At 38.6% G+C, this 72,089-nt stretch overlaps 1 protein-coding gene and 1 pseudogene across 1 annotated transcript; one reads left to right on the forward strand and one right to left on the reverse strand.

The window, feature by feature from the left end:
• Positions 1-41,532: 41,532 nt before the first annotated feature.
• Positions 41,533-42,472, reverse strand: LOC140526296 (acid-sensing ion channel 1 pseudogene; annotated as a pseudogene).
• Positions 42,473-49,739: 7,267 nt separating this feature from the next.
• LOC140526305 (secretoglobin family 3A member 2-like) lies at positions 49,740-54,516 on the forward strand. The gene is made up of 3 exons (XM_072642434.1): positions 49,740-49,892; positions 51,786-51,982; positions 54,368-54,516. The coding sequence occupies exons 1-3, from the start codon at positions 49,838-49,840 to the stop codon at positions 54,389-54,391; spliced, it is 276 nt and encodes a 91-aa protein (XP_072498535.1). The 5' UTR covers positions 49,740-49,837; the 3' UTR covers positions 54,392-54,516.
• The last annotated feature ends 17,573 nt before the right edge of the window (positions 54,517-72,089 follow it).

The following is a 72,089-nucleotide window of genomic DNA, read 5'->3' on the forward strand; positions in this document are numbered from 1 at the left end:
GAGAAGTTTGCTGATGGTTAGGGAGTGGGTCCAGACAGAATATCAATGGGTGGAAAGAGCTACTTATGGCAGCAGCCTATTTCATTGTTAGATCATTAAATTTTAAAGAATGTCTCCCAATATCAAGCATTTCCCTCTTTGTAACTCCTACCCATTGCTTTAATTCTACCCTCTTGGATCAAGTAAGAGAAGGCTAATCCTTATACCTGATAATAACCTTTCAAGTACTTGAAGACAGCTATCATGTCCTTCCTAAATCTTGTCTTCTCCTGGCTAAGCATGCCCAGTTCAATTCAAGAATCCTCATATGTCATAATGTGAAGGCCTTTCACTATCTTAGTCTATCTTCTTTGTACTTTCCCCAACTTATCAATGTTCCTCCTTAAATGGTATCTGGCCCTGCAGACCTGCAGATCATGGTGGCAGATAGGGGCAAAATTGAAATAGTCTAAACTTCGTGTGACAGATGGATTTGTAGCAGCTCAGTTTCCAAGTAAAGTTATAACAATGTTTCATTGCCATGGGTCACTTGAGAAACAGAAGAGAGTGTGCTGTGGAGACCAACCCAACAGATTACATGATGGGCACAAGAGTCATGAGTGAAAGGTGGGTTAAGCAGGGCATGGACAAAACATTCATTACATCTTTACTCTCTTTCATATTCTCTACATTTTTTGTGGGCTGCTGAAAATCCTGAATGCAACACTGTCTATGTTGTCTGGACAGGGCAGTTTATAATGGAATTATAACTTCCCTGGATTGAACACCTTCTTGTGTGAATGAAGCCTAAGGAGGCATTAACTGGTTTTGGACTACTATACAAGACAATTAATCCATATTGCTAAGACGCTTACCACCTTTAAAGGTGATGTACAGGATGGTAGCCACACTCTCGTCTTGCAATTTTGAGGTTCGCTTTTTGGACCCAAGTGTAAACTTTTACTTACATGCTTCTTAGCATTTTATCTAATTAGATTTGACCTAATATTCTAGCCTGGCAAGTGCTTGCTTTCCCTCCTGAATTTGTTGTCATCTGAAAATTTGACAAACATGCCATTTTTGCCCCTATCAAAATCATTGATGAATTTTCAGCCAGTGAAGATAAAGCTCAGTTTCCTAGAGCCCCCCACTAAGGATCTCTTTCCAAATGAGTTGCTATTCAAGCATCAGTGACTGGTGTGATCTGATGCAATGGGAAGTATGATGGATTTGGATTCAACCGTCTTGAAATTGTGGCTCTGCCATTTTCCATGGGTAACAGGTCATTTAGACTCTCTATCCATGTGCCCTTCCCTTTCCTCATTTGTAAAATGAAGGCTTTGGATCCAAGATCTCCAAGGTCTCTTCCAACTCTATATCTATGATCCTGTGATTTTTCTTTGGCTCTTTTAAAACAGCTCTGAAACCACTTCCTCCTACTCTTTTGTGGCTTGTGACTCCCTGTCTTGTCTACAAGAATAGTGTGACATTCTTTGTCAAACTTTTTCCTAGAATCTAAGGCAGTCTATTTGCAGTAGTTTAGTGACTTCACCAGGTTAATTACACTGTTCAAAATGGAATGCATGTTAGGCTATATCCTGTTCATGATGAAGCTCTGCTAATTCTTTGTGATCACATGCTGCCATGTAAATAAGGAATTAGATTTATTGGTTTGGTCCCAGAGAGAAGAATGGCATAGGGTGAGAGGTACAGAGTAACTGTTTGGGCTGAATGTAAGAGCTAACAAGGAAATCTTTCCCAAAAATGGAATGGACAGCATTGGGAAGCTTCTTGTCATTGGCGTTTTTCAAGCAGAGGTTGGGTAATTCTTTCCTGAGATATCTACAGAAGGGTCTCTTGGCCCAGGAGGCTTGTAGCCTCAGGAGTTATCTCAATGCAGCAAAAATTCCCATAAGGGGCAGCTAGAGTTGAATTGGCCTAAGACTCAACGGCCTATAAATTTGTTGTATGGGATGGGCTTTAGATTTGTGCTTTCACCTGTAGAGGGAGCTATCACTAAGTATACTTCCTCAACCCATACAGGACTTTGTCTGCTCTGAAACTTAACAGGGCTAGAGAGTGTCCCTACATTCTGAGTCAAGAAGGTCTGGATTTAAATTCCATCTCAGACATTTAGTACCTGGGCAAACTGCATAACCTCCTTGTGACTCATTTTTCTCATCTATATGACTTATTTTCTCATCTGTAAGAATGAGAAAGGTAGATCTGATGATTTCTAAGATCCCCTTATGATCCTGTGGTTCTGTAACATTCTGTGGTTGTTAGAGTTTTGTTAGAATCCCTGTTAGAAGCTAACATTGAGATGGCACTTTAATATGTATAAAATCCATTTCCATACAATAACTGCAAAAGTTCCTAAGTTACAGATTAGGAAACTGAGGCTCAGACAGATGAATAATGTTTTCCATTGTATCATAGCCAATAATCAGAGCCAAGCTTCTAATTCAGGCACTCAGACCTTAAGTTGAGAGCTCTTTTCACTAAACTTCAGCTCATTCTTGAATTTGTCCTAAACAAAACAAGTAATAGACTGTGGATGCAAGGATATTGGTTTGGGGATCAGAAGATCTGGGTCCTCATCCTGACCCAGTCACCAGCTCTATGACTCTGAGCAGTTCACTTAGCTCTACTTTCTGCTATGTAAAATAAATGCAACAATTTTAAAACACTTATGGGGTTTTGGGGATCAAGTGAAATCATGAAAACAATAATAGTACCACATAATAGCTAGCATTTTTGTCATACTTTGAGGTTTTCAAAGCTCTGTATTTGTTTATCTCATTATATTTTCATGACATCTTTGTGAGTTAGGTATTATTATTTCCATTTTAGTGTCTGAGGCAGAATTTGAACTCAAGTCTTCCTGAATCCAAGAACGGCACTTAGCATTTGTTGTTGTTTTGTGTGTGTCTGTATGTGTGTGTGTGTGTGTGAGCCTTCCTGTCTCTGCCTTTGCCTCTGTCTTTTTGTCTCCCTTTTTTTTTTCATAAAAGTAAGTCAAAATTCTCACCCAACCTCTTGTGTAGTACAGGAATCCTGCCCATACTATCACTATCAATGTCTTTTCTCTATACCCCTGGCCCATGTCCTCATAGGTGCCGTCTATATTCTGCATGCTATAACCTTGAGAAATCTAGGTGGGATCTCCCAGCTACTAGCCACATACTAGTTGTGTTTCCAGTTCACCTATTTGATTTCTGTTTTTTCCTTTGTAAAACAGGGCTAGTAAATGTCCTGTTCCCTCCCACTCAGCATGGTTGTGGAGAAAGCTTCTTGCCTAAGGAGTTCTCTCGATGCAGCAAAAAATCCCATAAGGGACAGCTAGTTAAATTGGGCTCTGGATGAAGGACTGTCTGAGGGCCCCAATGAGAGGATGCTGTGTTCAGTGAGGAACTTACCCAAAAAGCAGCACAGAATCAGGGAGAGCAGCAGGACTATGCCAAGAGGCCTCATGATCACACTTCTTTACCTCTAGCTGAGGCTGAAGCTGAAAGATTTCAAAGGAGGGTAGGTGTCCTGACTTCATAGGAGCCAGGGAGGTTGCCTTGTGTAGGGGCCAGGGGTTCCACCTGCTGAATTACATCATGCTATCAGGTGACCTACTGCCACCTGCAAACCCTAACTAGACCTCTACCCTCTTTCTTAAATTGCCTAGAGATGGAGGCTGTCCTCAGTCAGACAATTCAATCTGCCCTCCTCCCACCCAAATCCCAACTTCTCTTCTGTCTGTGTGTCCCTAGGGCTGTGAGTCACTTAAGTCTTCCTCTCTCACTCCCCCTGCCTAGTGAATTAATATGTTTATGTTCTTATCCTCAGCACTCAACTTTTCCTTCCTTCAGCCTTGTGTATCCCCTTCTCCCAATCTCTCTCTTGTGTTTGTGATCCTGGTCTCACCCCATGATATCTGTACCTCTATTCAGTTTTCCTCCTATATATGTGTGTATATGTGTGTGTTTGTGCGTGTGTGTGTTTAGAATCTCACCTGGGTTGTTTGTGTTCCATAGTCTCCCTCATTTTTGCTCCCTTCCACTAGTCTTCCATTCTATGTGTGTGTGTGTCAATGTGTGTATATGTGTACATATGTGCATTTGTGTCTGTGGATGTTTGACATCTCATTGGTGAAGTAGGTCAAAAACTGGTCCTGGAGTCCAGAACTGAATTCAAATCTAGACCCCTACATTACTAGCTATGTGACCTTGGGAAATCACTGAGCCTCTGTCTGCCTCAGTTTTCTCAATTGTAAAATAAGAATAATTGTATAACCTACCTCCCAAGTTTGTTATGAGCATCACATGAAGTAGTATTGGTCAAGTTTCTAGCATAGGGCCTGGAAAATGGTAGAAATTTAATAAATACATGTTTCCTTCCTTCCCCTGGCTTTTCTAAGGTGAAAAGGAGTGGTAGCCACTCTACCACAGACTGAGTTGAACTAGATAGTCTACAAATCCTTCCTAGGTCTGACTTTTTAAAAATTAATTAATTAATTTTAAGTTTTCAACATTCACTTCCATATGATTTTGAGTTCCAAAATTTCTCCCCATCTATCCCCTCCACCCATCTGAAGATGGCATGCATCCTGATTACCCCTTCCTCCAATCTGCCTTCATTTCTATCACACATACCTGTTGGGATTGGAAGCTCAATTCCGTGTGGACAGTCTCGGGCGGGTAAAGGTGGGAGCTTCTAAATCTTAGAGCTCTCACGAGACCCTCTCAGGAAACGGCTGGGAATCAAGGAGAACCGAGCTATCTCGAGTAATTCTGCCTCTTCCCATGAGAAACGTGATGGGAGAGAGATCTCCCCGCCCTCGAGATGGTCCCGGATCTGGGCACACTATTGTTATCTAACAGCACGGTATTGAGATGCAAACTGTGTGGCTGAAGGTTAAGTAGGATTGAGGAAGCCTGAAAGCTCTCTTAGCACGTAAGGAGCCAAGAGGACAGTAGGCTCCGTTTTCTTCTTTCCTCTCTCCCCTCCCCCTCTCTCCCCGCTTGTACTTCTACTTCCAATCCCTTAAGATCTTAGCCTCCTTAGGAAATCTCCCCCTCTTCCTCCTAAGGAAGACTCCCCTGCACTTGTAACTAGACCCTGAAATAAAGCTCAACCCTTGTTCGACTCTGGAACATCCTTTCTCTCATATGTGCATTCGGTGTGGCCAGCCGAAGACCTCGGAGGTGAGGTAAGAAAGACTCGGGTAGCCCACACAGGCCTCTAGGCCTGGCACATACCCCCTTCTCTTATCTCCTTTCCCTCTATTTTCTTGTAGAACAAGATAGATTTCTATACCCCACTGCCTGTTTATCTTATTTTGTAGTTGCATGTAAAAGCAATTTTTAACATTCTCTTTTAAAGCGTTAAGTTCCATATTTTCTCCCTTCCTCCAACACCACCCACCCACATCGAGAAGGCAAACAATTTGATATAGGTTATTCATGTGTAGTTATACAAAACACTTCCATCCTATCCCTCCACCCCATTTATTCTATTCTCTCCTTTGACTCTGTCCCTCCTCAAAAGGTTTTCTTCTGATTCTGCCTCCTCCCATTTTCCCTTCCCTCTGTCATCCCCCCTCCTATCCCCTTTCCCCCTACTTTCCTGTAGGGTTAGATAAATTTTCCACCCAATTGAGTTTATATGTTATTCCCTCCTTAAGATAAATCTGATCAGAGGAAGGTTCACTCATTCTCTCAGATCCCCCCTCTTCCCCTCCATTGTAAAAGGTTTTTCTTGACTCTTTTATGTGAGATAATTTACCCTATTCTACCGTTCCTTTTCTCCTTCTCCCAATACAAACCAGACTCAACCTTGAGAACATCTAGTCTAAACAGCTATTACTCAAGAGGAAGTTGTAGCTCTGAAAAGTCATGGGAAGAAGGACAAAGTGGTAAAAGATGTGTTTGTGAGTTGGGAGGCCTAGATAGCTGTCCTGGTTAGTAAGAGCTAGTGAGGCAACTAACTCTTAGCAAATCACTTCTTTCTGGGACTTAGTTTTTCCATCTATAAAATGGAGATTTTGAGCAACATTCACATTGAATCTGACTATAGAAACTCCCACAAAAATAGACATTGTCTCAGGAACTGGGATTAAATGCCTCTTGGAGATTATGTCCTTTTGGCTGCCATTTCCAGGCTATGTTAAGAGCTGCTCACCCAAATTTCCTTTGTCTCTATTCATCTCTAAACAAGGCCTTAGAGCAGGACTTCAGGACTAATGGAGGAAGATGTGGGTCTGCTCATTCTTACTGAAATAACCCTGAGTATCTATGACATCAGTCTAACTTTTTCCTAACTGTGTCAGCAGCCTGTTTGCTTTCTCCATGAGGACCCTGGAACTCACCATGACTTTACAGTTAGCATGAGGGTGAGACTTTTTCTCAAAATCAGCAAAACCTTGAGAGATCTTGATATATCAATGATCACTGGCATTCTAAAGTAGCTGCTGAAAGAACACAAAGTGTGGATCCAATAATCACCATGATGCAGTGGTACAGGTGGTTTAAGCAATTTGGATACACTCACACTCACACCTACACCCACACCCACACCCACACTTAGTTAATACTATCTAAACCAAAAACAACCAAATCAACTTTTAAAAGATTTGTGGCATGGTGACATGTTATACACTGTATAACTCTCTGAAGTTGTGCTTGCTTTCTTGGTTCTTACTTTCCCAGGATTTAACTTCACTTCTCCCAATTCTCTCCTCCTTTGCTTTGTGCATGGGGGAAGTGCTTGGAGGGATGTTTATCACTTAAGGTAACACTCTGTAATTGTGATTAAGGCATCCATTTGATTTCCTTCTCTTTGGCTTTCAGGAGTTTATTTTAGATGAAAAGTTCTTAGTTTATTCATAAGCTTTCTAAGCCTCTGTTGGAAAAAAAAATTCTAATACTTGGTCATAGGTTGAATTCTCATCCAAACATATTTATTAGTAGTCATAATTTGAATTGGAAAATCTTTCCTATTCATTGATAGGCCCATTAAATCACCTGGAACCCTCAGTCATGTGTGATGGGAGGAGCTCGCTGAAAAGGTGGAATAGGAAGGGTGGAGCAGAACTGAGAGGAAGTGAGTGAGCACTGTAGGGACAGAGGGGAAAAAACGCAGGCGGGCAAGTGTGCAACAATGCTCAGGCTTGTGAGTGTTTGCTTGTGAGAAGGCCCTGGCTGAGGAAGGGAAATGTGGAATTTTTGCTCCCTGCAGTGACCATGTTTATTAACTTCTTGGTCCCCATGACAGATTTTGCTTTCTGATTCTAGGATTTGTCTTTCTGCTCTCTAAATAAATGTTTTTCTTCTGCCTTCTATATGAATACTCTTACATTTTGTAATTGAGGACTGTGCTGGCATATTCATAGTCACCACCAGTGCTGTGAAAATTGCATTGGTGATACATTATGTCTTATAGTTAAACTTTTGGGCAACTAGGTGGTAAAGTGGGTAGGGCACCAGGCCTGCAGTCAGGAAGACCTGAGTTCAAATCCAGCCTCAGATACTATCTGTGTGTACCTGGGCACATCATTTAATCTTATTTGTCTCAGTTTTCTCATCTGTAAAATGATCTGGAGAAGGAAATGGCAAAACACTTCAATATCTTTGACAAGAAAACATACCCTCGATCATAAAGAGTCAGATATGACTGAAGAATGATAAACAACAGGTTAACCCCTGGCTCTTTCTGGTTGAAGCAAAATTCAATGTACTGGAAACATTTAGGCAATAAATATGGGATCCTGTTAGAGTGCTTGTGGATGGAGAAGAATTGGGAGGAGTTGACTTTGTCTCAACCTGAGATCTTTCTCTTTATGATGACCATAGTGTCAGGGTTCTTTCTTGGACCTTCTTTCTCTGCCACTGCTCAGTCTTGCCATTGTTCCATGCTTATTCTTAAATTCAGCCCCTCAGAATCTCTTCTTACCCATTCTTTTTTTTATTTTTATTTTTTGCTTTAAATAGTATTTTATTCCCCCCCCCAATTATATGTCAAGACAATTTTTAGCTTTCATTTTTAAAAGATTTTGAGTTCCAAAACTTTCTCCCTCCTTCCTTCCTTTCCCTTCTTCCCCTGGTAGACAGTTTGATATAGTTCTTATATATGCTCTCATGTAAAGCATATTACCTTATTCATCATTCTCGTGGAAAAAGAAACAGATCAAAAGTAAAACAAAAACATTAGAAAGAATAAAGTGAAAAAAATATTCTTTGATCTGCATTCAGAGTCCATCAGTTCTTTATTTGAATATGGATAACGTTTTCCTTCCTGATTCTTTGGTACTTGTCTTGGATCACCATGTTGCTGTGAAAAGCTGATACATTACAGTTAATCATCACATGATTTTGCTGATACTGTATGTTGTGTTTTCCTGATTCTGCTCATTTCAATTTGCTTCAATTTGTGGAAGTCTTTCCAGATTGTCTTTTACTTTTTGTGTGTCTCTGCTTCAAATGTGTTTCTTGTAAGCAACATATTGTAGGACACTGGTTGTTGATCCACTCTGCTGTCTGCTTTCACTTTATGGGGGAATTCATCACATTCACATTCACCATTGGGACTACCATCTGTATATTTCCCTCCATCCTATTCTTCTTCTTTTTTGTTCTCTCTTTTCTTTCAGTCTTTCTCACATCACTGATGTTTAGCTCCTGTCTACAACCTACCCTGATCCGTCATCCCTTCTGTCAGTTTCCTCCCCCCTTATTTAATATCCTTCATTCCAACTTCCCTGTCAGGTAAGATACATTTCTATATTCATCCCATTGTGTATATTATTCCCTCTTTGAGTCAATACCAATGAGAGTAAGGTTCAAGCAATGCCCATCACCTTCCCTATCTTCCCCTCCACTGTAATAGGTCTTTCTCATCTCTTTATGTGCAATAATTTACCTCCTTCTACCTCTCGCTTCTTCATCCATTTAAGTACTCTTTATCATTCCTTATTTTTTTATGTCATTCCCTCAAATACACCTTATACTCACTTCCTCTATGATTATTCTTTCTATCTGTGCTGTTATTGATACAATATTTAAGAGTTATAGGTATCATCTTCCCATAGAGGGATATAAACTATTTAGCTCTGTGGAATCCCTTCTGTTTTCTTTTCCCTTTTCACTGTTTATGGTTCTCCTGATCTTGAGATTGGATATCAAATTTTTACTTTTGTTCTGGTCTTCTCCTTAAGAAGGCTTGAAATCCTTCTCTTTCATTGAATGACTATTTTTTCCCTTGATGTAGTATGCTTAATTTTGCTGGGTAAGTAATTTTTGGTTGTAGTCCTAGCTCTTTTTTCCTCCAGAATCAGGTTTAATAATCTCCAATCCTTTAATGTTGCAACTGCTATGTCCTGTGTGATACTGATTGTGACTTACTGATATTTGATTTGTATCTTTCTGGCCACTTCCCAGGTCATTTTCCTTGACCTGATAGGTCTGAAATTTAGCTATCATATCCCTTGAGTTTTTATTTGGGATTTCTTTCCAGAAGTGGTGAGTACATTTTTTCAATGCCTATTCTGCCCTCTGGTTCTAGGACATCAGGGTAGTTTTCTTTGATAAATTCTTGAAAGATGCTGTCCAAGTTTTCCTTTTGAATATGGCTTCCAGGTAACATAATGATTCTGATATTGCTTCTCCTGGATCTATTTTCCAGGTCAGTTGTTTTTCTCATGACATATTTCACATCTTCTTCCATTTTTTCATTCTTTTAAATTTGTTTGATTGATTCAAGATGTCTAATAGCATCATTAGTTCCCATATGCCCACTTCTAACTTTTAAGTTTTGTTTTCCTCAGTTAACTTTTACACTTCTTTTTGTGTCTGGCCAGTTGAGTTCTTCTTTTTGTATCTCCTTTTCTATGTGGTCAATTCTACTTTCTAAGTAGTTTTCCAAGATGTTGAGTCTTCATAATTCTCTTGCATCACTCTCATTTCTTTTCCCCATTTTTTGTATCTCTCTTATATGATTTCTAAGTTCCATTTTGAACACTTCCATGAGATCTTTCTGGGCTTGAGATGACTTCCTGTTTTTCTCTAGGGCTTATCCCCCTTTTGGCTTCTTAACTTTCTTTTAAATTTGAACTATGCTCCTAAGATGGAAAGGGGTCCATCTTGGGCTTCTTGTGCCAGTGGCTGCAGGCACTGGCTGTTTACCTGGTGCTGCACTGATATTGCCCTGAGGCCCATGGGGCACTCTCCATGTCTGTTACTGGTCTGAGAGCTTGCTGGGGTATATGGTTAGGGTAACTGGAAGCTATAAGGGTCTGGCAGCTTTACTGATGCTGATCTTGGGTCCTAGTGGTGGGGTCTAGCATATGCTAAGGGGTCTGGTAGGATATTTCTATGTATCTTTGAGCTATACTGAAGCTCCTGCCAGTCCAGCTTCTGGAAGCTGCTTATTTGCTTTGGGCTATAGTGAAGCTTGGTAGTCTTGTGCTTGTTGGTGGCTACCTGTTTACTTAGGCACCCATAGAGTTGGCATCTAGCAGTTTGCCTGGGGCTCTATTGAAGCATGTGGAAGTCTGGCCACGCCTGCCTGCCTGGGCCCACACTAAAGCATATGACAGATCTTGGAGCTGGGGTCTTCCAGTTCATGGCATTTTCTTTTCTTTGTTTTCTTAGGACTACATTGGAGGATGCTTGTTTGCCCTAGGTTGCACTGATGCACAGGAAGTTTGTGCCACTGGAGGACATCTGCCTGCCCAGAGCCATGTTGAAGCATGTGATGATTCTCAGAACTCGATTGAGCTGGTTTCCCTGCCTGTACTAAGGCATGCATAGATCCAGATGTTGATGTTTGCCTCCTCCACAGCACTGGGGCTCAGGCTGTCCCACTGATTGAAGTGAGGCTTGCTGCTCGCTTGCTGGGGTGCGTCCTCTTTTGGAAAGAACTCTCCTTTTGCCAGAGTGAGATGGACCTTTATTACTGATCCTCCAAGTCTTCCAGGCTAAAAGTTCTCTCCCCCCATCTTTCTGTTGGCTCTACAACTCCAGAATTTGTTCTGGGTTGTTATTTTATGGTTTATTGATCATTTGGAGGTGAATATGGGGGAACTACAGCGATTTACTATTTACTCTGACATCTTGTGTCCTGGAAGTCTCACTCCCTTCTTCGCTATTCTGAGAAAGTTTCTCCATTTGATATAAAAAGAACAACCCAGTCTCTCATTCTATGACCTTGATGAACTGGGTAGGTATAGAGGCCCTGATCACTCTTAGTTCTGATTGTTTGATTCAATGTAAAGCAGACTTGCTTGCCCCTGGTGGAGGCACTAGTGCCAAAGGGGTGGATTAACCCCATCTTTACAAAAGGAGCACAGATCTAGAGCTAGAGACACTCTCAGAGGATAGTTAATCTTTTTTTCTACTATGAAATGTTTATTCTCAAAATACTTTGAAAGTATAAACCACATAATCATTGCAGATTTATGCCAAATAAGTTTGCCAAAATGTGGGATGTGATAAGTTGTGAAGCTTTTAAAATTGTGCTGGTATTATTTATAAATCATTTATTACTAAATTGCTTTTTGTTCAAGATTTGGATGCATGGACTACTCATGAATATACGTTAAAACTGAATACTGACTATGCACAAGCACTGAGAATTTTAGGTTCTTGGCTCACAATGTGTGAGACATAAATATTCATATGCCACTGTGAATACGTTGTTGCTGTTTATTTTTTAACCGGCATGACAAACAGAATTGTACCATGCACTTACACAATGACAGGTTACACCATGATTTGAACTGAAAAAAAAAAAGTATGGTGATTATGTGGTGGTGATCAGTATGTGGTGAAATACTCTATTTTAATTGAAGTTGTTGAGGACATACCTCTATTTTCCATACTGTACTGAAATTATCCTATATTAGGATACCACAGAAAAGTCAAGCAATGGATAATACACAGGAATTACATTCTTCAAATTGTTGTAAGGGAAATAATAGAAAGTAAAACACATTCTCCAACTCATCATTAAAGTATAATAAGGCCCACAGTTAAAATAAATGTTTGGTTAAGATTGGGGAAATAACCTTGTATACAAAATATACTATTTTGCTGGAATGTCCAGTCTCCAAATGGATTGATTCATTCAATAACTGGACAATCTCATTGCACATTGTGTAAGAGGCCATAGCATGACTATTGTTGTCCATGGGTTCCTGACATATGAAGTCACAGCTATCAAAAGCTAGAGGCCATTTACTCTCAATCTCCTTTATCAGGTGTAAAGGGTAACAGTGTTGTGCCTACCTCTGTTCAGGTCCCATGCTCATCTCTGCTTCTGGGGCTGGTCACAGATGGGTGCCCTTTTCCTGTTCTTTCTTGTGTCCTAATCATATTCTTTTCCTCTGCATCCCTAAGCCTCCTGTCTCTAGAGTGGTTGAGACTAGCTGGTCTAAAACATTGCCCAGGGGCTCAACCAGGATGAATTTAGTAGAGCTCATCCTGACCATTGTTAACTTCAAGTGACACAGTCAATAGCTTCTCTTTCTTTTTTTTTTTTAAATTTATTTATTTGACATTCATTTTAACAAAATTTTGGGTTCCAAATTTTCTCCCCTTTTGTCCCCTCCCCCCCCAAACACCGAGCATTCTAATTGCCCCTATCACCAATCCGCTCTCTCTTCTATCATCCCTCTTGCCCTTGTCTCCATCTTCTCTTTTGTCCTGTAGGGCCAGATAACTTTCTATACACCTTTACCTGTATTTCTTATTTCCTAGTGGCAAGAACAGTACTTGACAGTTATTCCTAACACTTTGAGTTCCAACTTCTTTACCTTCCTCCCTCCCCACCCCTTTCCTTTGGAAGGCAAGCAATTCAATATAGGCCAGATCTGTGTAGTTTTGCAAATGACTTTCATAATAGTTGTGTTGTATAAGACTGACTATATTTCCCTCCATCCTATCCTGTCCCCCATTACTTCTATTCTCTTTTGATCCTGTCCCTCCCCATAAGTGTTGACCTCATATTGCTCGCTCCTCCCCATGTCCTCCCTTCCATCATCCCCCCCACCCTGCTTATCCCCTTATCCCCCACTTTCCTGTATTGTAAGATAGGTTTTCATACCAAAATGAGCGTGCATTTTATTCCTTCCTTTAGTGGGATGTGATGAGAGTAGACCTCATGTTTTTCTCTTGCCTCCCCTCTTTATCCCTCCACTAATAAGTCTTTTGCTTGCCTCTTTTATGAGAGATAATTTGCCCCATTCCATTTCTCCCTTTCTCCTCCCAATATATTTCTCTCTCACTGCTTGATTTCATTTTTTTAAGATATGATCCCATCCTCTTCAATTCACTCTGTGCACTCTGTCTCTGTGTGTGTGTGTGTGTGTGTGTGTGTGCATGTGTGCATGTGTAATTCCACCCAGTACCCAGATACTGAAAAGTTTCAAGAGTTACAAATATTGTCTTCCCATGTAGGAATGTAAACAGTTCAACTTTAGTAAGTCCTTTATGACTTCTCTTTGCTGTTCACCTTTTCATGGTTCTCTTCATTCTTGTGTTTGAAAGTCAAATTTTCTTTTCAGCTCTGGTCTTTTCATCAAGAATGCTTGAAAGCCCTCAATTTCATTGAAAGACCATTTTTTCTCCCGAAGTACTATACTCAGTTTTGCTGGGTAGGTGATTCTTGGTTTTAGTCCTAGTTCCTTTGACTTCTGGAATATCCTATTCCATGCCCTTCGATCCCTTAATGTAGAAGCTGCTACATCTTGTGTTATCCTGATTGTATTTCCATAATACTTGATTTGTTTCTTTCTAGCTGCTTGCAATATTTTCTCCTTGACCTGGGAACTCTGAGATTTGGCCACAATGTTCCTAGGAGTTTCTCTTTTTGGATCTCTTTCAGGCGGTGTTCTGTGGATTCCTTGGATATTTATTTTGCCTTCTGGTTCTAGAATCTCAGGGCAGTTTTCCTTGCTAATTTCATGAAAGATGATGTCTAGGCTCTTTTTTTGATCATGGCTTTCAGGTAGTCCCATAATTTTTAAATTGTCTCTCCTGGATCTCTTTTCCAGGTCAGTTGTTTTTCCAATGAGATATTTCACATTATCTTCCATTTTTTTCATTCTTTTGGTTTTGTTTTGTGATTTCTTGGTTTCTCATAAAGTTATTAGCCTCCATCTGTTCCATTCTAATTTTGAAAGAACTATTTTCTTCAGTGAGCTTTTGAATCTCCTTTTCCATTTGGCTAATTCTGCTTTTGAAAGCATTTTTCTCCTCTTTGGCTTTTTGAACCTCTTTTGCCAATTGAGTTAGCCTGTTTTTGAAGGTGTTATTTTCTTCAGCATTTTTTTGGGTTTTCTTTAGCAGGGTGCTGACCTGCTGTTCATGCTTTGACTGCATATCTCTCATTTCTCTTCCCAGCTTTTCCTCCACCTCTCTAAGTTGATTTTCAAAATCCTTTTTGAGCTCTTCCATGGCCTGAGCCCACAGAATATTTAGTCTGGATGTTTGGGATACAGAGGCCTTGACTTCTATGTCTTTGCCTGATGGTAAGCATTGTTCTTCCTCATCAGAAGGGAAGGGAGGAGATGCCTGTTCACCAAGAAAGTAACCTTCTATAGTCTTATTTCTTTTCCCTTTTCTGGGCATTTTCCCAGCCAGTGACTTGACCTCTGAATATTCTTCTCACACCCACCTCGCCTCCTGATCCTCCCAGCCAGAGCTTGGGGTCTGAGATTTAAATGCTGCTTCCCAGCCTCATGGCTTCCGCAGGGGCGGGGCTGCTATTCAGTATGAGATTAAGTTCAGGTACTCAGGTCAGGGCAGGGCCGCCTCATGGGCTCAGTTCCCTCAGGGGGTTTATGCAGAGACCTTCAACAATGGATCCAGGCTCCTGCCTGCTTGGGGAGCCCTGGTCTGCCACTGCATCAGCTACTGCCTCCCAAGGGGGCCTGAGTTATGGGGGCACCCCACTCCTCTCTCGACCTGCCAAGAAGACCCTGTCACTGACCTCCGTCACCTGTGGGTGGAGGGACCCGTGCGGCCGCTGGAGATCACATCCCTGAAGCCCGCTCAGATCTGTTCCTTTCCGTGCCGCGGCAGGGCTGGGCTAGGCTCCGCGTCCACAGCGTGATGGACCTTTTGCGAGAGGTTTGCAGGTCCCTCTGGAACAGAAATCTCCTTTGCTCCACTGTGCTGTGGCCTCTACTACTCCAGAATTCGCCGTGAGTTCCTTTTTACCGATGTTCTATGGGTTGTGGGTTCGGCGCTATGTGTATATGCGTCTTTCTACTCTGCCATCTTGGCTCCACCCCAATAGCTTCTCTTTCTTAAATGCCATAATGATTGCCAAATGTTCCAGTTAGATTCTAGATTTATGTATAGGGAGATTGATCAAGAAACTTTCATTGATTAGCCTCTAGTTAAGAGGAACTTTTAGAAATGACTTTGCTCCTCTGTGTGAAGGATATGGACATGCACATGTGTCCACTCATTGTGGGTGAATTGGTTAGATTGGGATGGGTTGTTGTCCGAATGCCTCTTTTATTCTGAGTGTATTTAAGAAAATTAGGACCAGTCGTAGAGTTACCCTCTTTAGGAATAGATTCTGGGAGTGCTGAGCATTGACCAGAGGGAACTGGGCAAATGGATTCAACTTCCCCCTTCTTCTTTCCTTTTTCCACCTCTCCCTCTTCTCCCTGCCCCATGCCTTTCCACCACTATTGCAATTGACCTACACAGTCCAAGAGGAGAATTCAAGGTTTCAGACATGGAGCAAAATGAGCAGAACCAGGGGAACAATTTATACAGTGAAATGGCTTTGAAAGAATTAAGAACTCTGACCAGAACAATGACCAATCATCATGATTTCAGGCGATTGATGATAAACGATACTACCTACCTCCTAATGGGAAGAACTTGATGCAAAATGAAGCATGAATTTTTGAACATAGTGTAGGAATTTGTCTTGCTTAACTGTGCATATTTGCTACAGATATTTTCTAACCAATTTTATTTCTCTTTTTTAATGGGGCAATGGAGGTGGGAGAGAGAGAGAAAATAAACACTTATGAATTAAGAAAAAATAAAACAGGCAGTAGTTCATCTCATCAAGAGAGAAGACAGGAGCTGCTCACTAGTCTACTATTAGCATTCTTGGAATCTCTTGGGAAAGGGGTGATTGTAAGATCAACTCTTTTTTTTAACAGGTCCACCATAAACTTTGAAGCAAAATAGGCAAGCAAGGAGTTCATCCTCAGTCATCTCCATTGAGATGTCAAATAGGCATGCCTGCACCTTACCTCAGGGTGATAAGATTAGAATTCCAAATAATGACTCTCTTCTAAGAAATTTCAACAAGCTGATCAGGTCACTTCATTGTTCAATCAACTTCATAAGAAAGAAAGATTCAGCTCAGTCTCATGTACTCTGCAGGCCAAGGGACCTTGGCGAGGAATTCTGGGATCATATGAATCTGTTTTTGATAGGTGGGGTGAGGTCACTCCAGTAGATTTAGGTCTTTCTCTCTCAGGCTCTGCTATCATCTTAGAGTAAAATCTCAGTGAAATCTCTAAAACAAGGTTTCCATATGACCTATGTGTCAGGCCTCTTCAAAATGAAGATAAAAAAATCCTTTTAGAGAAGTTACTCAGTGTAGAATATCTATATCAGGTATAGAATAATGATGTATTTCCTCTATCATAGAAACTACAAAAAGCACAAAGAACTCAAAGGCATGTGTGCAAAAAAAAAAATTAATACTTAGCTTGTCCTTTCAACTCCTGAAGAGAAAAACAATTTTTGAGACTGCTGAACGGATATTTTGTGTTAACCTTAAATCTGAAATGTTTGAACATCTCATGAGGTCCTGATCTCATGGCTAGCCTGGGCATAATTTCTTTAGTCCTTCAGCTACTGTTTGGTCCTGCAAATGATCATCTCCTCAGAAAAGTGTGTTGTTAGGAAAATTCACCTCTCTCCGATTAGTTGACACTCAAATCCTGCACCCAGGAACTCTTGACTCATAGAATAACCACTGATACTCGAAATGACAATTTCTCAGATTACTGGCTACTGATTTGTGCTCAGGAAAGGAAAGGTAGAAGAAGGTAGCCAGGGAATCAAGGTACAGTCTCAGGTCTGACAGATAAGCCCATTTCTCCATAGCAATGTACTTTTGTTGTAAGCCACCATAGCCTCTTGGAGGGGAAAGGAGAAGATGACAACCCCAAAGTATAGAAAAGTTTTCTCCAGAATGAGTTTATCCTCTTGATTCTTAGTCAACCATCATCACTGAGGCAGCCGTAGTCACTAGAGACCAACTGGAAATTCCCTGCGCATTTTAGAATGGTGCACACCCCTCAGCAAGGAGTCAGTGTTGTGTCCAGCTTACTTGAAAGTGTCTCAATCCCACATATCAAATTCTGAAAATAAATGACCAAAGATTCAAAAGGTTATGTATCAACTGTCAACTCTGAAAATTAAAATAGTAAACCAAATAACCAAGAAGATTATTAGAACAACTGTGAACTCTGACCAAAGAGTCACAGAGGTTATTGTTAAAGCTTTATACCAACTCTTAACTCCGAAAAGTAAAACAAAATAAACAAAATAAAATCAAAGAGCTAATAGAGGTTATAGGCAAAAAGTCTTCTATGTTCCTTCGGAGGAGGGGGATTGGGCACACTCCTCCTAGAGTACACCCAACACAGTGAGGCTAAACCTTGATCTATGTTGTAATGACTAAACTATGGGTGATCTTGAGGCCACATGTGGCCTTCTTGGTCCTTGGCTGTGGCCTTTTGACTGAGTTCAAGTTTTACAGAAAAAATTCTTTTATTAAGGGGATTTTATCTGCGGAGTGTGGATTTAGTCAAAGGGCCACACTTGAGGACCTAGGGGGCCACATGTGATCTTAAGGTCACAGGTTACCCAATCACTGGCTAAACAAAAAGCTAGGCAATGAGGCATAACTGTAGCAATGAGGGAAGTTTGTCTAGTGACAAAATGTCTATACAAAGCAGGACTTCATGACCAGGACATGGTTCCTGCAGGTGTCTGAGGTAACTTGAGCCAATTCTGGGATTATCTACAGCAAAGTTCATCTAGAGGGTGATTGCAATGCATTTCAAGTGCAGGGCACAGCTCACTTGCTGGGTCTTGGCTCAGGAAAACAGAGTGTCTCCTAATGGTAAAAATACAGGAGTGAAAAGAGAGAGGTTGTCTTCACGTGGAGATCCTGACAAGTGAATCAAATTTTTCTGATCATCTCCCATATATTCACAAGATACCTGTTTATAATTTATTGATATCAAGACCACAAGGTACATTTGGGAGCATAGGATCACATATTTAGAATTAGAAGGGAACCTAGAGACCATCAAGACAAACTTTTTCATTTACAGAGGAGGAACTTGAGCCACAGTAAGGTCAGGAGACTTGCCCAAAGTCACATAGAGAGCTGGGGTCTGAGGCAATCTTTTAACTCAGGTCTTCCTGATTCCAAGTTTAGCACTCTATTCATTGTCGTATTTGGTTTTCAGGCATATGCCAGTCTGTGACATAGCTATTCAGATCTCTTCAGTCCTGATTTTGGTCATGTTACATGCTCAAGGTCAGGCCTGATCCAGGCTATTCTGGCAGTGGAGTTTCAATATTATAATGAAATGAGATGTGCATAGGTCATCTAAACCTTAAGAAAAAGAGTTTTCTTAACAATAGCATTAAAAGAATATTCAGCAAAGATATAACATTGATTCAGCTGGGCACAGTTTTCTTGCCTCTGCCTTTGTCATTGTGCCAAATCAGAAGCATGTGTCAGTGTTGAAGAAGGAACTCCTGACACCTTGTGGCCCAGATTTTGTACTCAGGAGATCAGGGAGCTATGTCAGTGGTCTGAAAATTAGTCCACTAATCAATTAAGTCGTGAGAATGGTTTCAATACCCTTTAAGTAAAATCCATGATACCCTACATGAGGCTGATATTGTTTCTATGAAACCTTTGCACATAAATCTAACCAGGAGCTAGCCAGGAGGGAAAGTATTCAGACTTTACCCAGCATCACACTACTTTGGAACTGCAAAACTGAGAGCTTGCAGGTCTCCAGCCTGAGCTATCCCTGAAATATCTGAAGAGTGCAATACTCAACACTACCAAAGGAAGTAGCATTAAGACTGGGCCAGAATTTTCAAAAGTGCCCCAAGTGCAAAAAGCCTAGCCCTAACATCATTTCTGAATTGAGAAAATAGACTAGAAAATTAACCAGCAACAAAAGACTCCCATTGTAAAAAGCTATTATGATAACAAGAATAATCAAGACACAAATCCAACAAAAGTGAATGATTCTAAAATATTTACAAGCAGACCTTCAAAGAAAAACACTGTTTGGACAGAAATTCAACAACTGAAATTCTTGCAAGAGATGAAACAAAGAATTTCTAAATGTTTAAAATGTTTCTTTTAGATGGATGAAAAGTATGCTAGAAAAAAAGTGAAAAAGAAAAGAGATAATTTAAGAATTAGTAGAGTCCTTAAAAAGTATAACAACCACCACTACCCCCCCACCACCACCACAAAAAAGAGTCTAGTCAACACATTTCAAGAAATTTTCAATGTTGCTCACATATCAGAGGGAAAACCGAAAGTAGAAATAATCTTTTGGTCTCCACCTGAAAGAAACTCCAAAATGAAAACTCCTGGGAATGTTATAGCAATAATTCAGATTCTCTAGGTCAACAAAAACATGTTGAAACTGAAAGAAAAAAGAATTCAAGTACCAAGGAGCCAGAGTCAGAATCACACATGATTTAGCAGCCACCACCATGAAAAAGTGGAGAACTTAGAATACAGTATTACAGAATGTAAAGGATATAAAGTCAAGAATAACTTACTCAGTAAAACTGAGTATAATCCTATAGAGGAAAAAATGGATCTTTAATGAAATGGAAGACTATCAAACATTCCCTGGTGAAAAGACCAGAAATATATAGTTTTAAAGTTCCAACATACAAGTTAAGAGAAAAGTAAAAAAAAAAAAAAAAAAAAAAAGGTAAACATAAGAACATAAATGTGAAAAAGGACTACACAACTATAAACTAGTTACACTCTAATAGAGAAAGATGAGTCATATGTCTCCTCTGACATATGTCCTTCTCTATCATTAACATGGGTCATTAGCAGGAATCTAATTAGAAGGCTTGGAAGTGATTTTGTTATGCCTTGATCATCTTGCAATAAGGATGGAAAGAGAGAGGGGAAAGGAATACACTGGATGGGGAAAGAAAAGGAAGATTTTGGGAAAATTATCTTACTTAATCAGGTCCCATTAGTAGAAATCTATACAGATATGGTGGGCCTGAGGGGAACAGCTGATGCTTAAAATTCACTCTCATCTGAACTAGTCAAAGGAGAGAATACACACACACACACACATACACACACATGTGTTTAAAAGAAATACTTTTCACAAGTACCTATGTGTATAATGATATTTATTGCAGCTACTTTCTGGTGGCAAAGAATTAGAAATTGAGGGGAATGCCCATCAATTGGGGTGTGGCTGAATTAATTGTGGTATGTTCATTTGATGGAATTCTATTGTAGTATGAGAAATGATGAACAGGATGCTATCAGAAAAACCTGGAAAGACTTACATGAACTGAAGCAAAGTGACATGTACTGTGTACAAAGTAACAGATATTATAGGATGATCAGCTGTGAATGACTTAGCTATTCTCAGCAATACGATGATTCAAGACAGCTCTGAAGGACTTATAATGAAAAATGCTATGCATGCCCAAAGAAAGAAATGATGGAGTCTGAATAAAGACCAAGGCAAACTTTTTAATTTTATATTTCTTGGCTTTTAAAATGTGGATCTATGCTTTCTTTTACAACATGACTTGTATGGAAATGTGTTTTGCTTGATTACACATGTCTAACTTCAAAGCGGGTGGAGGGGGGAGGAAGAAAGAATTTGGAACCCAAAATTTTAAAAATAAATGTTAAATAAAATGTTAAAATGTTAAATAAACAATAAAAATTGTTTTTATGTAACTGGGGAAAAATAAAATCCTAGACAAATTTACATAAAAGAAATTCTTTTCACTCAACCACGGAATAGCAGGGAAAGTTATGAGAGAGGAAGGGAATTAGAGGGAGGGAAGATAAATAGAGGGATTAGTCCTATTTAAAACAAATTCTAAGGTTGTATATAAATAGTTGTAGCTCTTTTTGAGATGGACAAGAGTGGGAATCTGAAGGGTATCCATAAATGGCTGAATAAATTGTGGTATATAAATGTCATGGAATGTTTTTGGGCTATAAGAACTAACGAAGGTGATGGTTTCAGAAATGTGTTCCAAGTTTTGTATGAATTAATATAGAATAAAGTGACCAACCAGTAGAACTATCTATGCATTGGCAACAATATTACGAAGACAAACAACTTTGAGACATTTAGGACTTTTGATCAGAGTAATGATCAATCATGATTCTAGAGGACTACAGATGAACTATGCTTCTTGACAGACAGGTGAAAACCTTAAAGAGCACAAGGAGACATAGACATATATCCATATTTATATTCACAGGGCCTTGAATATAGTAGCAACTTAATAAATATTTATTGAATAAAAAAAAAAAAAGCAAACATTGGGGTTTGTGTGGTTTTCTGGAAAGAGCACCGGACTATGAGTCAGGAAACCTGGTTTTGCATTCCAGATCTACTAGATGTCTGTTCAATAAATTTCTTGATCTCTCCAAAATTCAGTTTCCTTCTTTGTGGCATATAGGGCATTTCCACATCTGACTTCTAAAGATCTTTTCAACTTGGACAATCTATTGTTCGAATACCCCTGCATATTGTAGCAATCTACATGTCTATGATGGTCACAGGTTTTCCATACTATGATGCTGGGACTTCTCTGAGGTCACACAGAGGCTCAGTAGTAGAACCATGGCTCTTCTCAACTCCCAGACTAGGCTTCTCACCTGCCCCAACCTCCCAGTTTCTTCACAGTGTATTCATATATATTGTTTTCTTTTGCACATGGCAAGTCTAGATATATACTTTGCTTGCTTGTGCATGTCTTTGTTATAAGGGTTTTGCTTCTATTCTAAAATAATGTTGGGAGACAAGGCAGATTTAAGCTGATTGTAAAAAATGAAATTTAAATTTTAAAAGTAGTCCTTATAGTAGTAGTAGTAGTAATGGATACATAGACCTTTACGCTTTGTGAGGTGCTTTGTGTACATTATCCGATTTAGGCCTCATAACAACATTATGTAATAGATTTTGTAAAAAAAAATACTTATATTATGATGGAGAAACGGAGGCTAAGAGAAGTTAAATGATGTGCCCAAGGTCTCCTTGACTCCAAGTCTGGCATGTTATCTATTCCCTATGCCACGCAACTCTATCAGAATCAGGATAAAAAACCCATGTCTTCCTGACTCAGGCCAGTATTCTATCCAAGACTCCTGGGGAATGAAAAGGAAGGATGGGTACAAGAAATACTGCAAAAGCTGAACAGAAAGAATTAAATTGGTTGACCAAATCCTTTCATCTCTAACCCTAAAATAACTTAGTTCTGGTCCTTATCACCTTTTGCCTAGCTTTCATCATTATAAAAAAACTCTTGACTAGTCTCTCAGTCTTCAGTCTCCCCTAGATTGAATGCCCAATCTATTCTGATGGCAGCTGATGAAATAATCTTCCGAAGACACTATAATTCCTCCTTTCAGAAATGTTCAGTGGTTCCATATTTCCATGGTAAAATACCAACTTGGACTGATATTTAAGGACTTCTACATTTATACTCCAAGCTCTCTTTCTGGCTTTATTTCACATTTCTCCTCTGTCCTTCTACATTCCAGCCAAACTATACTCTCTAATTTTATTGTTCCTCAAACTTGACATTTCCTGCCTTGCCTCTTTGCCTTGAAACCAGCCATTCCACATTCCTAGAGGATACTCCCCCTTCATCTTCTACCTCTCAAAATAGTTTTTATTAGTACTTTCTCCTTCTTAAAATCTCCTTATATTTATTTAAATATGTGTACCTACTCCTTAGGCAGGGAATTTCTTATTTTTGTCTTTGTGTCTAGCATAGGACTTTAAATATAATAGTTATTTAATTAAAAAAAAACTGTTGAATTTTAAAAACACACACAATAACTTAAGAGGTTATGTGGTTTTTCTGGAAATTCCATGGGACTAGGAATTATGAGGCCTGGTTTTGCATGCCAAATCTGCTTGGCATATGTTGTTGGACAAATCTCTTGACCCCTCCATCAGTCAGTTTTCTCCCTTCTGACATAAAGAGGTTGCCACATATGACTTCTAAGGATCTTTCCAACTCTGACCGTCCGTGTTCCAAGACCCCTTTATATTGTAGAAATCTACAAATCTCCAATCCTTCTGTACTGGGGTGTTGTAACTTGTCTGAGGTCATATAGAGGGTCAGGGGCTCAAATGCAGGCTTCTTAACTCTCATATCAGGATTCTTCCATCTGTCTCATCCTTCCATGTTCATCTGATTTAAGGAAGGAAACTTCCAGGACTGTAGGAACAAGTAGTCATTGATGGCTTCTGGACTTCTGTGGAATAAAATTAGGACCATAAGAGGAAGAATAGCCAAGGGAGATGTCAAACCTTCAGCATATCTCTCTCCCATTGCTAGTGGCTAATGCCAGAGGAGGCAGTTCATAACATGGGCAGGTTATTCCTCAAATCAGTTAATAGAATTTTCACCTCTAAAACAGTCCTGCCTATAGCTCTGCTTCACAAAATGAAGATAGAAACACTCACAGACCCCTCTGGGTGCTCCTAATGACACCTGATTCCTTAGGCCTGAATATGAGTCAGTCAGTGTAGTAGGTTAGTAGGAGTATTTCATCCTGAGTGTGGCAATCTGGGTTTGAATTCATTCTCTGCTACTTACAATCTGTGTGATTGTGAGTGATCATTTAAGAGAGCAGAGTTAAGGTAGGATCTTAGAGAACATTAAACCCATTTTTCTCATTTACAGATAAGAAACTGAAAATTGGGGTCATTAAGTGATTTATGCAAAATAACATGGAAAGTAGTAAAGCTGGAAACCACACCTATTTTCTCACTCCAAACCTCCATCATCCTTTTCCAAGTACCACACTGCTTCCCAACACACTTTGTGAAGCATGTTATACCAAGGATTCCTTTAATAAATGAGTGAATAGATGGCTGCCAAGGTACCTTTCAGTTCTTGAATTCTATGAGAAAGTCACATTCTTTCTGGATCTCAGTTTACTCATCTATAAAATGCAGCCATTGTATTAGACCACTTATGAAGTCCTTTGTAACTCTAGGTGTGTGATCCTAAATGTTACCTCCAGAGACTGAGAACTCACTGCCTCTAGAATAGCCCATTTTACTATTAGAAATGTCTTCCTTTTTCTTGTGTGGTCATTGTGCTTATGGACAGGCAATAGGAAAAGGACATGCATATGAATAACACACAAAAGAAAGGATCTTGAAGAGAAACACAGGCATTTCTGAAAACATCTGACCTGAAATAGCCCCCTCAAAGGCAAAAATACTGGCTGAGGGTAAAAAATAGCTGCAGTGAATTATTTCCAGCACCTAATTTACATATAGCCTTTTTAGAATTGTAATGTTTATTCCTGAGAAATACTGAATTAAAGAGCTATTTGGGGTCTATGGAACAATATATGGGACAAAATCTAATAGAAAGGTGGATTTTTGGTTTACTTAGAGGTAGGTTATTACCCACGAGGAGAACGTGATTTGAGGCAAGAGAGATGCAGAAGTCGGGGAACTGGAAAGCAGAAGTCAAAACGAATTTTAAATATTTACTACAAGTCCCAAGCCAGAGACTAGAAATCAGTACACAGAACAGTGGGGACAGGATGTAGAACATGTGGCAAAGAAACTGACAGAGATGGGAAATCAGAGTCCAACCAGCTCTGCTGTTAATGTGGGGATCCGATCTGATTGCAGGAAGCTCAGATTCACTGTTTTAAAAGCTGTAGGGTGAAGACTGTTTTACTCTCTATTGTCAGCTTGAGAGAGGGGAAGTTCCTGTGAGACTTGCCCACATTACCCTTTATTATCTTCTGTGGATCAGGAAAAGGAAGCCCTTCAAAACCCAGATAGAAGATCTGAATAGTTTTAAGATCTTAGACTTAAGGTTCTGCTTTTCACTGAAAGTACGTAATGTTGCCAAGCACTCTGCTTTACAAATGGAGATTTCATTTGATTTGATTCTCACAACCATGTGAAGTATGTGCTATTATGATCCTTATTTTATAGGTGAGGAAACTCAGGCAGATAGGGTTAAGTGACTTGACCAGGGTCACACAGCTAGAAGCTGATTTGAACTCGTCTTCCCTCTTCCAGGCTCAGAGCTTTATCCACTACACTGCCTAAGTGAACTCTCCTTCCTTAAACAGAACTTTGTATGGATCTAGCCCCTAATTTCCTCTTTCTTGTGTCATAGATTTTTCTTACATGGTTTGCCTCTCATTACCTTGTTCCTTGGCCCTCAGAAAGGGTGCTGTGCTCTTTGAACAAAGCAAAATTGAGACAGCACAAAGGGGATCTGTAGGTCTCACCTGGCTGCCAAAGAATCCATGACACAAAATAAGTTAAGTACTTTTGGCCTACAGCACTGAGAGGTTAAATAACTTACCCCAAGGTCACACAGCAATAGAGATCAGAGGAAAGACTTTAACCTAGGTCTTACTGGTTCCCAGATCAGTTCTGTATCTATTACATCATACTCCTTCCCTGTCTAGGCAAAGGATCGTAGATTTAGAACCAGAAAGGACCTTAGATGTCTTCTGGTCCAACCCCTAATTATTATTCTTATTTTATAAATTAAACTGAAATCTAGACTGATAAAGTCACACAGGTAGTAAATAGTGGAAGATGGATTTGAGCTCAGGATCCATGTCTCAAAATGCAGTTCTTTCTTCTCTGCATTGCACTACTACTATATATTTTTTTATCCTTCAATAGCCTGTAAGTTGTATGAGGGAAGAAAATCATGTCTTATCTAATCTCTGTAGTTTAGAGTAGATCAAATATAAGTCTCTGTGCACAGTTGGACACACACACACATACATACATACATATATGTGTGTATATCTGTCATCTATATCTGTCTATCTATCTTTCTATCATCTCTCTATCTTTATATCCCTTACCATCATCTAGATCCTCCTAGGGGATGTTCCACATTTGGATTTCAGGTATTTAGGAAAATACCTAGGTCATATGATCTAGAACTGGACAGGAATTTAGAAATTACCTAATCCAACCCCCTTATTTTACATATGTGTAAATAATTTTATACAGAGAAAGTACGGGACTTAGATCTAAGTCAAATAAGTAGTAAGTGAAAGAGTTTGTATTTCAATCCATGTCTTAGAACTCCAGATTCAGTACTTTGACTTTTCTCTCTGCCTTACTCCCTCCTTTCCTTCCTTTCTTCCTGGTTTTTCTATCTCAGCCAAGTTGAAAGTTCCACAGCCACCCATGAACTTGATCTGACTTCTGATTAGCACAAGACTTTTCAAATACTTTATTTTCAACCTGGGTCAGTTCGACTCTCCCTAGGTGTCCTAGTGGCCCTTCCCTCCCAGAATATGTTAGTGCTATCCTTAATGTGGACACCCAATTAGCTTTAGTTCTACTTCAGCTCAAAACTTCTGAGTTCACCAGCCTCAGAGATTATCATGCCCAAATAAACTCAGTGTTTTCCCTTTCTGACATGTTGCTGTGCAGCAATGCTGGTCCTAGCATCAAATTTCTCTTTCTGCTGGTGGTCTGTTGGGAGATCTGACTGATTTGACTCAGAGCAGCTGAGACAGTTCCCATCCCAAAGTTTTGATCTGGTATAGTCATAGGGCCAGTTGGGCCATTCTTTCTGTTTGGCTGGGTTCCCTTCTGGAAATGATGATTCACTTTTATTTCAGGAAGAGCAGAAAGAAGCATTCAAATTTCAGAAATGAAGATATTAATTGGGAAAAAGAAAGAGGTATTGAGGATAGGAGAATGACAGAGAAAAGTCCAGCAGTCAGTTCCCCTCTAAGAGAAGAATTCAAATCATTTCTTGGAGGAAGTAACACAACTTCACCTTATGAAGAAGGCTGATAGACTGGAAGGAAAACTGGACTGGCACTTAGGACACCTGGATTCTAGTTTTGGCTCTGCCATGTGACCTTACTCAGTTCACTCCTCTAAGGAAGCTGAATTAAGTCAGGGATTCTCAGCCTTCAATTTGTGAACTTGTTTTTTTTTAAATTGACAATTGTATTTCAATATAATTGGTTTCCCTTGTAGTCCTAAATTTTATTTACACACTTAAAAACATTATTCTGAGAGGGGTATCACAGGCTTCACCAGCTTGCCGAAGGGGTCTATGACATAAAAAAGGTTAAGAGTCCCTACTGTAGATTTTCTCTAAGGTTCTGTTTAGGTTTAAATTATTTTCTAGATTTGCCATTCTTCCCATTTTCTAAGTTCTATTAAACCCTGTTACTCTGTGTTCTTTTTTCTCAAGGTATCCACTGTGTTTTATGGTTGTCAAAACCTGGAAACAAATGACCAAAGAGTCCCAGAGGTTATGCAAACACTATTAACTCTCAACAGTACCCAAGGGCAGATAGAGACAATACCCCAATGGTTAACTCTGAAAAGTACAATAAAACCAAACCGAACCAAAGAGCTAACAGTGGTTATAAGCAATATGCATTCTTTTTCTGTTGGAGTGAGGAAACTAGACACATGTATCAGGGTCTGCTCTGAGCCTAAGGAGACCCATTGCAGTGAGACTGAACCTTGATTTATATACTAGCAGTTAGACAGTGAGCTATAGCCACGGCAGTGAGGGATAACAGCAACAATGAGGCAATGATTCATAGAAGGGCTTCATGACCAAAACATGGTCTGGACAAACAAGTGCTTGAACGAGTTCAGGTACAACTTGGTGCTGGTGTGAAATAATTCTGGGATTTAGCTGCAGCAGAGTTCATCCAGCAGGTGGTAAGGGTTCAGCCTCCTTGCTAGTCTTTAGCTCTGGAAAACAGGGTGTCTCCTAATAGTAAAAAGAGAGTAGTGAAGAGAGGGGTGGTCTTAGCATAGGGATCCTGACATGGTGGTTGTCTACCTTTGTCATTCTATATATTACATTATCAGGACCATCCAAACTCTGACATTCTAAGCTCCTTCTTGGAGGTAACTATATAGCTGTCAATCTATTTTTTATTTTATAAATTCTCTTCTGATGAGAAGGGGAAGAGGGTAACAAATGGAAAAGCTGGTTAAGAATATAGTGTCTAAGTATAGGATTTGGATCTCTGAACTCTTTCTGAAAATATAGATCTAGCTTTGAGAAACTGCTAGTGGGTCCAGAGGAGTTAGGATCCTAGACCTCTACCTTTTCTGCTTAAGGATCCCCTCTGCTGTGGGCTCAGGAAATAAGTCTGAAGCAGATTTAAAATCCTAGGTAAGGCTGACCTATAATGCCATTCTCATTAGAAAAGAGGAAGTTAATTCTTGAATGGAAATGATGGAAATATTGGGGAGAAATGAACACTCCATCTCATATAAGTACTTCATTAAAGGCCTTATCAAGTTGATATGGTTGCAGGGACATGAATCATTATTTGGGATTTTGATTGGGGCTTTCTATGCAGGGTATACTGTTCAGTCATTTATTCATGTTCAACTCTTCATGACTCCATGGACCATACCATGCCAATATTGTCCATGGACATTTCTTTTTTTATAAATTTATTCATTTTTAGTTTACAACATTCACTTCCATAAGTTGTAAATTTTCTTCACCTCCATCCCTGAGAAAATGTACAATCTGATATAGACTCTACACATACATTCTTATGAAACATACTTTCACATTAGTCATGTTGTATAGAAGAATTAGAATGAAGGGGAGGAACCATGAGAAAGAAAGAACAAAACAGAACAAAAAAAAAAAAAGAGAGCCAATAGCATACTTAAATCTGGATTCAGACTCCATATTTATTTCTGTGGATGTGGATGGCATTTTCTAACATGAGTCTTTTGGACTTGTCTTAAATCCTTGCATTACTGAGAAGATCAGAGCCTATCAAAGTCAGTCATAGCACAATGTGGCTATTATTGTGCACAGTGTTCTCCTGATTCTACTCACTTCACTCAGCATCAGTTCATATAAGTTTCCAGGTTTTTCTGAAGTCAGCCTGCCCATCATTTCTTGTAGCAAAATAGTATTCCATTACATTCATAAACCATAACTTGTTCAGCCTTTCCCCAATTGATGGTTATCCCCACAATTTCCAGTTCTTGGCCACTACAAAAAGAGCTGTTATAAATATTTTTGTATACATGGGTCCTTTTCTTTTTCTTTTTTTTTTTATTATTTTTTAATGTTTAACAATCACTAACATACAAATGAGATTTTATCCCCCCCACACCTACCCCCCACTACCCCCCTCCCTCCCCACTACTGCATACAATTCTGTATAGGTTCTACATATACTTTCCTATTGAGTATATTTTCACTATAGTCATGCTATGTAGTCAGACTAAAATAAATGAAAGAAATCATATAACAAATCAAAACATGATACACAAACACATGCACATACACAAACATGATCTGCTACATTTTATGAATGACTTCCATATTTCTTTCTCTGAGTGTGGAAGGCATTTTGCCTTGAGAACCACCTTTGGGATTTTTTTTTTTTATAAGAAGTTTTTGCGTTATTACAAAATTCCAAGTCTACCAGAAAAAACTCTCACACGCTGTGGTCGTTGCTGTGCACAAAGTTCTCCTGGTTCTGCTCCTTTCACTCAGCGTCAGGTCATATAAGTCCTTCCAGGCCTCTCTGAAGTCTTCTTGTTCATCATTTCTTATGGCACAATAGTACTCCATTACATTTATATACCATAATTTATTCAGCCATTCCCCAATTGATGGACATCCCCTTGACTTCCAGTTTTTGTCAACTACATAGAGTGCTGCTATAAATATTTTTGTACATGTGGGACCTTTTCCCATTTTTATGATCTCTTGGGGATATAGTTCTAGTAGCGATATTGCTGGGTCAAAGGGTATGCACATTTTTGTAGCCCTTTGGGCATAGTTCCAAATTGCTCTCCAGAATGGTTGGATGCACTCGCAGCTCCACCAACAATGAATTAGTGTTCCAACTCTCCCACATCCTCTCCAGCATTTATCATTTTCTTGTTCTGTCATGTTTGCCAATCTTATTGGTGTGATGTGGTACCTCAGAGTTGTTTTGATTTGCATCTCTCTAATCAATAGTGATTTAGAGCATTTTTTCATATGATTATAGATATCTTTAATTTCTTCCTCTGAAAACTGCCTGTTCATGTCCTTTGACCATTTATCAATTGGGGAATGACATGGGTCCTTTTCCAATTTTTATGATCCCTTTGGGAGAAAAACTTAGAAATGGCATTTTTGGGTCAAAGGGTATGGACATTTTATTGCCCTTTAGGGATATTTCCAAACTACTCCCCAGAATGGCTAGATCAGTTCACAATTTCAACAAGAATGAGTTAGTGTTACAATTTTCCCACATCTCCAGCATTGATCATTTCCTTGTTTTGTCATGTTTGTCCATCTGATAGGTGTGCTGTAGTACCTATGAATTGTTTTGGTTTGCATTTCTCTAATCAATAGTGATTTAGAACATTTTTTTTTCATAGGACTACAGCTAGCTTTAATTTCATTTGAAAACTGCTTGTTCATTCATATCTTTTGACCATTTATCTGTCAGAGAATGACTTGTGTTCTTACAAATTTGCCTCAGTTCTTTATATGTTTTAGAAATGAGGCCTTTAGCAGAGATACTAGTTATAAAAATTCTTGTAATCAGAATTATCCATTTTGCATTTCACAATATTCTCCATCTCTTGTTTGGTCATAAATCCCCCTGTTTTCCATAAATCTGACAGGCAAACTATTCCTAACTCTCCCAATTTGCTTATAGTATCTGCTTTTATATCTAAATTGTGTACCAGTTAAACTTAATTTTGGTATACAGTTTAAATGTTGGTCTATGTCCAGTTTCTGCCATATTATTTTCCAGTTTTCCAAGTAGCTTTTGTGAAATAGTGAGTTCTTATCCCAGAAGCTGGGGTGTTTGGGCTTATCAAACAGCAGATTATTATAGTAATTAGCTATTGTATCTTGTGTATCTAACCTATTCCACTGATCTACCACTCTGTTTCTTAGGCAGTAACAAGTTGTTTTGATGTTTTCTGCTTTAAAATACAATTTAAGATCTGGTATGACTAGGCCACCTTCCCTAGCATTTCTTTCATTTAGTTCCTTTGATATTCTGGACCTTTTGTTCTTCCAGTTAAATTTTGTTATTATTTTTTCTAGCTCAATCAACTAATTTTTAGTAGTTTGATTAGTATGGCACTGAATAAGTAAATTAATTAAGGTGAAATTGTCATTGTTATTATATTAACTCCACCTACTCACAAGCAACTGCTATTTTTCCAGTTATTTAAATCTGATTTTATCTGTGTGAAGTGTTTTGTAATTGTGTTCATATAGTTCCTGGGTTTGTTTTGGGTAGACTCCCAAATATAATGTCTACAGTAACTTTAAATAGAATCTATCACTTGCTGTTGGGCTTATTAGTAATATACAGAAATGTTAATGATTTATGTAGGTTTCATGGAGTTTTCTTAGCAAAGATAGTGGAGCAGTTTGCCATTTCCTTGTTGAGTAGATTAAGACAAACAAGGATTAAGTAACTTGCTCAGGGTCACCCAGCTAGTGAGTGTCTGAGACCAGATATGAACTCAGGTGTTCCTGACTCCAGGCCCAGTGCTCTATCCATTGAGCCATCTGACTGCCCTGTATAGGATAAATACATGCCAATTAATACCTGGTTGAGAGAAATGAAGCCTTCTTCTGGGCCAGAGTACTTACTGAGTGATTTATATCTTATTTTAGATTAAACAGTCATAGTCCCTTGAGCATGAGTGATTAAGTCTTATTGGTTGGGTCTGATTTGATTGAATCAGACCACTGTGGTTAGAGGGAGGACACCCCTTTGTCCTGGGCTCATTAAAAGGAGTGTTGAAGCAGAATTGGAGCTCAAAGTACTCACTGAGAGCTGAGCAAAATGTAGAACCATAGCAGAGTTGAGAGTAGAGCTCCATGCATGAATGGAAAAGGGAAAGTGTAAGAATCCTGTACATTGAACTAGCCAACATCCTGGGAGCCATCAATATTTATAGTTGTATGTGCTCTCAACCATATGGCCCAAGAAATGGCAGTGGGAGGCAGTGGCAGAACCTTCCACCCCCTGATCCCAAGAATGTGTGACCCCAAACAACCCAGCTGTTTGAGATAGAGAAATTGGGATTCTCTAGACAATGTCAAATTCCTGAAATGGCTTGGTTTTTGGGTAGAGTATTGAATTCTGTGCTTTGAATGCAGTTAGAAGCATTTTGAATTGAATTCTGGTTCAGTTTTTTTAACACTTAACTGGGGGACTCAGTGCAATTGCCTCAAAAGCTTCTGTGAGACTTCCATTCTTCTTAGCTTGAATGAGGATAACAATGGGTTGTGGGCATCTGTTGAATAACTTGGATTAAATGAATTACAAATTTTGACTTAAAAGTGAAAACAAAAACCAGTTAAAAAAAAAAGACTTTCAGGGGCAGAGCCAAGGTAGCAGAATAAAAAGATGCATATACTCTAGTGCTTCCCCCACAGCCCACAAAATACTGTAAAAAATGACTCTCAACAAATTCTAGAGGAGCAGAAGCCATAGAACAACAGAATGAAAGAGGTTTCCAGCCAAAGGTAACCTGGAAGGCTGACAGGAAAGGTCTATCTCATGGGATGCTGAGCAGAGCAGAACCCAGACCTGGCCACATGGCACTGGGATGAACAGGACCTGAACAAACCTCTGGGGTAGAGTTCTCAGCAGGGACGGTCCCAGATACCTCAACCCACAAGTGACAAAGAAAGTTCCAAAGGTCTGTGTGGGAAGGTTTTCAGTTCTGGGGTTCATCCAGTAATAGCCCTAGGTGACGGCAACAACAGCCACAGCAGACTGTAGGCAGCTACGGTGGCTGGGAAGCAAGCTGGGTCCATTATCCAGGCAGCTCAGCTTAAAGGCTCTGGCAGTAGGGAGCAGCTGATCTAATCCTCAGCCCTGAGTGATGGTCCTGGCCTCACCCAAAGCCCTGGGAAAATGGAGCAGCTGAGTTGAATATCAGCCTTGAACAAAATACCTGGAAAAGGAGGGGGAATAGGATCATCCTCTTGACAAAGGATTCAGTAGTCAAGTAACTGGCTGGTAAAATGCCCAAAAAAGGGGAAAAAATAAGACCATAGGAGATTGCTTTATTGGTGAACAGGTGTCTCCTCCCATCCTTTCAGATGAGGAAGAACAAGGCATACTGTCACAGGAAGTCAAGGCCTTGCCTCCAGGGCCTCCAAAGGGAAGTTAAACTGGGCTCAGGCAATAGAAGAGCTTGAAAAGCGAGTTAGCAGCTTGCTAAAGGAGAACCAACAAAATGCTGAGGAAAATAACACTTTTAAAAAGAGGCTACTAACTCAATTGGAAAAAGAGGTCCAAAAAGCTAATGAGGAGAAGGAGGCTTTAAAAAGCAGAATTAGCCAAATGGAGGAGAAGGTTCAAAAGCTCACTGAACAAAACAGTTCTTTGAAAGAAAGAATTGAGTTCAGGGAAATGAATGACTATGAGATAAACCAAGCAGTTAAAAACAAAATCAAAAGTTTGAAAAAATAGAAGATAATGTGAAACATCTCATTGGAAAAACAACTGACCTGGAAAATAGATCCAGGAGAGACAATTTAAAAATTATGAGACTACCTGAAAGCCATAATCAAGAAAAAGAGCCTACACATTATCTTCCATGAAATTATCAAGGAAAACTGTCCTGATATTCTAGAACCAGAGAGCAAAATAAGTATTCAAGGAATCCACTGACCACCATCTGAAAGAGACCTGAAGAGAGAAACTCCTAGGAATATTGTGGCCAAATTTCAGAGTTCCCCAGTCAAGGAGGAAATACTGCAAATAGCTAGAAAGAAATAATTTGAGTACTGTGGAAATATAATCAGGGTAACACAGGATCTGGCAGCTTCAATGAAGGGATCAAAGGGCTTCGAATAGGATAGTCCAGAAGTCAAAGGAACTGGGATTAAAACCAAAAATCACCTACCCAGCAAAACTGAGTATAATATTTCAAGGGAAAAAATAGTCATTCAATGATATAGAGGCCTTTCAAGCATTCATGATGAAAAGATCAGAATTGAAAAGAAAAATTGGCTTTCAAACACAAGAATCAAGAGAAGCATGAAAAAGTAAGCAGGAAAGAGAAATCATAAAAAGCTTTCTAAAGTTGAACTGTTTACATTCCTACATGGAAAGACAATATTTGCAACTCTTGAGACTTTTCTCCGTATTGGGTAGGTGGAGGAATTGTACACACACACACACACACACACACACACACACACACACACAGAGTGCAGGTTGTGTTGAACGAGAAGAGATGATATGCACAAAAAAATAAAATAAAAATTAAGGGGTGAGGGAGGAAAATACTGGGAGGAGAAAGGGAGAAATGGAATGGGGCAGGCTATAACTCATAAAAGAGATAAGAAAAATCTTGTTCAATGGAGGAGGAAAGGGAGAAGGGGAGAGGGGAAAAGTGAAGCTTACTCTCTTCACATGACTTAAGGAGGGAATAACATGCTCTCTAAATTTGGTATGAAAATCTATCTTATGCTACAGGAAAGTAGGGGAGGAGGTCACAAGTGGAGTGAGGGGAATGATAGAATGGAGGGCAAATGGGAGAAGGGAGTAACTAGAAATAAACACTTTTAGGAAGGGACAAGGTCAAATGAGGGAATAAAAAAATAAGGAGAGATAGAGTAGGATAGAGGGCAATATAGTAAGTATTACACAACATGATTGTTATGGAAATCTTTTACGAAACAACACATAGTTAGTCTATTGAATTGCTTGCCCTCTTGGGGATGGGTAGGGAGGAAGGGAGGGAGGGAGTGAAGTTGTAATTCAAAGTATCAAAAATGAATGTTGAGAATTATTATTGCATATAACTGGGAAATAAGAAACACCAGTAATGGGGTATAGAAGTCTAACTTGCCCTACAAGAAAAGAGAGAAGATGGGGATAAGGGGGAAGGGTGGGGTGTGATAGAAGAGAGGGTACACTGAGGGAAGGGGTAATCAGAATGCAAGGTATTAGGGGGTGGGGTGAGGGGAAAGATGGGGAGAAAAATTGGACATGGTACAAAGTGAGGTAAAAGCATTTAGTATTAAAACAATTGACTGAATTAATTACTGAGACTAAATCAGAGACATCTTTAGTTTGAGGAAGAGAATTTTAGTCTAAGTTTCCTAGAGGTGGGTAACCTTGGGTAAAATTTGACACTGATGGAAAAGTTAAGGCTTTAATGGTAAATTTAATTTATGATTGTTATTTAATCGGGAGCTAGAACACGTATAGAAAGGCATGTAAGCCACTTAAGACTTGTCTCAGAAGATGTTCCTTAGCCAATGTGAAATTATAGTCATATCTGAAACCTGGCTATTGGAACTAGCTATTTTAAGATTCTACGGGACTATTAACTGACTGTTCTTCTGAGTTTAACTCCAGGCATGGAGAGCAAGAAAGGTGTTCTGAGCCTCCAATCCATGATGCCAGGAAGCCTGTGAGATGCTGGTATGAAATGCAGAAGGTGATCTGATGGGAAGGGTGGGAGAGAGGTTGTTCAGCCTGGTCTGAGGTAGAATTCTCTTGACTCAACTTGCCCACTGATATCTGACAGACTTTAAACCTGATTGAATGCAAGTTGACAATCTACTCTTGCCTGGAATTGACGTGAAGTTGGGGAGATATTTGTTCCCTGCGATGCCCCTACTCTTAGTGGCAATTTTCTATAGTCAAAAGGTTTGTAAGATTAATACCAGATCCATTAAATTATAGATTGTTGGTAGGGGAACATCCGAGGTTAAATCTCAAATTAAGCTATTAGGCTTAGGACTTTAGGCCAAAAGCAATAAGTTAGGGTCCTTTAATTCTTAGCAATAGGGTGGAGACAATTAAGTCAAGGGCTTGTGAAGTTAGCATACATAGTTATGATTTGTGTCTCAGTGGGTTAATGTTTAAAAAAAAAATCATTTGTGGTCTGTATTGTAAATACTTTAAGAGAAGTATCACCTGACCAAAAGTTGGAATTGTTTTATGTGATAGGAACTGTGTTAAAAATGAAAAATGAAAAATAAAAATTTTTTTTTAAAAATACTGAATTCCTGGAGAGGTCAGAGACTCAGCATTGTACGGAGAGAAAGAGGATTATTTGCATAATGCCAGGGATAAGATGATATTTCCATAGTAAAGGAAGAGTATTTAAACAGTGTCAATATCTTGGGGAAGGTAGAATGTACATTGGAGGTGGGGAGAAGGGTTAAGTCCCTGGGGTCTGGGAGAAAAGGAAGAAAATTGAATAATTAAAATCACTGTAAGTCCTTTGCATTTTCTTTTTGTTGCTGTTGTTGTTTTGTTTAGTATTTTATTTCTCCTAATTACATATAAAAATAATTTTTAACATTTGTTTCCAAATCTTTAAGTTCCAAATTCTCTCTCTTCTCCCTCCCCAACACCCTCATTGAGAAGGCAAGGAATTTGACACAGGCTATACATGTGTGGTCATGCAAAATATTTCCATGTTAGTCATGTTGCAGAAGAAAATAGACTAGAACAGAAAACTCAAGAAATCCAAAAGAAAGTTTAAAAAGGAGGCCTCAGTATGTATTTAGACACCATCAGTTTGTTGTCTGGGGATAGATAGCATTTTTCATCATAAACTCCTCCAAGTTGTCATGGATCACTGCATTGCTGAGAATAGCCAAGTCATTCACAGTTGATCATCCCACAACATTGCTGTTACTTTACAGACAGTAGATTTCACTTTGTATCAGTTCATGCAAGACTCTCCAGGTTCCTTTGAGAGCATCATGCGTATCATTTCCACAGTACAACAATATTCTATCATAGTCACATAGCTCAGCCTGTTTAGCCATTCTCCAATTGATGGACATCGTTTCAACTTCCAATTCCCTTCCACCAGAAAAGAGCTGCTACAAATATTTGTGTACATATAGGTCATTTTCTCTTTTGTGGTTTCTATCTCTTTATTGATACAGATCTAGTAGTGGTATTGTTAGGTGAAAAGATGCATGATTTTATAGTTCTTTGAACAAAGTTCCAAAATGAGCTAAACAATGACTGAATCAGTTCACAACTCCACCAACAATGCATTCATGTCACATTTTCCTCACATTCCCTCCAAGAGTTGTTATTTTCTTTTTCAATCTTATTAGCCAGTCTACTCAGTTTAAGGTGGTAGTATGTCAGAATTGTTTTAGTTTGCTTTTCTCTAATCAATAGTAATTTAGAACATTTTTTATATGGCTATATGTAGGTGTGAATACTTTATCTAAAAACTGTTGATATATTTTGATCATTTATCAATTGGGGGATAACTCCTATTTTATAAATTTGACTCAGTTCTCTATACATTTAAGAAATGAAGTCTTCATCAGAGAAATTTGATTCAATTTTTCCCTGCAGTTATGATTGCTAAATGTATTTCCCTCCATTCTATTGCCCTGCTTTGATTTTGTTCTCTCTCTCTCTCTCTCTCTCTCTTTCTCTCTCTCTCTCTCTCTCTCTCTCTCTCTCTCTCTCTCTCCTTTCTCTCTCTCTCCTCTCTGTCTTTCTTTTCAATATATACTTTATTTCCCCCAATTACATGTTAAAAGAATTTTTAACATTTAAAAAATGTTTTGAGTTCCAAACTACCTTTCCCTCCCTCCCTTTTTCGATCCTCTCTCCTTTCCCTGAGTTGGTAAGGAATCAGATATAGGTTACACATGGGCAATCATGTAAAACATTTTCATATTTGTCATTTTTCACAAGAAGATGATTAAAGAAAAAGAATGAAGGAAAGAAAGTAAAAATGGCATATTTCAATTGGCATTCAAACAATATCAGTTCTTTATCTGGAGTTGGATAGTATGCTTCATCATTAATCCTTTTGATTATAGCCTTGGATCACTGTACTGCTAAAAATAGCTAAGTTGTTCATAATTCTTTATCATACAGCATTGCTATTACCATGTATAGTGTTCTACTGGTTCTGCTCATGCCACTTTTCATCACTTCATTTAAGTCTTTCGAGTTTTTTTCTGAAACCTTCCTGTTTGTCATTTCTTATAGTACAATACTATTCCAACACAATCATATACCAGAATGTGTTTAGCCATTCTCCAATTGGTGGGCTTCCTCTTGATTTCCAATTCTTAACCACCACAAAAAAGAGCTGTTATAAATGTTTTTGTACAAACAGGCCCTTGTCCCACTTTACTTTGAAGTCTTGGGGATATAGAACTAACAGTGCTATTGCTGGATCAAAAATTATACAGTTTTATAGTCCTTTGAGCATACAAACTCAGGTATCTTAATCCTGAGATTAAGGTTTCAATTTCTCCAGTGTTACAATTGTATAGCTCAGTGACTGCCAATGTTTTGATAACCGCAACAAAAGTAAGTTTGTTGTCTTGACATAACTGACTGATCTTATTTTGTTTTCATTTAGTGATGGAGTAGTTATTACTTAAGGTACTCCACACTTTCTCCCCTCCCCTCCCCACTCTAGATAATAAGGTAGGGACTTCAGTGGTATAGTTTGTCAATGATCTGCCTGAATGTCCCAGATTTCATAAACAACTACTAATAATGTTTTCATTTTTCAGATTTGGTAAACAACTACTGATGATGTGAATTCTCCATATTTGGTAAACAGGTACTAATAAAGTGTGTCCTCCAAATCTGATAAACAACTGGAAGTTAGCTTTCAGGGACTGTTCCCTTACACCATAACCTTAGGTAATCTATAGCCAATCACAATTTGTATGTATTCAACTAATGATTATAGGTAGGACTATAAGAAACCTAGTGAAGATGCACAGCCTTCAGTCTAATCTTAGATTAAGACTGAGACTGGCTCCTCCATTTGCAACTTACTTGAGACTCAAGCAACACCTTTGAGAATTGTGCACTTGTCAGTCAACAGTCTGTGAGGGAGATACACAGCTGACTGGGAAGAAAAGTAATCTTGTCATTGAGTACCAGTATGAGAGACATGTTTATTGGGACATCCTAGGAAATCAGGTTGGTGGTTTGTTCCTAGTAGGATTAATATTTGTACTTTCTAACACTTAATACAGAAAAATATTTGGATGCACTTGAGTAATAAAGTTTGTTGGGAATTGTAAGTCTGATTAATGTTTCAGTTGCACTACTTGACTTAAGTAACGATGCATCAATTTTGAATGTACCATAGATTTAAATAGTAACATGCAGTTTTAAAAAATACCATACACATCATCAGTATATATTTACTCTTTTGTAAATCATTGACATACTGTGTTATACTGTAGTCATGTATGTTATACTTTTAAGTTTTATTTTGTATTCTAACCTGAAACACCAAAAACCCAAACCCAGAATTGCCAAATATGCAGCAGAGCAAAGAGGATTTCATGTGAAACTATGACTCTCTATTTCATACTATTTGCTTTTTTAAAAAAAAGTAACTGTGTGATTGATTTTATACATTACTTGCAAAAGTGTCTTATTTACCTGTGCTTCCTTCTCAATCCCCCTGTGTTTGCTGAAATCTATAAAATGTAAAAATGTTCATCATTTTTTTCTGCATCACTTGCTAATCTTCTTTCCTTGTGCTTTCTTCCCCTCCCCAGTTAATTAAGAAAAAGATGGTGGTGGTGGTGGGGAGAACCTCTTGTACCAGATAAACATAAAGAAGCAAAATGAGTCTACAGACTGACCATGTCCAAAAATATGTACTTTACCCCTTATGTCTGTTACCTTTCTGTAAGGAGATGACAAAGATACATCACCATTGGTTCTCCAGAGACATGGTTGGTCACTGCCTTGATAAAAGTTCTTAGGGCTTTGAAAGTTAGGAGATATTGATATCTTTCCATCTATCAGAGAGTGTTGTTAACCTTGAGTAAACTATTCTCTTGATTCACCTCATTTACATCAGTTCGTATTACCAGAATTCTCTGAAATTATCTTTCTTTATTTCTTTTAAATTAAATTTAAATTAATTTATTTTAAATTAAATAAATAAATCAAATTTATTTAAATTTAATAATTTTAAATTATTTTAAATTAAATTAAATTAATTTTTCATGATTCACAGCTTCCTTTATGTCCAAGACAATGAGAGAGTTACAATATGTACATCTTCTTGTGCTTCTCAGGAGGACACATGTATACAGTACAAATAATGGAGAAGAGGGTCCAACACTTTATATAGGTGAAGACATTCAGAGGGATCAGTAGTAGGGTGATCAGAGAGACACAGAAGGAGATTTGGGAGGAAGAAGGGATGAGACTTAGAGACACAGAGGATGGAAATGAGCAGAGACAGGTAGGGGCTTAAGGAAAGGAGTATATACAATAGCAATATGGAGTCTGTTTCATATAGAAATAGAAAATGCAGATGAAGTCATAGAAAGAAACAAATGTAGTAGAGGACAAAGACTTGGGGAAGTTCCATAAGAAAATGTACCAATGTGGTCCTATGCAAGCAACCCCTGGAGGGAGGAACTGGGAGTTAGGAGAGAAGTAGGTACCAGTTCCCTCTCCCTGAGTTGGGAATCAAGTGCCTACATGTCTTCCATGGGATGAGGATGAGGGATTCCATTCAAAAATTTCTCCAATTTCAGGGTAGGACTAGGGTATATTTGCATGAAACCTGTGCCTCATCCTGTCCTAGGTACCTCATGGAAGGCCATCTATTCCTTGACCTCCAAGGGGCACCCAGTAAGTGTAAGAGAGGGATGGCCAGGGGTTTCAGTTCCTGCCCTTGAAATTTACAATTGGAGGATGGGGAGAGGATGGGGACACTGTACTGAAAGGGTCTCTTAAAGCTAAGGAAGCCCTCCTTCCCCATTCCTCCCTTCCTCCCTCCCTCCTATGGTACATTCTCTGTCAGGAGTCCAATTCAAGACCCCTAAGAACTCATGTCCTCTCTGCTGGCAGAGAGTTTCAATGAATAATGGGAGTAGGATGAGGATGATGTGCAAGCAAATATAGGTCAGGCTAGGACCAAAGGGAAGCAGCAGAGGGCAGAGAGGGACAGCCTGGGATCCCTTGTCCTTTTTTTTTTTTTTTTTTAGTTTATTTCTGTTGTTATTTATTATGTTAAAACTGTATGGATATGGAGGGCAAGGGGGTAGCAAAGGACACTGGATTCAGAACCTCATTCTACTAGTTCTAGGAGGGAAAGACTTTGAAGGGAGTTGGGAGCTGCCCCTTGGAGTGGGAAGACCAGTTATAAGCTGCAGGGTAGGTGAGCAGCTTGATCCCCCAGATTTTCTTTGCTCTTCTCATCTCTTCCAGGCTTTTTGATATGATGGCTGGCAGAGCTCAGCAAGTAAAGTCCTCAAAGGTGCCTAGGATCAGATGGTGAGGTAGGATGTTGGAGGCATATGTCATCCCAGTAGGATTGCCCCCAAGGCTCTCTCAGGATTATGTTGCTTGACATTATCCAGGCTGAGCGCTACACCCTTGTCTGCACTGTTCCTTTTAGATTCCTCCTGGCACTGATGGGTGGCACAACTTGTGCTTAATCATCTCATAAGCATAATCAAAGAGCTCGAGAACAGTTAGGTTATTTGAGACAATGAACAATCCCATCTAACCCCCAATATCATTCAGGAATCCTGCATAGATGTTTTGTTTCTTTGTAGTTTTTTGTTTGTTTGTTTTGTTTAATGGACTCATAGTTCAAAACTTCAGAAAAGATGTCCAGCACCAGAATATTCTCCCCAATGTACTACTTCATCTTGAACTTTTTGGCCAGATACTTGGCTGAGGGTTTGCTGCACCATGGACAGCTCCTTCCCATAGCTAGTCAGGCTACAAGGCATTTCACACAGAATAATCCTCATCCTTCACCAGGAAATCCAGAGCAGGGGCTGCACACATATTATTGTTCAGGTGTCCCCTGGCATGTACACTATGTTTCAGTTGCAGTTTTCCACTAGATAATGTGTTTCACTGTCAATTCAACAGACTGTGATGCTGTATGAGTTGAAGAAATCTAAGTCTATGACAATAGCTTTATAAGTACCACAGGACGGAGGCAGGTAAATGAACCATTACTCCTGCCAAGCCACAAAGGTCTGGAACACGGAAGCCATGCTAAAACCCAGTTGGTCAATAAAAGGGGCTTATCCTGACTGTAGATCTTTACCTTTATCCCAGGCTCAAAGGAAATTTCATCCATCTCTCCCCATACTGGCAGATACTCATCCTGTTGGATGTCCAGTATCATCTCTAGCCCATTGCCTATCCCATCCTTCATAGTCTTGAGCAGTGGCCACCCATCTTGGCCTGCATTGAATGTCTTGCAATTTCCATAGTATGTAAAGAGCACTTGGAAGTCATCAGCACTGCAGATTTCACCCTGAAAGCGGCAGGACAGCAGCATATCATGGATGTCATGTCCAACTTGGTCATAACACTCTGTTATGATGAAGGGTTTAGGCTTAAAGTTTTGTAAGTTGACATTATCCTGTTTTTCATCTGCCATCTGTGTGTCTGGGATTTCATACCTGGGGAAGTTCTGGGAGTCCAACTGTCAGTGACAGGTCCTGGATAGATGGGACTAGATGCCAGCTCAGCCTCGAACCATTGAAGGGCCTATGGCCGAGAGCTAGAGAGCTCACAGTTCATGAGCAGTGCCTCTCAGAGTCCTGCAGTGAGCAGATCACTGGATCAGCTTGGTTCAGTTCTGTCTGATTTAGCTCTGTGCTATGCTTTCAGCCTAGGAATCTTTGGTGATCCACTGTCTGGCTAGGGTTCTTAATTTCTTGCAGCACAATTTTCTCTTACATTTATATATTACAATTTGTTCAGTCATTCTTCAATATCTCAAGAGTCGATCTAAGGCATGCCTTTAGATTCAGTTCTTTGCTCTCTGCCCTCCCCTCCCCCAAACCCCATTTAAATCTTCCCCTTTGAGGATGAGAAAGTTTGTTTTGCTTGTGACTCTTCCTTCCCTGGTATTGTCCTTTCTTTTAATCTCGCCTTGTCCTTCCGTCTTTTAATTGTTTTCCTGGTGAGTTAGATGTAATTGTAAACCAAACTGTGTATTGTGTTATGTTATGGTTGGTGGTGGTGGTGGTGGTGGTGGTGCACGGGTGCATGTGCAAACACACACACACACACACACACACACACACGCAAAATCCTTTATCTGTTACAGAGAAAAGTGAGGCTCATTTGGTCTCAAATTCCTCTGCCCTTTTCTCCATGCTTGTAGATTCTTCTGATGCATCCCAGTTATAAAAAATAGCAATGTCTGACTATTTCTTCCTTCTTTCTATTGTAATGTATTCCTTCTTTTACCGTACCTTCTCTTTCCTCTCTTAAAATCTTCAGGAGAGAACCAAGATGCTCCTATGATCTCCGTTTTGTTTTTATTCAACTCTGTCAATGTCTTTTAAAAACCACACTTTTCTGAAGGGACAACTTTTTCCCTTCTCTTCCTAATAGTAGACTAGCCTTACATCACCTCTATCTCCTTCTAATTACTCAAACAATGTAATCTTTCTAGTTTTCTTTGGATGCTGGTGCTTATATTCCTGCTCACCTTTATTCTATTCATAAACTGAAATGCTTCAAAGTCCTCCATTAAACAAAGGTCTATCTCCCTCACCCCCTCAGATTGCAGAGTAACATAGTTTTGGTTATAAATCTATATATTTTGCCTTTTGGAATATTGTATACCAAAAAATCTTGTCTTTTTTTAAAAGCTAACAGATTTTGTGTGATCTTGATGATAGTTCCTTGGTGCTTGAATTACTTCTTTCTGTATGCTTGCAATTTTTTCTTTGATATGAGAGCTCTGCATTTGACTATGATATTCCTGAGGTAGTGAATTCTTTCTATATTTATGTTGCTCTCTGCTTCTAATAGATCGATAGAGTTTTTTTATTGAAATATAGTATCCAGGCCTTTTAAAAAATATATGTCATAGTTTTTAGAGAGTTCAGTGATTCTTAAATTATTTCTCCTTGACATGAGTTTCAGGCCAGCTATTTTTGATATCAGAAATCTTACATTTCCTTTTATTTTTTTCGATATTTTGATTTTGTTTTTTTCTTGTTGTCTCATGATGTTATTGATTTCCATTTGATCTCTTTTCGTTTTCAGATATTTCATTTCTTAAGTAAGCTTTGAATCTCTTTTCTAAGCTACTTATTCTTCTTCCAGATCATTTGCTTCATTTCTTGGTAGAGTATTTTTATGGTACTTACTATGTGCCAGGCACTGTGCTAAGGCCAAAGGGTATAAACATAAACAAATGATATGCTTCCTATCCTAAAGCAATTCACATTCTACTGGGGGAAGACAATACATAAAAGGCAGCTGGAAAGTGAAGGGAGTGAGAAATGGGGTAATGATACCTATATGAGGGTAACCTGGCTGAAGCACAGTGGAAAAGTCTAGAAAGAGAGGTTTGGAGTGGGGATGGGGTGTGAAATAAGTATGGTTTGTGCACCTCACAAAAAAGTAGTGTTGGTTAGGGCCTGACCAATCAAAAGAGAGGGCTGGAGATTCTAAGTATTCATGAATTCTTGTGAAACATTCATTAATTTCCTTTTCCCCCTTTTTGGATGCTCTGTGGAACTAGATTTGCAATAATTTTTATGCTTAATGTTATTTTCTTGGATTCATTCATTTCAATCTATTTCCTAAATTAGAGATTTGTGCCCAGGGCCATACCCTACCCTCACCAGCACTTTTAGATCAGCCCTGCTTAGTCTTACCTACAGTCCTTTGCATTCTTGCCTAGGCATAGAAGTGGAAGAGTGTGGGACATTTTTACAGGGTAGAGAGGAATCTTATTTGTCTGGATTGTAATGTTTGTCAAGGGTGTGCTTAGGTCTAGGGATTCAAATAATAAACATTACATACATTCTACATTCAAGGAGTTTGTTTTCTTATAGCATAACCAGAAGGAATCATTTTGCTTACTCCCTCTGTAGAAGACCTCTGTTAATGGAGAACTTACTGCTTCCTGAGACATCTTATTCCTTTCTGTGATACTTGCATAATGAATTATGTTTGGATGAGTTACTTTTTTTGAGATAGATATTCTTCAGTAGCCCAATGACCACGAGGTGTAGAGGCTGTAGATCCATGCAGAATTAGAATCTGAATAAAGCCGCTTTATGTAATTGAAAGAATAGATCTAAGGTCCACAGCTCTGGATTCAAATCCTAACTGCTATTTAGGATTATAAATTTAGAGCTGGAAGAAACGTTAGAGACCACATGGACCAATTCCTTCATTTTGTTCTATTTTACACACATTTTCTTCATGTCTTTTGACTTTTTTCACAGTTATTACACAGTTCCTTTACTCAGCTTTAAATCTGTTTTGTAAATAAGAAAATGTCTTAAGTAAAATATCTCAAACATAGTATGTCTAACAAAGCATGTATTATTTTTTCCTAGTAATATCTCACTTTTGTATTATGAAGAAGAAGGTATCTCTTCTTTAGGACCTTTATTGTTATTTTCATTACTTATTACTAGTGATCTTTTTTAGTATATCATTATTAATGATTTTATTACATCTAATTATAGCATTGCTTTTCATTACTAGTGATCTTTTTAACTGGATCATTATAATGTCAATGTATATTATTCTCTGGTTTCTGTTTATTTTATTCCATATCAGTTGACACAATTTTCTGTATTTCTCAGTTTTTGCCATATCATGTCATATCATATCAAATCATATCTTTTTTCAGTTAATGCTCAATAACTACTTTGTTTCTAATGCTTTTCTACCATAAATGGTACTGTAGCATATATACAATATTGTTTTCTGTCTTTGACTTTCTTTGGGTATATGCTTAGCAGTGAGAGTCCTACTTTTGAGGTATAATTCCAAATCGAAATCCAGGAATACTGAATCACTTCATAGCCTCAACATCAAAAGTGTAGCAACGTGCCTACCTTTCTGTAGCCCCTCAAATATTGCTTGATTGTGCTATTTGTCATCTTTGGTATAGAGCATCTAGGTGTTGTATTGGAAATGGAGTCAGGAAGACCTGAATTCAAATCCTATCACAGACCCTTACTAGTTTTGATTCCCTGAACAAGCCTCTCTCAATCTCAGTTCCCTCATTGCTAAAATAGGGATATAGTACTTACCACTCAAGGGTTGCTGTGAGCAAAGAACATAATAGATATGAAGTGTTGCATAAATGCTAGCTATTTGTTATTTTGATGAGTACAGAGTGAAACCTTACAGTTTTAATTTTATTTTTTGTTCCTATTTGCAATTTGGAACAAATTTTCACTTCTCTTTTATAAATGAGGAACCTGAGGTCAAGAAAGGGAAAATGATTTTTTTTTCTAGGGTTACATCTTCTGTAATTCTGAGTTATTCAGTTCTTTCCTCTGGATATCGCTTTCTTATCTATAAAATGAGGGGATTAGACAAAATCTGAGGGCCCTCAAAGTAAAAAAAATCTGTGAAACCCACAAATGCCAGGTGTGTGTACATGGTCAAGTCACTTCACCTCAATGGATTTGTTTCCTCATAGGGCAATTATTCTTATACTCCATTCCTCATAGTAGCATGAGAACAGTGCCATGTAAGACATTAATATGCCATAGAAAAGAAAAACTAGGATTCAGATTATTCTCTTGGATCACTTCATATTATCTTATTTCCTGAACTAGCTTCAAACCAGTAAACCATTTGTCCATTGAACGCGGCATTCTACCTTTTTGTCTCCTTTTTCCTCATATAGTGGAAGAAATTGTAGCACAGTGACTTGCCCAGACTCATACAGTTAGTCAGTGTCTGCAGTGGATTAAAACCCAGGTCTTCTGACTCCCAAGTCTGCTGCCACCATGCCTAGAATGAACTTCCTCTTTACCTCTGCCTTTCAAAATCTATATTGGAGACTCAGTTCATGTACTACTCCTCCCCTTTCTTTATGTCTCTGTCTCTCTTTCTGTCTCTCTGTCTCTGTCTCTGTCTGTCTGTCTGTCTCTCTTTCCCTCTCTGCCTCTGCTTCTATTTCTCTTCCTTTCTTAGCTTCCTTCCTCTTCCTCTCTCTTTCATCCCCTTTCTCTCCCTCCCCATCCCTCTTCAAAGGACCTGGTATTTGCTTATTTATGTGCATATGGCATATACCCCAATAGAAGACAGGGTCTTTGACATGAAGGGTCATTCTGTTTTTGTCTTTGTAGCCAGCTAGCACCTAAATGTAATGCCTTGCACCCAATGGTGGTATTAGAAAGACAGGAGAAATAAAGAATGGGAAGGCAGTTCTCCATCTAAATCTAAAATGAGTCCTGGAGGGTTGGGCTGGGCAATCATTGCTAAAGCACTTGCGTTCCTTTTAACCTTTCCAAATACACATACTCCTACTGGACAACTGCCCTACTGTCAATCACAAGAATAATGGTAAGAAATCAGAACCAAGCCATGAAATAGGGAAATAGTGCTTGACAATGGGCTCTTGGGACCCTTAATTGAGATTCTTCCTGGAAGTCACCAACACAAGTGAACATGACGTTCCTAAACTCATTGGGTGACACAATGAGAAACTTTTAGTGTGGTTTCAGAGGGATGGGCTGTGGTCACTTTAACTTGGAACATGTACTACATTTTTTCTATGTTGAGAATTAGTATGATGTGGAGGGAAGATTGGCTGAGAAAGGAAAGGAAATGATTTGGCTAGAGCCCTATTCTATGCTAAGTCTCAGTGTCTGTAAAGTAAAATATTTGAATTAGATCATCTCTAAGGACCTTATCCTCTACAACCCTTTGAACCAGATATGATTTGAGTAAAATACTTTCCTTTGAGGGCCCCAGTTTTCTCATCTGAAGTTTGAGGGGTTTTAGACTGATGCATTTCTAAAGTCCAAGTTTCTTAAGAATTTTTAAACTGGAAAAGAAGAGGCTTAGTAGGGGAAAGAGAATCTAGGATTTAGAGTTTAAAGGGATCTGCCATCTAATCCAAATTCTCATTTTACAGATGAGTAAACAAAGACATGAAATGACTTATATGAGGTCATGATTGCTACTTTCAGAGATCTGAAAGACTGACATGGAAAAGAGGAATTAGAGTTTGTTCCAATTGACCTGAGAGAGAGAAACAAGGTGCAGTGAGGAGAAATCACAGGAGAGCTGATTTTGGTTCACTAAAAGGATGAACTTCTTAAGGATCAGAATAGGCCAACATTGGAACGATTTGACTCCATAGTTTCTAAGTCACTGTTTTACACTCTGCAATTTACAAAGCCCTGGATTACATATAGCTCACAGGATTTTAGAAGTGAAGGCACATCCTAAAAGTGTCTCATTTTCCTCATCTACAAAATGGGTGGGTTGTTTGATGATCCCTAGGATCACGTTGTTTCTCTCTGTATAATGTAAACTCCTTGAAAACGTCCAAGAGTCCAGAAGTCCTGAGTTCAAATCCTTCCTAGACATGTACCAGCTGTGTAATCCAGGGCAATTCATTTCACTGTTGTATGCCTCATATTCCTCATGTGAACAATGAGAATAATAATAATATTTACCTCCCAGGGTTGTTATGAGGATAAAATGAGATGATCTTTACAAAGTGCTTTGTGAAACTTATGATGCTATATAAATGCTAGTAGTTATCATTATTATCAGTCACAGATCTGACCAGGTCATTCCTCTTTCCAAAGAAACTCTAAGGGCTCCCTATTGCCTCTAGGGTAAAATTTAAGCTCCTCTGTTTAGTCTTTAAAAATCTTCAAAATCTGGCCCCAATTTACCTTTTCAGCATCACTGTACATTATTTCACCTCCCAAATTCTCTGTTCCTTCCAGACTGGGCTGCTCTTTATTCCTTCCACAGAACATTTCATCTCTATGCCTTTCTAATGACCTTCCCCCAAAGCCAGAATTCAGGTCTTCTTTACCTTATCCTCATGGAATCCCTCTCTTCCTTCAAGATTCAGCTGAAGCAGCATATTTCTTCATAAAATCTTTCTTAATCCCCCAACTACTAGTGCCCTCCCTGTCAAACTATCTTGTATCTAACTACTTGGTATATATTTGCCTTGATACTCTTTATATTAATATTATATGCATTTATGTATATATTTGTATCTCCCATTAGAATAAAATCTTCTTGGGATGAGGGATTATTTCATTCATCACATTTATATCTCTAACATCTAGCATAGTGCCTGGGAAGTAGAAAATTGTCCAGGGCAGAGAGTGGCTAAGCCTCAGTCCCCTGGCCCTAAATAGATTCTTAAATAAAGTGTACTATATTTGAAGGGGAGGGGGACCTTTATTGGAACAATACCAGCTGATGACCAAATTTCATCTGTAGGAATTTATTTGGAAGCCCATCTCTGGTCCCCCAGAGGAGACCCCTGTGCAGCAGAATCATTAAGGAAGATTTCCATTCCCACGGGAACGTGAGGAAAGGAGGAAGGACACTTGGTCTGTTTGCTGGAGAAACATGAGCCATGTAGCATACCTGAAAGGTCAAGGAGGGTTAGGGTTGCTGAATGGGATATCCATGAGTATATATATGTGTGTGTGTGTGTTATTCACTCAGCACCTCAGGCTAACTAAGTTCAATAGTGAATCTATTGGGATTTTCTTTCAGGCTTGCAAAATCTGAGAAGTCACCTCTAGAGACAGCAGTCATGAAGCTGGGGCATGTCCTTCTGTTTGTAACTTTGGTCACCTGCAGTTACTCTGGTAAGTTGTCTGAACAGAGGCAATTCCTGAAACATTTGTGTCTTGAAAAGTAGCTGTAGTGTGATGAAATGTTCCTGGACAGGAATTCAAGAAATCTGGTTTTAGTTAGTGTTGCCACTAACTCACTGAATGACCTTGGGTAAGTCTCTGGTCCTATATCCTTTCCTGTCAAATGAGAATTTGGGATGAGATAAGCTCAGAGAGTCATTCGAGCCCTAGAAAACTGTGGATTGAGGAGCAGGTACAGTGAAAGGTAATAGAAATAACAATTCATGGGGGCTCAGGACACTCGGAGTCTAGACCTAGGCCTGACAGCAAATTTCTGACATCTTAGGGTCATAGATGAAGCTGGGAAGAAGTGGAGAGGTCATTGAGCTCAATGCCCTCACTATTCTCATAAGGAAATAAGGTCAAGAAATGTGCCTTGGACAAAGTAACACACACAGTCAATAGCAAAGCCAGGATTGGAACTGAAGGCCTTTGACTTCTAAAGCACTATTCATTTCCCTACACCATGTTGCTTCAATTTCTTCATCCTTTATGGAAGTCCAACATTCCAGGCATGTTTTATAGAGTTGTAGTTGTTTAATTGTTTTCAGTTGGATCCAACTCTTAGTGACCTCTTTTGGAGGTTTTCTTGGTAGGGATACTGGAGTAGTTTGCCATCTCCTTCTCCAACTCATTTTACAGATGAGGCAATTGAGACAAACAGGGTGAGGTGACTTGCCCAGGGTCATACAGATAGAATCTGAGGCCAGATTTGATCTCCAGTCTTCTTGACTCCAGGCCCAGCTCTCTATACACTGTGCCACCTTGCTGCTGCATTTTGTAGACAGAATGTCATTAATTAATATGAAACTGACAGGAATGACAGAAAGAGCTGATGTTTTCCCAATGCACTATGATTTCCAAAGCATTTTGCATATATTATCTCATTGCATCTTTAAAACATCCCTACATCGAAAGGTAGGTCAAGAAAATACTATTATTCAAATTTTACAAATGGAAAAAGTGTCTTGGATAGGCAAAGATACTTGTATACCATTCCATAGAATCACACTTGTTAGTCTTAAAGAGGCCTTAAAGGTTATCTAGTGCAGTTCTCAAATTTTTCAGAGGTGACAACTAAGAAACAAGAATGTGAATGACCTGTACACTGTAATAGAGGTAGTACGAGGCAGACCTGGGATTTAAGCCCAGTTTCTCCATCTCCACATTCAGGACTCTTTTCACTGTATGATAAGCACGGCCTCCAAATAAGTTCCGGAGCTGAGATTCAAGTTCAGGCCTTTGGAATCCAAAGCTATGTACAAGGGAAGTATTGTTACTAATAATAATGATGTAACAGTTTTATACAATAGTTTAAGGTCTACAGAATACTGTTCTCACAATAATTCTGTGAGGGAGGTAGCATGAGGATCATTAGTCCTATCATACTGATGAGGAAACTGAGGCTCATCTAAGTAAAGTGACTTTCCCTTGGTCACAACTTGTAGGAATTGAAATAAAAACCCAAATCCCAATATTTGCATATCAAGTTTAATGCTCTTTTAATGACAACAATAATAATAACAATATACATGAAACTGGACAGAGTAACAGTTAGATTTATTTGGCATTCTAAGGGTTGTGAAGCACTTCATAGAGATGTTATTTAATTCTCAGAAGAGCCCTGTGACATAGGTGTTATTATTTTCCCCATTTTATAGATAAGAAAACTGAGGTTGAGAGACCCTTGTCCAGGGTCATGTTGCTAGTGAGTGTCTAAAGCAGGTCTTCCTAACTGCAGATGTCCAACACTCTATCCAGATATATTTGTATTTTGCCATTTAAAGATGGACTATGTTTGGGAACTTTTGCCTGGGTAACTCAAATGTTCTGTGGTCCCTACAGCTACTGCATTTTTCATCAACAGTGGGCCTCTTCCCATCAGCAATTTACTGCCCCTAGATATGAGTCTCTCCATTATTGACCCACTGAAAATGGTCTTGAAAACACTGGGCATCTCTGTGGAGCACTTGGTTGAAGGACTGAAGAAATGTGTGGATGAGCTGGGACCTGAAGCTTCTGAAGCTGTGAAAAAACTGCTGGTAAATACCCCTTTCAGTTCTCTTGCCAATCTACTCTTCTCTGCACTGTGCTCACTGTTTGGACTTCACTGAGTTTATGTACAGTCATTTTGTAAGTATGGTATCATTGCTATATAGGTATTACCTAGTCACTTTAAAACCATTGCAGGGTAACTCTATATCCTCTGGAAAATCATTATACAATTCCTATACAATCATTGCTCAGGCTGCTTGTATAGTTGCTATGTGCTGATATAGTTAACCTTGTCATTTATAGTCTTTGCATAGTAATTGTCTGTAGCACCAATGTGATATTCACAGTGCCTACAGTGGCCATGAATACCCAGAGCAATTCTGAATCATGAAATACCACAGACTCTCTGCATGGAAGGCAGAACCAGAACATTTATTCAGATACCAGAAAGCCAAATCCCTCATAGTAACAAAAATCTATATGCAATAACAAAGCAGAGGACAATACCATCCCCAAGCCATCCCCTTGCTTGGCTTCCCACAAATCAGCTCCATTAACAAATCACAAGCAGGGTCTTTTAAACAAAATCACAAACAAGTTCTTTCACTCATGCTAGCCAGCAGCCTGCATCCTTCCTAGCTCTGACTGCTCTCATGTTTAACTTCCTCTCAGCTCTGCTCTAGCTCTGCCCCTTCCTGCTCCATCCATTCAGCTAACTCCTCCCACCATAGGCTCCATGTGATTCAGGCTGCCTTGTGACCCGTTAATGAATGAGAAAGATCTTCCCATTTTAAATTACCATTACATTGTTGAATTTGCATACAGTTGAATAACCTTAATATACAACCTCTGAACTACTATTGGAAAATCATTGTCCAGTTGTCAAAGGGTTGTGCAGTTACCATGAAATTATTGTACCATCACTATGTAGCAGTTATAGAGTCACCATACAGTGTTACTCTACAGCCTTTGGACAATCTTTGTACACCTCTCATATACCCATTATGCAGTCACTATATCATAATTTTATAACTGCACATGTAACAATGACAGAATTGTCCAGTGACTACATATCGTACAGTCATTATTGAATAATCATTGTACAGCTATTACACAATCATTATAAAATAAAAAGTTAACAGAAATCTCTTTGTAGCCATTATACACTTATTGCACAGGTATTAATAGTCACTGTACAGTAATATGCAATGATTGTATAGGTATTATACAATTACTTTATTGTCCTTGAGCCATTATTGTAGAGTTACTATGCATTTACAAGATTATTATTGTAAGATACCATGTAGTCATCATCTGATTATTGATTCTTTAATTTATTACTTAATTAATAACTTAATTTATTACTTAATTAATAGATTAATTTACTAATTACTCCAAATTATTACATAGTAACTTTATAATTATTTTAGTACATTATGGAATATATATGTAGATGTATTTTGTTACTATGCAATTTTTAATAGAGCAGCAGAGCACTTGAGGCAGAATCCTGATTTATTAGTCACTTCTCTCAGACTTAAACAATAGGTGGAGCCTTGCCCAATATGGGAAAAATTGGGTTTTCTGACATTCCCTCACTCCTGGGTTTCTGAATCATTCCCCTTCCCTTGAAAGTTTCATGTAAGACAACTTAAGCTCAGGTAAAACTGTTCCCTAAAGTTTCTTAAGTGCGTATTATCCATGATACCCTACGTCACGGTCTAGCAATAAGAATATAAATATCAGTAGTAAAGTGATTTCATCAAAAGTTAGAATGGTTGAGTAGAAGTTGTCATAGGATAAAAGTCAACAAATGACCCAAGTTTGAGTCCAGGCTCTGTCACTAATTAGTTGCTATGATATATTTCCTGTCTCTGAATCTGTTATTTTCTCATTATGAAGGTTCTAATCATCAGACTGTTGGGAAAACCTCATGAAGGGATGGAAGGGAAAGTCCTTTGCAACAGGAAGATTTATTTCCCAGCTAGGTTGCACCATGGATTGAGGGCTAGACTTGGAGTCAGGAAGGACCTGAATTTGAATTCTGCTTTAGTCACTTAACAAGCTGTGTGTGACCCTGCAGGAGTCATCTGACTTCAGTTCTTTCATCTGTAAAATGGAGATGAAAATAAGCACCTACCTCACAAAATTAGTGTTAGGATCAAATGAGACAATACCAAACATATTTTGTAAATCTTAAGGCATTGTATACATGCTAGATATTATCATTGTTATTGTTAACAATAGTATAAAATACTAGTTATTGCTTTCAGTACTTCCACCAGAGTAATACTGAATCCATACCAGCTCCCAAGTCTTGGGGTAAAAATAATCTTTTGACCACTCACCACAATCCCCTATGCCCTCCTCCTAAACATTATCTCAGTCAATTTGTTTCATCATTTCATCATGATTATTCTTCTACCTTTCAGGAGGCTCTGTCCCACCTGGTATGATTTCAGGATGATGGACAGAACAAGTGGCTGAATGTTTCTGAATCCTCCCTCATTTTCCTCTTATCATTTTTCTACTTCATCATTTGCCTGACTCCAGGCATTATGAACTATGTCAATAAAGCACTTAGACAATTTTTTCCTGATGGTGTCTTCTGTTTCTGGGGAATGGGAGGAGAATGGTTAGAGGAAGGGCTGCTCTCAGATCTAGAAGGGGATTATTTATCAGAGTTACAGAATGTTTTAGTTAGAAGGTACCTTAGAATATAGTCTATATAATGTTAGATCGAGAGATGGACTTTGAACAAAGAACATGGAATGATTGAACTTGAAGAGAACCTTAGAACGCAGAATGGGAGAGCAAAAAGAGCCCTTCAAAAACAGAATGAAAAATCTAAAAGAGAACTTAAAATATAGAATAGTAGAGTTGAGAAGCACTTCAAAGAGAGAGTACACAGTGCCTTGGAGTACATAGGGAGCATTAGGACCTCTGGTGTGAGGGCTTGCTAAGCTCTTTTCAGGATTTCTCATTCTACTTTTGAAGTCCATCTGCCACCCAACTTTCACTATTGGCTCTAAGAAGCTATGGAATGCACAGTGGCTAAGCTCTGGTAAAACCGTCTGGGCAGAAAGACAGGCTAAACCAGAGTGAAGGTAACCAATAGCTCTCAAATTTGTCTGTGAGTTAAGGGGACTTCTACCCTAAAGATCAGAATTCCTTTGATGGGGGAAAGCAGGCATTGTGGAGTGCTTAGAGCTTGTCCAGACATCAAAGACATCAAGATCATCCACTGCATCCCGGGCCATCGCCAGACATCCTGACTTTTGTCTTGCTGCTGAACTCTGGAAGAGACAGTGAGACTGATTGTGTACAACTCTACCCCACCTGAACAATTCACACGTGAGTCAGGACATCACTCCATAAAGTCTATTGGTCCTCTTTGAAAATGAAGGACAAGCAAAACAGCACAGTGCCTGAACCGGAAGGGACCTTTAAACGTATACCATGAAATGTTAGACCTGGAACTAACCTAATTACCTAAGCTCTTAGATTATAGACTATGGTTTAAGGATGAGATTTGTCCTTCCATCCAATTAATCACAAAAGCCCCAAATTCTCATTCTAAGATGGTTCTTCATCAATTTGAAAGGATTACAGACTTTAGGTGATTGAATGAAAATAAGAATCCCAAGGTATGGGTCCATTTTGACTTAAACCAATACAATTCAATGCTGTTCATTATTCTTTAAATATTTTGCCCACAACCAAATAACGATCTAAGTGTCATCTGATCAAGGCAGAAAACAGTGGTCCCTCTTCATACAACATAAAATTGCATTTTGTCTGTCTCTGTTCACTCAGTCAATGACTGAATCTTTGAACTTTTGGTCCATTAAGATTACACAGATCTTCACTGGAACTGCTGTCTAACCATGCCTTCCCCATCCAGCATTTGTGCAGTTGATTTTTTTGAGCCCAAGTAGAGAACTTTACATTTTTCCCTATTATTTTACCTTAATAGGCTCAGAGAAGACAGTATGAAATAAAAATTTGTTTTGGAGTCAGAAGGATTCAAATCCTTCTTCTATCACACAGTAGCCCCATGACCACTGGGAAGTCAGTTGATCTCCTAATGCATCCAGGCAACCCTTTAACATTAAATATTGCATCCAATTCTTTATTTCCACCACAAGAGGGAGCTCACATTGAGGAAGTTTCCATGCTGGTTGTTTTCACTGATTCAGACAAATAGCCTCTACTGCCTTCCTCCTTCCCTTCCCCCACCCAAAAAACAGAACCACCATAAGCCCAGATCCGTTAGTCTAGAACTCCACCCAAATGATCTCTACTCTGAAGGGCCAAGCTTTCCAAGAGATTCTTTCCATCTAATTTCCACTTTGTATTTATTAAGTGATTATTATGCAAATGTGACATTAGAAATGGTTCACTAAAACAGTTTCATTGGTGTTGGAAAGAACTGGACCCTTGAGTCACCCATACTGAATTGCCTTCTCACAAGTGCTGAAAGAGGTGCTTAGACTAAAGTATAAGAGGCCTCAGTGATCAGGTCTTTTTGCTTATTGGAGAGTGTCTCAATCCAATAAATTAAACGTAATAAGAAGGGGGGTGGGGGTGGGTAGAGTGGGGGACATTGCAGAAAAGTAGATTTTGGTTCTATATAAGTTAAAGCTTCTTAAAGATTCGTTTAGCTCATGTCTGACTCTTTATGACTCCATTTGGGGTTTTCTTGGCAGAGATCGAGTGGTTTTGCAGTTTCCTTCTCCAGTTAGTTTTACAGATGAGGAAACTGAGGCAAACAGAGATAAATGACTTGCCCAGGGTCACAGAGCTTGGAAGTATCTGAGGTTGAATTTGAACTCAGATCTTTCTGACTGATACTCTATCCACTGTACCACCTAGAACTGCCCAAAAGAGGAGGCTGTGTTCTCCTGGACAGAAAGGTGGTTCATTGGGTAGAGTCCTAAGATGTGACCCTGGAACATGGATGATAATAACTCTTACTTCCCTGGGTTGTTGTGAGGATCAAATGAGATAATATTTGTAAGGCATTTAGTTGGCACAATAGACTTGTTTTCTTTCTTCTTTCCTCCTTTCCTATTATATTCACTCAAATTGATCCTGATAGCAATCCTTTGTGGGGAGCAGCAGGGCTGGGAGTTTTTCCTATATTTTTACAAAACAGAAAACTAAGATTCAGAGAGAGAAAAATATACTTGCCCATAGTTATGTAGTTTTAATCGTTATTAGAGCCATCATTTAAACTCGTCTCTCAATGCCCATCTCAGTGCTTTTTCCATTACACAAGGGTTGTTTATGTGGACTTCTCTGAAAGCTGGATGCTAAAATCAGTCTTGAACTTACCAGTCATTTTCCTGGAGTCTTTCCTTGCTTGTCTTCCCAATTCACATATCCACTTGAAAGGAGGGAATAAAGAGAGGAAATTATATATGTTTGAAGGGATGTGAGAGCACTGGCTAGGATATTTTCTAAAATCTTTCTCCTGTTCTTCAAGGGCTTTTTAAAAATTTTTATCAGTTTGTGTTCTGTATTCTAAAGGCTCTTTGCAGCTGCAGAAATGTGTGTTGTCTTTTATAAGGCATATTGGGGACAGAGAATCTGGATTTGAGCATTAACTCTGAAGCTGACTGCTTTGTCGTGTTGGCCAAGTTATTTATTTTCTTAATTTCCTCATGTATTTAACTAAGGGTTTAGATTAAATGAATCGTTATAATTAAAAAAAAAATGTTCTAAGGAGCTTTGTTGCTATGGCATTCCAAGGTCAATGTTAGCTTGAACATTCCATCTGCTAAAACATTTTCTATTTTTAACATTCAATGTTCTAAGTCACCTTCCTAGAGAGTTTTCTATGTACTCTGTGTATGTTCCTAAACAAATCAATTGGTGGGATTGTCTTCTCCTCCATTAAATGATAGGGTTGTGCTATAAGATTTTTGATGGAGAAAGACTGTTCTCACTTCTCTTGCTACCAAGTAGAGGGACAGAATTAACTTTCTTCAAAACCCGGAGAGATTTGCACACATGTGCAAATAAATACTCAGCAAACGTTGATTGATCAACGTTTTTAAAAAGTCTTGTTTTAGTTGATGCCCTTTTATTCCAAATATATCCCTTCTCCCAGAGGGAGAGAATCATTTCTTGTAACAAATATGTATATATACATATATATATGTATATATATATACATATATATATATATACACGTATATATGTGCATTTCTTGTAATAAATATATATATGTTTGAGTGAATGCATGTAAATATGTATATATGTGTATATATGTGTGTGTGTGTGTGTGTGTGTACTCATTGCTTTGGAAAGAGTTGGATTCCTAAACTATCCTTCTCAGAGGTGCAGAATTTTATATTTATATGGATAGGTATACACACACACACATACACTACACATATATGTGTGTATTTGCATATATGCACAAACCTACATACACAGACATACATGCACACACGTGTTTATAAGTAGTTCAGCATAAAAAACTAACTAAAATTTGTTTGGGAGCCTATGCATCATGTACACCCATAGTCCCCGACCTCTATGATGAAAAGGAGATAAATTTTCTCAGCCCTTCTTAAGGGTCAAGCTTAGTGACATAATTACTCAACGAGTCATTGGTGGTAGGACCAGGATTTGAAAGACAAAAACGAGACAAGTTCCTGCCCTCAAAGAGTTTATATTTCATTAGGTGACATAACATGTATGTAAATAGGTGTGTACATAGTATGTACATAGTAAATATAAGATAATTTTCTCTTCTTTTTCTTTATGTCGTTGTTGTCAATGTACACATTATTTTTTTTATTCTGCTTAATATACTCTGTATCAAGTCATATGTCTTCCCGTGCCTCTCTGAATTCTTCCTATTTCTAATGGAACAATAATATTCTTTTACTTTCACATGTCATGTGTTTAGCAATCTCCCAACAGAGGGGCGTCTGCTTTGTTTCTAATTCTTTGCTACAACAAAAAGTGCTGCTATTTGTAGTGTCCTTTTTCTGTTTACAGCCTCTTTGGGGTATATTCCTACCAATGAGATCTCTGATTCAAAAGATATGGACACTTAGGTCACTTTTAAAATTAAAACAATACATTGTTTTCTAGAATGGTTGAACCAATTAATTGCTCCACCCTCAGTGTGGAAATGTGCTTGTCTTTCTGAAACACTTTTATCATTAACTATTTCTTTTTCTTTTTTTTTTTGATCATCTTTGTTAATTTTCTGGGTATGACATAAAACCTCAGGTTAGTTTTGATTTTCATTTCTCTTTTTATTAGTAACATAGAGCAATTAGTCAGGTGCTTGTTAATAATTTTTAATTCTTTTGAAATTTTTTTGTTTACGTTCTTTGACAAATTAGTCAGTGGGGAATGGCTTTGGGTCATACATATTTGTATTAAGTCCTTGTCAGTCTCAGATATGAGAACCATATAAAAGATATCTGAGGTAAAGGTTTCCTCCCAATCATTTTCCTTTTCATCCTAGCTAAACTAATTTTGATTATGCAAAAAATTTTCAATTCCATGCAGTCAAAATGACCTATTTTGTCTTTTGAGAGCTCCTTTGTGTAGTGAGGAATTCTCTCTTAAACTATAGCAGTGAAAGGTACTTGTTCTTATTCTCTTCTAAAATTCTTAGGTGATGACTTTCTGATTGCCTTTATTGAAGTTTTTTGTGGTATTTGGCATGTTTGTCTAAATCTAATGACTGGCAAACTACTTTTTAGCGAACAATGAGTTGTTCAGTTCAACTATTTCTGATATTTGTTTATCTAATCTGTTCCCTTCTCTCCATTCACAAAGTCACAACTCCAGTTCAAACCCTTATCACATCTCTCCTGGATCATTGCAATAGCTTCCTAATTGGTTCTTTTTCCAAGACTCCTTTTTAATCCATCCTCCATAAAGCCATCAAAATAATGCTCCTATAGCACAAATCTGACCTTGTAATTCTCCTGCTGAATAAAACCTCAGGGCTTCTTATTATCTCTAGAATTAACTGCAAACTCTTCTGTGCAGCTTTAATGCCCTTTACAACCTGACTGCATTAATCCTGTTTATGTGGTCTGTGACAGGCCTGCACAACCTGTGCCCCACTAAAGGATTTCAGGTTACCTGGGAAAAATCCTCTACATTTGATGTGGGCAGCCTAAAATTTTTTGGCAGGCTGCAAGTTGTACAGGCCCACTCTCTGGCATGGCTAAATTGACCTTCTTGCTTAACATTCATTCTTATCATTCAAGCCTGAAATGTACTTGCTTCTCACTTCTGCCTCTTAGAATCAATATCTTCTTTTCAAACTCTACTTAAATGTTATTGTCTCCTGAAATCATTCTTGATCACTTCAGGTTCTAGTACCTTGTTTGCCAAATTATCTCATATCTGCTTTGTATATACCTATATATGTACATTATGTATATGTATGTATATATATATATATATACATACATATGTAAAGAAAATGTAAGTTCTTTAAGGGCAGAAATTGTTTCATTTTTATCAACTAGCATTCCTAGTGCCTACCATAAAGACTGGTATACAGCAGATATTTAATAAATACTTATTGATTGATCTAGTTTTCTATTTTTTAACTGGTACCTGTTGGGTTTGGAAGCTCAATTCCGTGTGGACAGTCTCGGGCGGGTAAAGGTGGGAGCTTCTAAATCTTAGAGCTCTCACGAGACCCTCCCAGGAAACGGCAGGGAATAGAGGTGAACCGAGCTATCTCAAGTAATTCCGCCTCTTCCCGTGAGAAACGTGATGGGAGAGAGATCTCCTCGCCCTCAAGATGATCCCGGATCTGGGCACACTATTGTTATCTAACAGCACGGTATTGAGATGCAAACTGTGTGGCTGAAGGTTAAGTAGGATTGAGGAAGCCTGAAAGCTCTCTTAGCACGTGAGGAGCCAAGAGGACAGTAGACTCCGCTTTCTTCTTTCCTCTCTCCCCTCCCCCTCTCTCCCCACTTGTACTTCTACTTCCAATCCCTTAAGATCTTAGCCTCCTTAGGAAATCTCCCCCTCTTCCTCCTAAGGAAGACCCCCCTGCACTTGTAACTAAACCCTGTAATAAAGCTCAACCCTTGTTCGACTCTGGAACATCCTTTCTCTCATATGTGCATCCGGTGTGGCCAGCCGAAGACCTCGGAGGTGAGGTAAGAAAGACTCGGGTAGCCCACACAGGCCTCTAGGCCTGGCAGGTACCAGTCTAGGTAATTACTGCTTTATCATAGAATTTGAAGTCTGGAAGTGCTAATCACTCCTCTTTACTCTTTTTTTAATTGTTTCTTTTGAATTCTAGACCCTTTGCTCCTGCAAATGAATTTTATTATTACTTTCTCTTTCTCTCTGTCTCTGTCTCTGTCTCTGTCTCTCTCTCTCTTTCTCTCTGTGTGTATATATGTATGAATATATATGTATATATATATATATATACATATATATATACATACACACACACACACACACACACACACACACACACACACACACACACACACACATATATATATGTATATATGATATCCCCTTGGTAACTGGAGCAGTAAAGCATTCAATGAGTTAGCTAGTTTCGGTAGCATATCATTTTTATTATGTTGGTATGGCCCAGCCCTAAACAATGTGAAATCATTCAATTATCTAAATCAGGGTGGAACCTGTTGCCTCCAGACCACATGTGCCCTCCTAGGTCCTTGAGTGCCACCTTTTGACTGATTTCAAGTTTTACAGAACAAATCTTTTTATCAAGGTGATTTGTTCTGTGAAGTTTGGATTCAATGAAAGGGTTGCACTTCAGGACCTAGAGGGCCACATGTGGTCTCAAAGCCGCAGTTTCCCCACGCTGATCTAAATTATTCTTTCTTGAAAGGAAGTGTTCTAACCATAGTTACATAAATCTTGAATGTGTCTTGGTAGGATTGACTTCCAGCTTATCTTTGCATTTTTAAGGTTATCTTAAACAGCATTTCCCTTTTTAGCTTCCCTTCTGCATTTCACTCTTGGTATGTAAAAATGCTGAAGTTTTTTGAGAATTTATTTTATATCCTGCTACTTTCCTGAAGAAGTAATTATTATAATTTTCTTTGTTGACTCTCTAAGGTTTTCTTTTTTTTTAATTTTTTTATTTTATTTATTATTTTTTTAATGTTCTACAATCACTACCATAAAATTTAGATTTTAAACCCCCCACACTTACCCCCCACCACTCTCCTCCCTCCCCAAGATGGCATACAATTCTATATGGGATCTACATATGCTTTCCTATTGAATATGTTTTCACTATAGTCATGCTATGTAGACAAACTAAACTAAATGGAAGAAATCATATAGCAAATCAAAACATAATATACACACACATACACACACACACACACACACACACACACACACACACACAAACATGATGTGCTACATTCTGTGAATGAATTCCATAGTTCTTTCTCTGAGTGTGGAAGGCATTTTGCCTTAGAAAACCATTGATATTTTTTTTTTTTAAGTTCTTGAGTTATTACGAAGTTCCAAGTCTACCAGAAAAAACGCTAGCACACTGTGGTCGTTGCTGTGCAGAGTTCTCCTGGTTCTGCTCCTTTCGCTCAGCATCAGATCATACGAGTCCTTCCAGGCCTCTTGTTCATCATTTCTTATGGCACAATAGTACTCCATTACATTCATATACTATAATTTATTCAGCCATTCCCCAATTGATGGGCATCCCCTTGACTTCCAGTTTTTGGCAACTACAAAGAGTGCTGCTGTAAATGTTTTTGTACATGTGGGACCCTTTCTCATTTTTATGATCTCTTAGAGCTACAATCCTAGTAGAGATATTGCTGGGTCAAAGGGTATGCACATTTTTGTAACCTTTTGGGCATAGTTCCAAACCACTCTCCAGAATGGTTGGATGAGCTCACAGCTCCACCAACAATGAATTAGTGTTCCAACTGTCCCACATCCTCTCGAACATTTATCATTTTCTTGTTCTGTCATGTTTGCCAATCTTATAGGTGTGATGTGGTACCTCAGAGTTGTTTTGATTTGCCTTTCTCTAATCAAAAGTGATTTAGAGCATTTTTTCATATGATTATAGATATCTTTAATTTCTTCCTCTGAAAATTGCCTGTTCATATCCTCTGACCATTTATTAATTGGGGAATCTTTAAGGTTTTCTTAGTAAACCTTCATGTCATCTTCAAACAAAGATTATTTTGTCTTCCTTTCCACTGTTTATTCCTTTAATTTCTTTCTCTTGCCTTATTGTTATCTAGTTACTAGCCTTTCTAGTACTATTTCAAATAACAATTGTAAGTCAGGAAATGTTTTGCATTGGAGCTGACTCTTGAGCTCATCTTTAAGTTGAACCAGGAACTCTATGAGGTATACATGACCATTCTAGGAACATCATGATGGACAGGCTGGACAAATGCACGGAGTTACAAGATATATTGTTTTCATTTCATCTCTAGTTCCAGCACAATGTCTGGAAGATAGAAGGTACTTAAAAAAAGTTTATTGCATTGACTTGAATTGGATATGGTGCTTTACTAGTGTATTTATTAGGAAAACCTCTAGTGTTTACATATCATCATTTGATTCTCGCTTTTTTCCTCTTAGTTTTCCCATTATACACTCTGTTTCTAGCTAAAATGGCCTACTGGCTATTTCTTGTATAAAGTATTCCATTTCCTATCTCCATACATTTGCACGTTATTTTCCAGTACCAGGATTGGAATGCTCTCTTTCCTCATCTGTACCTTTTGAAATTCTTAGTTTTATTTAAAGTTCAGCTCAAATGCCATCTCCTACTTAAGATTTTTCCTGTCTCTTCACCCCACCTCACCTCTTATCAGCTCTCTCCCTAATATATATACTTATATGTTTCCACATGTATATATGTATATGTGTATTTATATATATTTATGCATATATATGTACTACACATATTTATTTATGTGTGTACACATTTTTCCCCTGGTAGAATACAAACTACTTGATGTAAAGGAATTGTTTTGGTTTTATTTCCAACATGGCATCTGGCATATATCAGGTGCATAATAATTGTTTGTTCTATTAATTTGGATTCTACATATTTGCCACTGGACAAGTAGTAAGAGTGTCTTGAGTCTAGTCTTGTCTCTACCACAAATTTGCTTTACCCTCCCCCACCCATGCACTATCACCCACACAAAGGCTATAATCATGCACAAGAGAAGAGGGGTAAATGATAAATCTCCCATGGGATCCCAAAACAGAAATCTATCTGCTTCTCCTAAACTCCACTTGACATTGACCTTTGTTCTTTGGAGCCCACAGCAAAAAGAGACTTTTGCATTTTCATACCACTCCTTCTTCTCATTCTTCCCACAATGTGCAAATAGAAACCCAAAAAGACATCTGAGTGGGTTTATCACCTACGAGCTCTTCAACATTGAGTTGAAAATATATTCCATCACAGATTCAAAAATTCCCGTGCCCAGGAATGAAAACGTTTCTGAGATTTCCTTGTCTTCATTTTGATCACAGTTGGAACAGTTGTCACCTGGAACACAAGTGTTTTCTCAGCCATTTTGTCCCATAAAATGGCAACAATATTTGACCAAATTTTTTCTGTTTCCTCTGCAGGGAATTTCTCTAGCCATTCTTGTCTCTGTTGTAGAATGTCAGAACTAGATGAATCTGTAGTTAGAATATTTGACTATAGGAAATAGACAATGTCTTAGCTGGAAGGAACCTTAGGGCACAGGCCATAGGATGTCAGAAACAGAATAGACCTTACAATGTAGATCATAGAATTGTAAAGAAAAAAGGAAACTTAGAATATATAATGTCAGAAAAAAAACATAGAATATTAGAATATAAGGAATGTAAAACATGCTAAGTTAGAGAATACAGCAAAGAATATCAGAGCTGAAATGACTTTAGAACACAGAATATAAAATATTCAATTCAATCTGATAAGCATTTATTAAGTACCTTTTATGTGTAAATCCTGTGCTAGGTACTAGTATAACAAGCTAAAAATGTCGAATTATGTTTCCTGCTTTTGAGGAACTTGTACTTTATTGGGTGCTCAATCAAGACGAGACTTTAGAATATAAATCACTGAAAGTAAGAACATAAAAGCTGATTAAATATAGATAGCCTACACAGATGGCAGGATGGTATAGTCAAAGGCTTCAATTTGGGGCTTTGTCACTTACTACCTAGGATACAAGTTCTTTGGGGCTTGGATTTCTTGTCTTAAAAAGAAAAGACTAGGTGATTTTTAAAGTTCCTTCTAATTCTAAATTTATGATAATATTATCCTATGGAATTATCCTTAGACGATAGAACATACAGTGGCAGAGTTGCAAGATTCTTTAGATCTAGTGGGTACTAGGTGGTGCAGTGGATAGAATGCAGGCTTGGAGTCAGGAAGACTCATCTTCCTGAATTCAAATCTGGCTTCTTACAATTACTAGCTGTGTGTCCCTGGGCAACTCTCTTGGCCTTAGTTTTCTCATCTGTAAAATGAACTAGAGAAGAAAATGGCAAGCCACTTGAGTATCTTTGCCCAGAAAATCCCAAATAGGATCACAAAGAGTCAGACATGACTGAAAACAACTGAACACTCACTTAAAAGATCTAATAATAGAACTAGCACTTTCCTTAGACCAGAAGACATAAGTAATGGAAGAAACTTTAGAACTTAGTAATTACATTTAAAACAGAATATTAGAACTTGAAAAGATCCGAGATCATAGAACACAAAATGTTAGCAATCATCCAATCCACCACTCTTGTTTTACAGATAAGGAAACTATCCCAGAGAATTTAAGTAACTTATTTGAATTATTGATTTGTAAATTAATTCAGTATCAGAGTTCTAACACCCATTTTAATGTTTTTTTCTCCACCATATAGATTTGTTTATTATCAATAACAACTATTGCACATTTATTGATCATTACTTAGGATACACATACAAAAGCAAGAATTTCTCCCTCTGTTCACAAGGAGATTATATTCTAGCTTATCCATTCCATCCCATCCTATCCCCATCCCATACTCTACTTTGCTCTATTCTACTATACTCTACTGTACTATACTAACTAATTCTAGAACCTCTGGCAAGTCACTTTCCTCACTGGGTCTCAGTTTCCCCTTTTGTATACTGAGTGGAGAGTAGACTATGGTTCTATCCGTCACTGATATTCTGTAATTTTATATTAATAGTAATGGCTGTTTCTCTTATTTCACATCATCAGAGACACTCACCAGCATAAGAAGGAAGGATCAAAGTAAGCAGCTCTATGGCCATCATCATCTGAAAGGTAGAGGAAGCCATTTTTGTTGCTCTAAGTTCAGGTCAGTCCTCAAGGTGCTTACAAGCCCTCCTTCTATTTATACAATAGGGCCAATGACATCACTGACCTACAGTGAAGTTAATTAAGATATTTGGCAAGACACAGCTGTGTGTCAAGAGACTTCTAGAAGGCATCTTGGTTTGGTAGAAAGATTGCCAAGTCTGGGGATGAGAAACTGTGACTCTAATTTTAGTTCCATCAATGACCATCTTATTATATGAACTTAGGTAAATCATTTCCCCCTTCTCAGTCTCAGTCCTTTCATGTATAAAAGGATTTATATAAAATCTCTATGGTACCTTCTGTCTCTCTTGTTCTAAGAGCCTATGTTTTCTTTTCTAAGGCCCCCTCCAGATCCAATGTTCTCCAGTTCTTACTCTAACATTTTAATAATATAACATATTTAAGGCCTTATCCATCTCTACCTTTATATGCTTTATTCTATTAAATTCATCAAATATTTATTAAATATTCTATTCAGAATAATGTGCTAGTTTCTGGGGGAGTCCCAAGGAGTCTTCTTCTTGTTTTAAAAGGCATAATCTCTGTTCTCAAGCAGTTTAAATTCTATGTTCTAATGCTCCTCTTACCACTTACATTTTATGTTCTATATTCTGACACTCTTTGTTTTCTAATATATATCTCAAAAGTTGCTTCAGAAGTGTTTCCTTAAACTGCTGATAAACTAGCCCCAACTCAATACAACCAGAAGACATCATCTCATCAAGGAAGAGCTTTTCATCCTGGTGCTAATACAATAATTATCAGAACATAGAAACACGGGATGATGCTATGGAGCCTTTAGTATTCAAGAATAATGAAAATTAGAAAGTCCTTTTTAGCTCGGACATTCAATGTTCTCAGGATCTATTCAGCTCTGATGTTTTATCTATCTATGATCTGACATTTTCTGTCTCTGTCATTGATTCTCTTTTGTTCTAAGGGCTCATTCCACACTATTTTATATTCTATGTTTGAGTTCTGTTGCAGATCTAGCATTCAATTTTTAGAATAATACCCCTTCCAGCTTTGATTTTCAAAGATTACTATGAAAAAAGATGTTATTTAGATCTATTGATGCTTACCAGTTTTTGCTGAGCAGATACCACTGGGGCCTACAAGTATGTTTAGATAAGGCATAGGGCAGAACAGGCAACTTTTAGGAGAGGAGTGTCAAAAAAATAGGTTGTCTGGAGGGTTTACTAAGAAAAAAAAGTTGTCTTTCCCAATTCTTCCCAGTCCCAAATGTTTAATGAACAAAGATTGATTAATTCAATCTCTCCTGTATTCAACAGATCTTCTTTAGCACTTACTATATAGAGGTCTCACTAATAAAATCATCTGTGTATGTTTCATTGTGGCAATGGGAGAGGATCCTGAAATTTCGAAGGCTATGCCTTCAGAGTTCAAGTTTTGTTAGGTCCAACCAAACTAGGCAGACTTCAGGCTAGTGCCCATGGGGCACAGTGATGAACTGTGTATCTGTCATCTGAAAACCAGGAGAGCTAACTTCAAAGAAACTCATCACTAGACTGACCAGTGAGGATGACTTTTTCAGGAGTAGCTACTCTTTAAAACCATCTGCTAAGCTGTACAAGGGTCATAACTCCATTTGGGGAGGGCCTACTCTTACAGGTAAGAATTGAGTTGAAGAAATGAGTGAAGCATGTCAGTGTTCACTGTTTAAGGAATCCACATAAAAATTCCATTCCCATTCACTTTACCTTCTAGGCTACACAGACATGATGATGATAATGATGACTAAGATGATAACAGTGTCATCAGTAACAATAACTCACATTCACAAAGTGCTTTATATTCTTTATTACATTCTAGCCTTAGGATGTACAAGTATTTTTATTTGTATTTACAAACGGAGACACCAAGGTCCAAAGACCTCAGGGTCTTGTTCAGAGTCACTTGGGCTTCTATCAGGGCCTGCTGCCCTTTTGGAGCCTTTTTGATCTCTCCAGCTGGAAATATTCTTTCCTCCTTAAAATTTCCCAGATTATTTGCTGTGGTTTTTTCTATTATCCTCCCCTTCCACAATTATTCCAAGTCCTGAATTATGCTTAGGTACACATGCATTCATATATTCTTCTAACAGCAGAACTTAAATTTCTTGAGAGCCCAAACTCTTGAACTCTTTTTTTTGTCTTTGCATTACCAATGCCTGTTTAGTTAAATGTGTTGGAAACATCAGAACACTAACTTTCAAGCCCGTTGCTCCTTCCATGGTCTCAAAAGTCTTTTACTCTTTCTATGGAGTCTGAGTAATTTCCATCAGTCTGAGGGAACTGTGACAGGGAATGTGAAATGCTCAGTATTGTTTCATTCCATTAATGGGGGAAAAGTTGTAACTCATAGAAGACTGAATGGAAAGAGAAGGGAAAGGAATACGCCTTTATATAGTACCTTCTATGTACCAGACACTTTTCTAAGTGCTTAATGAATATTATCTTATTTGATCCCCCCAAAAAACCCCTGTGAGGGAGGTACAATTATTATTCCCATTTTACAGTTGAGGAAACTGAGGCAGAGAAAGGTTAAGTGGCATCCAGGGTCACATGGCTAGTATCTGAGGCCATATTTGAATTTAGGTCTTCCTGAATCCAGGCTCTAACACTCTCTATCCATTGTATTATCAGCCACCTCAAATGGTATCAGGACCCTATGAACACCACATGGGAATGAAAGCTCATTTCCTTTGACCATCACTGAAGGAAAAATATAACTTTATAAACCTTTCTCTAAGCTTCTGCTTTCTTATCTGTAAAATAAGGACAATTATCCCTCTCCTACCCTTTGTGTAGTCCTGAAAGGCTAGATCCAACCTGTGGGTATCTCTCCTAACTCTGAAGAAGAGTACTTACAAATTTGGGACTGTCCTGATTTTTTAATTATTTACTACTGCCTATGTCTCATCATCCACAGTAGATTGTGAATCCTTTGAGGATGGAGACTATGTTTCAAGCATTCTTACATTCATTAGTGTCTCTCATGTTCTCATGAATACAAATGGAAGGAATTAACAACAATGACATCAAAGAATACAGACTGTGAGATTTGGAAGGGATCTTAGCCCACAGAATATTAGGGCCGGGATGATCCTTAAAAGACAGAACCTATAATAACAGAGCTGGAATTAGCTTTAGAAAATAGGACACAAATTGCTAGAGCTGGGTTGGTGATGGTATGGGGATGATAGAACCTAGAGCAATGTTCTTTACCTTGAGTTCATGGACTTGTTTTTCAAAAAATGTCTTGGAGGGAGGAGCCAAGATGGCAGAGTAGAAAGACACACATATGCTAGTTCCAAACTGAAAGCCCATAAATTACCTGTAAAGAAAAACTCCTAACAAATTCTGGAGCATCAGAAGCCACAGAACAATGGAGTGGAGGAGATTGCTGTTCCAGAGAGAACTGAAAAACTGACCTGAAAGGTCCCTCACTCATTGGACCCAGAGCAGAGCCCAGCCCTGCCTTGGCCATGCAGCACCGAGAGGAGCAGATCCAAGCAGTCTTCAAGGACTGAATCTCCAGCGATTGCACAGGTCCCTCCACCCACAGGCTCCAAAGGTCAGTGAGAGAGTCTTGTTGGGTGGCTGAGAGGGGAATGGGGTGTCTCTGTGGCTCGGGCCCCCTCGGGGGCAGTGGCGGAGGCAGCAGAGTAGATGGGATCCCAAAGCAGTCAGGAGCTCGGATCCATTGTTGAAGGTCTCTGCATAAAGGCCCTGAGGGAACTGAGCCCCACGTGGTGGCACTGCCCCCACCTGAGCACCTGAACTTAATCTCACACTGAATAGCAGCCCTGCCCCCACCCAAAGCCCTGAGGCTGGAAAGCAGCATTTGAATCTCAGACCCCAAGCACTGGCTGGGTGGATCTGGAGGCTTGGTGGGTGTGAAGAGGAAGCTCAGAAGTCAAGTCACTGTCTGGGAAAATGCCTAGAAAACGGGAAAAAAATAAGACCATAGAAGGTTACTTTCTTGGTGAACAGATATCTCCTCCCTTCCTTTCAGATGAGGAAGAACAATGCTTACCATCAGGGAAAGACATAGAAATCAAGGCTTCTGTATCCGAAACATCCAAAATAAATATTCAATAGGCTCAGGCCATGGAAGAGCTCAAAAAGGATTTTGAAAATCAAGTTAGAGAGGTGGAGGAAAAACTGGGAAGAGAAATGAGAGAGATGCAAGAAAAGCATGAAAAGCAGATCAACACCTTGCAAAAGGAGACCCAAAAAATGCTGAAGAAAATAACACCTTGAAAAATAGGCTAACTCAATTGGCAAAAGAGGTTCAAAAAGCCAATGAGGAGAAGAATGTTTTAAAAAAGAGAATTAGCCAAATGGGAAAGGAGGTCCAAAATCTCACTGAAGAAAATAGTTCTTTCAAAATTAGAATGGAACAGATGGAGGCTAATGACTTTATGGGAAACCAAGAAATCACAAAACAAAACCAAAAGAATGAAAAAAATGGAAGATAATGTGAAATATCTCATTGGAAAAACAACTGACCTGGAAAATAGATCCAGGAGAGACAATTTAAAAATTGTAGGACTACCTGAAAGCAATGATCAGAAAAAGAGCCTAGACATCATCTTTCATGAAATTATCAAGGAAAACTGCCCTGAGATTCTAGAACCAGAGGGCCAAATAAGTATTCTTGGAATCCACCAATCACTGCCTGAAAGAGATCCAAAAAGAGAAACTCCTAGGAACACCGTGGCCAAATTCCAGAGTTCCCTGGTCAAGGAGAAAATATTGCAAGCAGCTAGAAAGAAACAATTCAAGTATTGTGGAAATACAATCAGGATAACACAAGATGTAGCAGCTTCTACATTAAGGGATTGAGAGGCATGGAATAGGATATTCCAGAAGTCAAAAGAACTAGGACTAAAACCAAGAATCACCTATCCAGCAAAATTGAGTATAATACTTCAGGCGAAAAAAATGGTCTTTCAATGAAATTGAGGGCTTTCAAGCATTCTTGATGAAAAGACCAGAGCTGAAAAGAAAATTTGACTTTCAAACACAAGAATGAAGAGAAGCATGAAAATGTAAACAGCGAAGAGAAGTTATAAGGGACTTACTAAAGTTGAACTGTCTCCATTCCTACATGGAACGACAATATTTGTAACTCTTGAAACTTTTCAGTATCTGGGTAGTGGGTAGGATTAAACACACACACACACACACACACACACACACACACACAGAGCACAGAGTGAATTGAATAGAATGGGATCATATATTAAAAAAATGAAATTAAGCGGTGAGAGAGAAATATATTGGGACAAGAAAGGGAGAAATGGAATGGGGCAAATTATCTCTCATAAAAGAGGCAAGCATAAGACTTTTTAGTGCAGGGAAAAAGAGGGGATGTGAGAGAAAAACATGAAGCTTACTCTCATCACATTCCACTAAAGGAAGGAAAAAAATGCATGCTCATTTTGGTGTGAAAACCTATCTTATAGTACAGGAAAGTGGGGGAGAAGGGGATAAGCAGGGTGGGGGGGATGATGGAAGTGAGGGCATGGGGTGGAGGGAGCAATTTGAAGTCAACACTCTTGGGGAGGGACAAGATCAAAAGAGAGAATAGAAGCAATGTGGGGCAGGATAGGATGGAGGGAAATATAGTTAGTCTTACACAACATGACTATTATGGAAGTCATTTGCAAAACTATACAGATATGGCCTATTTTATTGCCTGCCTTCCAAAGAGAATGGGTGGGGAGGGAGGGATGAAGAGAAGTTGGAACTCAAAGTTTTAGGAACAACTGTTGAGTATTGTTTTTGCATACAAC

Source organism: Notamacropus eugenii, chromosome 1 (assembly GCF_028372415.1).
Source record: "Notamacropus eugenii isolate mMacEug1 chromosome 1, mMacEug1.pri_v2, whole genome shotgun sequence".
In the NCBI taxonomy this organism is placed as follows: domain Eukaryota; kingdom Metazoa; phylum Chordata; class Mammalia; order Diprotodontia; family Macropodidae; genus Notamacropus; species Notamacropus eugenii.

Excerpts from the sequence above, each read along its gene's own strand:
- LOC140526305 (XM_072642434.1), top strand. The coding sequence starts at position 49,838 with ATGAAGCTGGGGCATGTCCTTCTGTTTGTAACTTTGGTCACCTGCAGT. Across the intron at positions 49,893-51,785 it reads GGTCACCTGCAGTTACTCTG|CTACTGCATTTTTCATCAAC; the intron begins GTAAGTTGTCTG and ends TGGTCCCTACAG. Across the intron at positions 51,983-54,367 it reads AAGCTGTGAAAAAACTGCTG|GAGGCTCTGTCCCACCTGGT; the intron begins GTAAATACCCCT and ends TCTACCTTTCAG.